This window comes from Nomia melanderi, chromosome 1 (assembly GCF_051020985.1).
Source record: "Nomia melanderi isolate GNS246 chromosome 1, iyNomMela1, whole genome shotgun sequence".
In the NCBI taxonomy this organism is placed as follows: domain Eukaryota; kingdom Metazoa; phylum Arthropoda; class Insecta; order Hymenoptera; family Halictidae; genus Nomia; species Nomia melanderi.
In genome coordinates, this window is record NC_134999.1 from 1,592,806 (window position 1) to 1,647,548 (window position 54,743).

At 29.2% G+C, this 54,743-nt stretch overlaps 2 protein-coding genes and 1 long non-coding RNA gene across 4 annotated transcripts; all 3 read left to right on the top strand.

Annotated features, from left to right (window-relative positions):
- Nucleotides 1-2,823: 2,823 nt before the first annotated feature.
- LOC116429147 (uncharacterized) lies at nucleotides 2,824-11,086 on the top strand. The gene is made up of 3 exons (XR_004235442.1): nucleotides 2,824-2,913; nucleotides 10,912-10,969; nucleotides 11,074-11,086. It is a non-coding gene; the product is annotated as an uncharacterized LOC116429147 (long non-coding RNA).
- A 9,219-nt stretch (nucleotides 11,087-20,305) lies between these two features.
- On the top strand, nucleotides 20,306-30,940 carry LOC116429065 (endocuticle structural glycoprotein SgAbd-1). 2 transcript variants are annotated; one of them, XM_031981535.2, is made up of 3 exons: nucleotides 20,306-20,478; nucleotides 22,658-22,794; nucleotides 29,871-30,940. In XM_031981535.2, the coding sequence occupies exons 1-3, from the start codon at nucleotides 20,464-20,466 to the stop codon at nucleotides 30,136-30,138; spliced, it is 420 nt and encodes a 139-aa protein (XP_031837395.1). In that variant the 5' UTR covers nucleotides 20,306-20,463; the 3' UTR covers nucleotides 30,139-30,940. The 2 variants fall into 2 exon arrangements, with proteins under 2 accessions (XP_031837395.1, XP_031837483.1); XM_031981623.2 differs by having other exon boundaries at nucleotides 20,327-20,427.
- A 15,727-nt stretch (nucleotides 30,941-46,667) lies between these two features.
- Nucleotides 46,668-50,707, top strand: LOC116434813 (endocuticle structural glycoprotein SgAbd-2). The gene is made up of 4 exons (XM_031993588.2): nucleotides 46,668-46,779; nucleotides 48,248-48,381; nucleotides 49,499-49,643; nucleotides 50,370-50,707. Exons 1-4 carry the CDS (start codon nucleotides 46,768-46,770, stop codon nucleotides 50,586-50,588), a joined length of 510 nt encoding a protein of 169 aa, XP_031849448.1. The 5' UTR covers nucleotides 46,668-46,767; the 3' UTR covers nucleotides 50,589-50,707.
- Nucleotides 50,708-54,743: the final 4,036 nt, after the last annotated feature.

Sequence of the window (54,743 nt, forward strand, 5' to 3'; positions counted from 1 at the left end):
AATTCTGAGGAAGTGACTGTTTAAATGCTACAGAATGACTATTTAAAAGGGAACAAGAATTTAACATTAATAGTTTGCTTCAAAGTGTTACAAATAGGTACCAAAAATTATAAGAAAACAACAGCGAACTTACTTGTCAGGAGGCAATGTTGTCAAGCCATTGGTAATTAAATCTGGCTATGCAAGCCAATATTGTTCACACTAATCTGTTACTAGTACACTAATTGTTACATTCTACCCCACTAAACAACCTATATCTTCATAATAACTGTCGTTGTTGTTGTTGTTGATGATGTTGTTATTATTATTACTATTATTATTGATATCAGACCTGTTATCACATCATACCATGCCTGCGTTCATCAGAAAACGTATTCATTATCACCTCCATTTAAAAACAACAATTACGCATACCGAAATGCTCCGTTAGCATCATAATTACGTCTACTTATAAACCTAACCACTCTGCGAACATCTTGTACATCTGACAAAGTATTAACACAGCTGGCAGACCGACGTCCAGATTTTTAGTCACTTCAACCGTGAACGTGAATCATTAAGGACCAAATGCTTCTCCTTCTCCGTTACCAAATTCTCCCTTCCCCGAGTTTTCCTAAATCCCATCAATCGAGAAGAAAAGCAGAATTATCCTGATCAATGGTCATCATCAAATTAAAATCTCTACCACGTTTTTCCAACTCGAACTCGCCATCGTGTGACTCAATAAAAAACAAAACCTAAGCAACTTCGGTTTTCCTCTGGATCCGGACAAGGTCCTATCCACTTTTTCGGGAGTATTCTTCTCGTGTATTGTAGCAATATAACAAATGTACATCTTCCTTTTGTGAGAAGCGCTGTTGCTATGGTATTCAATAGAAAACTTAAGAGGTACGATTTAATCCGTGGTACGACTTAACCTTTTCGTACTTGAATATGTATTTCTTTCAAATATGAATTTTGTGAAAAAAAACTTACGGCTGCACACTAACTACCTAAAACACATGTACTGACAGCTGATTAGCGTAGCAACTGTCAGCCATAAGCAAAGATTCCCATGTGGTACAGTTTTTAAAGGATAAAGCAATCTTACCTTATTTACACGCTCCAATGCACGAATAAATGTTCAACATGTAATACTTATACACCACGGTGGAAAATAAAATGATTGATAAATCTTCGTTGCAAAATTATTCGTGTTCGAAGCGTTATAACGCCATGAAAAACTGTTGGTAATTATTTACAACACTGATTCCTCTCTGATTTGGATGACCTTGAAATATGTTGTAAGGACTTCATTCTGAATCACTTTTTCCTATACGTGATAGCGTCGCTCGACTTTGATTTTCTAAATATTCACAAAAATATGTCCAAGAATGAGGAATTATCGTTTTTGTTTACAAAAAGGGAAACCCTCGTATGACCTTGGTCTTGACTTATATTGTTAAAATTAATGCTCTGTACACTCAGGACTTTAAAGTTTTCAGCAGTGAGTATTGGATTAAAAGTTTCGCATTGCGCTAGAAATTTTCGTCTTCATTTATAGGAAAACATATATAGAAAAAAGCTGTTCAGAATCAAGTCTTCCTCAACATATTTCAAGGTCATCGACATCGGTGAGGAATCAGTGTTGTAAATAATTACTAAACTGTTATACAGCAGTTAGTCTAGGCTCGTTTCAAAAGCGTAATGTCGTTGTGTTTAAAATTCATATAATTTTGTTCTGTGAAACAAAATTATTTACGCATGCGTGCGCGTGTGCCCGCGAACCACATACACTACACATGAGGTGTTGTCCTCTAACGACATTTGGTAATTTGTCACACGAACTGAAGGGGGAAGTGCGGTAAGGGCACACGTTCACTCGCGATGAACGTTGACGCTTCGGTTTCGATAATTTTTGTTATTAGTCGATTCGCGTAAACGAAGATCGCAAATGAAACAGAATACGACAAACTGAGATACAACAATAGAGAATGAATATGGGCGTCAACTTCTTATTTTTAAAATCGATTTAAAGAGAAGTAAATATTTCATTTATAATACGTTTTGTAGTTTTATACTAATATTTCTGCATTTGCGTTTTAAATACAAACGTAAATTATTATCCTGTTATATTATGAATACAAAAAAATCTTGAAAAAACACTGATGAAAGTGAAAAGAATATCCAAAACGGGCTTGTGTTTGGAGATTTGTTTCAGTCCATTTTAGAAAGTGAAGATATTACAAGAAATCTAATTACACAGTTAGAAAAATTCAATTACAGGAATCTAAAAATATTAGAAATTTTATTTTCCATGGAGAAATAAAACTGTAACGCTAGAAATGATAGGCTCGCGTGGTGGTCATCTCTTCTATGCTAACAATGAGCATCGTTTAGATAATCAACAGACGATTGTTTCATAGACGATTAACATATTATTTCAACATCTTTCCTTCCGTGTGCATTTACTGATACTCTATAGTACATGTTCTAAGTCTTTATTTTATTGAATTACCCTGACGATATTAAGATTAACATTATACAATTTTATTCGACAGCCTAATATCCACCGAGAATGCATTTTTTATTCTCATTCTTCCTTCCATTGACTATTCCAGCGTTGATCTTTCGGCGTTAAAGGCGTCAGCATGTATCCGATTTAAAAACTAGCGAAGCGATAGCAGAAGAATCCAGCAGATGGCGAGAAATGATAATCCGATGTTTTCTCGTGACGTCTGAGATTGTAGAAAAAGAAGATGGAATCGTCCATTGAGATTTTTATCCAACTATCTCTATTCTTTTGTTTACACGGAGCACGAGCGCAAACGTCAATCAGTGGAGCGTAGTGTTTCATCGTAGAAAAACATAATGACGACTTCCAGAACAGTGGATATTCGAATTAAGAGTCAAAATTGAGTTCCTTGTATGAAGGTAGTATTTACTTATGGAAACAGCAATAAAGCAATAAAGCAAGATATTTAATCATTATAATTAATATCAATTATTAAGTGCCTTTAAAGTTACAATAATCAATTCATGAAACAACCATCAATAGACACTTAATGTAATGTAATGGAATGTAATTTAATTTATACGCTATGATAAATAATATTACAAAATTATTATTTTAAAAATGGTTTCAATAGGTTTAAATGTAATATATATATTAAAATATATATAATAATTTTGTTTTATAATAAATTGATTATATATTATATTGAGGGAATAATGAGCATTGTAAATTTGTTTCTTTCTTTAAATTAAATTTATCTGAAATGCAACGAGAGAAATATTGTTCAAAGTTTTTAATACAACAATCTGCAAAAATTGTTTATTGATTGTTTCAGTATAAAATGTATGTTGGACGTTACTTTTAGTTATTTCTGTGGAAAATTTGTGCAATTCTGCTTGTTTTTTTGTACAATTTATTTCGATAAATTTGTCTATGTTTATTCTGCAGTAATAGCATATACATACGCCAGAGTATTTATCAACGCCTTTTCATTTACGAGAAAATGAAACAAATATTTTAAATCATGTTTAATGCATAGAACAACGAGACAATATGTCATGAGAAACTTGACAATGAAAAGTCATCATGACGAAGCGTTTGCAAGTGCAAATGTAACAAAGTATGCTTCATAAATATGTATATCGCGAAAAGTGATATTACTTCTACCAAAAGGAATGCCTATCGTGTATATGCATTACATAATTTCTATTTTTACGTAACGGAACGTATAAATTTGATATATTATTTGTATAATATACATATAATATGTAGTATGTGTCGTTGTTTTTGAAAATTATATAAGTCCATTTATTTATGTTAAACATATCTGCGTATAGCCTCCTTGAAATGTATATTGACGATTAATTAGTTGGTAATTTACCGAAATACGGAACGGTGCTTCAGTGTTGTCTCTTTTCGTATCTTCGAACCTAACCGACTCACACATCCTCTACAAGATAAACGATATCCGAGGCATTATACGACTCGATCCGCGAAGTCTTAAATACAATTTATATATTGAGATATATATGAATTTTCTTTTGAATTAACTAAAAAATATTGGCAAACGTTAATAAATTCAGGTAGTTTTGTAAAAATATAAACTTGTTAAATTTTATTATGTAATAACATTGAATAAAATTGCTGAAATAAATAAGCGGTTTCTTAGCTATAAATGGACTTATATCACTTTCAATAATAACAAGTCATAAAGGATATGAATAAAAGGGGAATAATAATAATTAAAATGTAGACATATAAGTAAACGAACAGTCGAGTATATTAAGAAATTTTGTCAGTTATATAAGAATTTATAAATATATGACTATAAAAAATAAATTAGGAGGTGTATACGATAGTAAACTCGTCATATTATTATATTTATCTCCTGCTATAGATGTTTACGTTCTGTATAATGATAACATTCAATAACAGCGAACATTTTTAGGCTTCCCTTTTTTTTCAAAATGTAAATCAAAAACTGTAAATTGTGTATCTTCTTCCATGATTGTATTGTAGGAAATTGTATGAGATTCATCCCCGTCGAACCTCATTCCGCATATTTTTAATCAGTTTGTAATTTTCCCGTCTGTATTGTTTTTCCTGCTTGATATTATCTTTCATAGGGATTTGGTTGAAACAAAATCTTCTTGCTTCATTTTATACATTTATAATAATTCCTTGCGATAACATTTTATAATTAATCCCCTGACCTATGACATATTTCTTAATTATGATCGGTACCATCACTTTGTCGTTAATAATTTATTAGGAAAAAAGAAATTCTGGTGCTTATTTTATGTGTACATTTACTGAAAAGGTTAACGGTTGATAATAGCAAAGTAATATTTAATTTATATTTAAACAAAATAACTAACACTTAGATTTGTCAAATTCAGTTTAAAATTTTCGTCACAAGTCTGACATGATATTGTAGGTCAAGTGGTTAAACTTCTATTGCTAATTTTTAAACATATTGTACTGCACCGACTGTATTATTATAGATGTGAAAAGAGGACATCTGTGTCCGACTAAAATTATTATTAACATTCCTTAATTAAACATGAAAAATATAAAATCTCATTTAAGAAAGTAACGATAACCTTGAAATCTTCGAAACTGTTCCACCTACAGAAAAACTGTTACTATCACATTATAGTTCCACTTATACTGAAAAACTTTTGCTAAAAAAGTTTTGCCGAATCTCCGAAAATAACAGAGATAATCAAATGCTAATTCTTACTGAAACATCCTCCATATATTACATAATTTCTAATATTTTCTCTTCAAGTTCTAATTATACAGTTTTGATTTATCCGAGCTGCTTTTCCTTCGACTCGTCCGGCTAACCAAGGTTCTATTGTAATTAGTTAATCACCATCGATGATACAAGAAACATGTCTGTGAAAAAATTGCAGTCAAATTGTATATTTTATGAGTTCCAAGAAGAAGCTAACGCTATTGTAACCGCTGAAAATTTGTATGATGTTTTCGAGAATGGTATTACAGCATAACCTGCACTGTAACATAAAGAATAAAGTTTCAAGGAGAAAGAACTTATAAGAATAAAGAATCAGCAATTTTCTTGAACAACTATCAGGATATGGAAATATATCGTAGATGATACGCGAAATTGATGTCAAGAGTAATTAAGTAACAGATGCTTTTTATACCTAATTTGTAATTAGACAGATTGTTTCAGTATATCACGGATCTTATTATCGTTACTTTTTAAAAGACACTTATAGTTCAAGAATCCTAATATCTTTACTCAGCAAGATACTACCAGCGCGTGATATCGTTCGCTATTCCAATTAATAGAAAGAGAATATGTTCGAATAAAAGAATTTTCAGATAATATAATAATAATTTTTTTGGTAGAACATTTTTTATTTGTATATAGGGATCAAGAAAATTGGTAACTTGTTTAAACAATTACTGATCGCATATGTTTTTGGCTGTTAAAGCGTATAAGGATTTTAGGATATACATATACACAGATACATACTGCATAATGATTTCTACCATAATGGTCTGATCCCAGTAATAGTACATCTGTATAGAAAGATATATGGACATTCAAACGAATGTTTCAATACGATGAAACCTTTAATTGTAATAATAAGTTAATACGGAGTATTCTATATGTATACACTCTAATTTTATACTATGTGATGTAATACTTTCGAATTTTATGGGTTTCAACATTTAGGATTTTTACATTTTGCAAGCACTGTAACATCAATTTCATACATAACCATGTTTCTTAAATAACTTTCTATTTACAATACACGACGGTATTAAAGAAGTTTATTAAAACATGACATACTAGAATATTTTAGTAGATATACAGGACGTTTTACTTCATTTTAACACCTTAATTGCGTCGTTTATTAAGTGTTAATAATTTTTTGACAAAGAATGAAAAGCTGAGTTGACAGATGCAAAAAAGAGTATAAGGTTCCATTAAAGAAAAATTCAAAGTTGACCCCACATCCATCTACAAAGAAAACAATAAAACTATAATACACTACCCTCGAAACCATTTAATTTTGTTCAAAAAATGTTTCGTTACAATTATTATCACATTGTTGACGAGTCACGAGTTAATTCGTGTTTTTATGTCCAAACGTTCTTGATCGATCACGAGTTAACTTGTGTTTGCACTTGCATTATTTCAATTTTTGAAACGCAGGGCAATATAGAATATTGCAAAAGCAAAATATTCAAAGTTATATAAAATATACGTTAAAAGTTTTATTTCAATTCATTTTGTATAAATAAAGTATATTCAAATTTATTTAGATCGTTTCACTTTCATATTTAATTACGGAATAATAACCGGTGACATAGGATAGCTTCTGCGTAAAACTGTAGAACGTAGACACAGAATAAGCATAAAAATGTTACTTTTCCTAATAAATTATTAACGATAAAGTAGTTATTTCGATCATAGTTAAGAAATAAATCATAAGGCAAGGGTTTAATAAGAATACCGTTAAGGTGTCAAAATAAAGTAAAACATTCCCTATATAAAAATGTTTTCATCATTGTTTACTGAGCGAACACTATTGAAAACCGCACACTGCAGGACATATGATTACTAGTGCACCAAGGTTTGCAAGGATGACGAGCATGATCCGAGGGCGGATTAAGACGACGTGCTCTTCTTAGGTAATCCTGCGCAGCATAACTGAGAGGTCATACTACGCCTCGACTTAAGATTTGTGGTTTGCCGACCCACCCATCTTCATTCGATGAACAATGCAGGCTATCGATAATGCTGTGAATCGCTTCGATTCATTTCGTAACATCATTCGCTTTGCATAAAAAGATACATTGTAAGAAACGACGCTTTCATATTTCCGTTATATTTTTCGCGTATGTATGCATATGCGAAATGTTTCCCCATTGTAGTACGAGTTACTGGTAAAGTGTCTTCGTATAAATATTTGAGGTTAGATTTTCATTTTAATTTGATTTCTATTCACTAACAGGAATTATTTATAAAATAGCAACTGCTTTATTTAATCGAAGATGTGGGAATAACGTTGATAAAATTCTTAATATTACTTTTGTGATAAGGGAATATTCGATTATGAAAGAGGAAAACAAAGTTAAATATTTTGAATGTACTTTGAACTATTTCATTCGGTGGTGATCTCTATGGTTTCAATATTTAATTAATCGCGTATGTACTTCTTTTGTTAAATATTGTAACTTGCAACGAAGGTTTTTATGTGATGTGACTTTAAATATAAATTTAATATGACTCTCTTCAAGTAAAATAAATGTTCATTGCAATACGAGAAAAGTTATATGATTTTTTACAATGAAATACTGTAATTTTTATTTCATTTAGTTGCTTAGCTAAGAATATGCTAACCTACTCGTTTCTTCTATTTCGTTGAAAGTAAAATTAAAAGAAAAATAAATTGATTTGACGTCAAATTTATTCAGAACGTGAAGTCATGAATATTTACTTACGTGGTAACAGCGTTGGACGTTAATTATTACATATTATTATTGACGATTGAAATGCAAGTGTAGTGTCGATTGCAAGTTATTTCCCGTGATTATAAATTAGAATTTACTGTAATTACCTGAATTTCAATTGTAGATCAGTAGGTAATACTCAGTGATTATAAAGAGGAACTTGTAATCGGATTGACGATGGCTATTGCATTTTAATCGTCGTCAATAATGTGTAATCAACTTACATTCAACCCCGTTCTGCTTACTTACAATTACAGCCATGGAGAACTGAAACATTTCAACAATGCCTGCTAATGCACATGTTGGTACACGTGTATTATGCCGTATTAAAATCTTGAATGGGCACCTTGTAACACATCCTAGACCGGCTATGCATACCAAATTCAAAGTCGATAAAATTTCCTTGTATCAATCTGCTTTTTTTATTTTGCTCTCTAATGCTGCTAGCCGACGCGTTAAACAAACCAATGTCATATCGTGTATAATAATAATCATCAATTTGATTACATATTTATAATTTACAAAGAATGTAAAACTTGTTACAAACTTAGTAAATTTCAAAAATTTACTAAGACATATTTCATTAAAACCATTTTCCAAACGTCTTTTGTAATGAGGATAAAGTAAACCAACTAAGGAAATCTTCATTCTCGAAGTTATATTTCCAGAGCGTGCAGTAAGACTTCTATGCAATTTCTGTGCATACTAATAAAGTTATTAATTATTAAGTGTAACATTTTACTTTGCATCATTTATTTCTCTGATGATACTAAATAAAATTAAATAAGAAATTAAATGAAAATTCAATGAAGTGCCCAACTAAAATTGTTTTCAGTAGTAACAAATTGATAATATTTAAAAGTCTTTATAAACAGATTTTGTAAAACTCTGTGAAAGAAATGTAAATATGTTCTCTGTTTTATATGTAGTTTTTAATGTATTATTAAAAATAAATAAAAATTTTGTTGAAACCATTTTCCAAACATTTTTTGTGGTGGGGATAATGTAGTCCAACTAAAGTAACCTTCATTCTCGATGTTGAAATAGAAAAAAGGAATGTTAATAAATATGAACGATAAAGGTGACCGATTTCTAAAGGAAATGGTTACTCTTTTCTTGCAGATACGAGTGAATTATATGCATACTTTCATTTCAAACACAAGATGAGGTACGATTAGTCAAATTAATTGAAACATTCATACGTAAATCCTTTTTCCTACGCAAATGGTAGATGTAATGATATGTCTAGAAGTATGCATAAAACCACACCGAGGTATGCGTACATACCATTGAAGTTATGTATAATAGTTTCAGGTGATAGATATGAAGGATGATCGTAATAGGTCCTTATAATAGGTAGAAGAGACGAATGCAAATCCGAGGGCGGATACTGTACTGTTCTTAAGTAACCCCGCGCGGCTGTCATAATTGGCACGCAGCTTGTAATTCTATGGGATCGCATATTTTTCATATTCTCTTCGATGTATTCGGCCTTGCGAAATAGGTTATCCCTTTATAAATGAAAGTCTGCATTTGATTCAGCAGATTTTTATTTAAATGTTCATTTTTACTCGACAGCTTTGAAATACAATCGTTCACGGTAGCTGCTAAATGCAACAATTCCATACTGTAATTCGAACCATTTTAATGGATTACATATACTTTGAAACAAGTGAAACTAGGATTACGTTTGCTGTACTAAGGAGTTGTTATTGGCATGTAGAGGTACGTAACTTTAATAGTTACGTGCCAAAACACTTCATTGCAGTTTTTCTGAAAAACTTTTTAGAGTCGTGAATTGAACTGAAAAATGGAGCATCTGATTAAACAAAGTTTCTTTAACTGGTGTCAAAGTTGTAATGCGAGTCCACTAGCATTTGCTTCAATCAGTTGAACGCAACTTAAAGTCTGACACCTAATGTGAAAAAGAAGTAATTTTGAAAGAAATGACTTTGAAGTTTTGGCCAAACTAACGACTTCTTGCACTATTTTATTCAACATTTCAGAATTTCGCAAATTCCTCGCAATTCTATATTAGATTTGATTTATAATATTTTTAAGGTATCAATTCGTGAAAATAGGTAAAAGTAATTGATCTTTAGAAAGTTTTAAGTAATTATGTCCCCTTAAATTGAATCCAAGAATAATGAAGTTAAACAATTTTCATGAATGAATTAACATTTAACAAACTCTTATGTAATGGCAAAATGTGGGGTGTTTATAAATGTTTAGCTTGCACAGATCATAAATTGTGGATGCAAGGAATTATGGATCAATATGTTTGCTAAAAACAGCGCAACAAATTTTACTACCATTTACGAAAATGTTTATAGCAAATCACTGAATCTACCAAAAAGGTGACTTCCGAATGACACAGCACACTTTGTTAATATCTTTACGTATCACAAAAATTTTAACACTTCGACTTAGATTACCCAAGACTCACGAACTTAATCTCAACAGAGTATCGTCAATCAATCTAGAGAAATACATAACAACCTAAAAATATAGATGTCGCAGAATATAGAGCAAATACTACAAGTATAATTTATTTATTTTTAGACCTACAGTCAAATTCACACGTACGTAAGTGATTACCTCTTCCAAACACTGTTGCTGGATATGAAGTATTCATAAATCAATTCAACTGTTGGCGAAAATGAAACGTTTACGTTCACTTAATACATGGACTGTGAATTTTTATACAAATTCAAATTTTCATGAATGTAATTAGAACAAGAGAGCTACTATTATACAAAATATTATAAAATGCAGTACGCTTTAAACGTTTTATGTAGATATTGTTTCCTATCACGTGCATTCTGTGAAATTTTTCATTCCCGAGTTTACCATAAATGTATAAAAATCCATAGCTTATTAATATAGTGAAAAGTCCTACTTTTATGAAAATATAATTTCAGAACTTTATTATGAATTTCACAAGGATGTACATCGTTTGGAACTTTAACCGTTAAAAACGTAAGTATATGATCACCATTATAAATAAAAAGTAAGTAAATATAAGAACTATTTTGTAACATTAAGCTTACTGTTCTTTACATCTTGAAGTCTTAAAATTTCAGTACGACTTTGGGACACAGTTACGATTATCGGTAGAACAAACAAGTAGGTCGTAATACGTTGAAATAGGTCGTTAGGCCAGACATTTCAGCTGTTCGAGAATGTGGGTGTGAGTATTGGAACGCCCTAACATTCTCATAGGCCGTGGATTTGCAACAACGGATAAGGTTACCATTAGGCTGCAGATATTCAGCGCGCAGTAGCAAATCATTGAACGATGACAAATGGCTCGTCCAGCAATACTTCCGTGAAAGCGGATGCGTTGGTGGTTTCCCTTTTGGTTGGTTCCTCATTAAAGAAAGAGTACTACACTGCAGAATATCAAAAAAACAATGTTTTTTACATTTCCTTAACCAAATAACTGCGTTTGATAAGTATACACGTCATCTTAACACGCAAAATACTACTAATTTCTTTAACGATCAATTATTTATTTTTTCAGATAGGTGCCTAATTCTTCATCGTTTTGCTTTAGTTTTTCGTTAGAATATGTTATAGATGCACTTGCTCTACGTTTGACGAGTATATACTTCTTTATTTGATTTTTTTACTTTCTTATTATATTTTATATATACGCAGATTTGTTTTATGTGAATGAAAATCACGTAAATAGAGTCTGTCAGTACAAGAAAAAAAATATTGTGTGTTATTAAATTCAGATCGCGTAAATTAAGATCGCACATAAAAACTACTGTGAATAGTCTCTTAATTTATCGTGTAAAAAGGTGCCGTGTAAATCGAGGATCAGGTGTAGTAGAATACCAAACATGTGTTTGTAAAATTCTATGTCTGAATATTTAGAATCGACAAATTGACAACGATTTGAAGGATACGTGAAACTGTAGCAGTGAAATAGTACTTGTGAAAAATTTTGAATTTGAAAAAATTATGTTTTTTGAAATCCACGCTATCTTATGGCTTACATGATCAATAAATGTTAAATTTTGTATAACAGTATATTACTTACTGTTAGTATATAGCAATTAGTGTATAGTGACAATATAAAGTCAAAGTCTCTAAAGTTAGGTCTCTTTTAATTCCTTCCGTCCGCGAAAGGAACATAAGAAGTGTAAATACCAATAAACAAATTTCAAAAAAAATTTTTAAAATTGTTCACTAGCCTTTAATTATCAATTTTTTCCTTTCGTTCTCTCGTCTGAAATGACCAAACAAACTCAACATTGTTAGCTTTCTTTTCAGCGATTGAAATCGGGGCTGTTGTTATTTTTGATTCCTATATTCTGAAAAAATTGTGATCGTTATAGAAATATCGATATTGATATTCAGAATTTTCACGTAGTCTTAAATACTTACTTTAAGAAAGTAAAATACTATTGTACAACTGTTACTATTTTACGACATTAATATAATAGTATCATCATTATATATTCCTTAAGTTAATGGCTTTTTAATTGTAAAAATCGACTTAAATGGGATATTGTGCACGTCGAATGATTTCTCAAAATACTAATTTATTTATTCTGATTTCAAGGTTAACCGCTTGCTCTATGATTTGCTTCGCGGCTGTGCATGATAAAGGTACTTTATCGTTAATAATTTATTAGGAAAAGAAGAATTTTGCACTTATTCTGTGCCTACGTTTATTTCAGACGTTAAAGATTGATAATAGAAAAGAAATATTGAATTTATGTTTAAAAAATTAATAATATTCAGGTTTGTCGAATTCAGTTTAAAATTTCTATCACGAGTCTGACTCGATGACATAGGGCTTATGTGGTTAAGAATGTAGAAAATATTTATAGGTACATATTTGTAAAACCGTAGCATAATTATTATAGACAAGTTCATATGGATTACAATATTGTGACTATTGGTACGGATAAAACATTTAGATACACATTTCTATATATCAGTGTAAAAAAACAAAAATTGTATTAAAATGTTACTTTCTACACTGATGACTTCGGTGAATAAATAATCAAATGAAATAACTGTGTTAAATTTAAATTAATTTTGTATTCCGTAAGTTTCGTTACGCTTAAGAGCATAATGGTCAGCAGTCAATCAATAAGACTACTTCTGATCGAATGTCTGACAGAATTCATACTGTAATAGTAGACAAGTATTTCAAACATTCATTTGTACTTAATATTATATATAATTATACATTAAATTGAATGCTATATGTTTCATCTCTTTTCTTGTCTTTCTCTTCTTAAATGATTTATATTGTACTTTTATTACAATTATATTGCATAATAGTATTACTAATACCATTTAATTATCTGTGTTTTACAACTAAATTTTAATATTCTTAGCATTTGATTATTAATCTGTCAATCTCATAAATGAAATTAAAGAAAACTGGAAATTAAATATGAAATGTTAATTGTATACTGCACTCTGGATAAACGACAGATTAGGACATCCGTGTTCATTCCGCGATCAGTTCGAACGATTTTCTATGCGATTTCTCTGTCAAAATGAAAGCTCTGATTTATTTTTACACTCAATTATACCTACTGCAGAACTCTTTGTAACAATAACTGATTCAATAATTATTGAAAAATAAAATCCTATAGAAAAATGTTATGCTTAAAAAATTTGAGTTTCATAAATAAATATTGAAGAACTGATATTTCAAAATGAAATAAACGATTAATTTATGATTTTTGTTCAAACGAAACAAGTTTAATTGAATTTTTAAAATAAATGTATTATCAAAATCAGAGTTTAATATTAGTTCTATTATTCGAAAAGTTTTCTATTCGTATATTCTCAGCTTCCTATTAATTGATTCCAATCTCTGCAAATTTCTTTAGTCGTACGTTTTTATGACTCTATTGGCTAGCTCTATTATCCGAAAATGTCTATATTCGTATACCTTTATCTCCTTATCAATTCGGATACGGGAGTCTCTACTGTGCCACATTTCGACATGATTCGTCGCACGACAGATCATTACGTTTGTGTACAACTGTTCAATGTAAAGGATGGCGTAAGGATCGTCGACTCGGCGCACTGGATCGTTACACCGTGCATCCTGCTCGTAACAGACAGCTAGTGAAAGGAATACGCCCTGTGATGATCCGTAGCAAATCCGGCGATCTGAATCCTTTGCCGAGGTCGCTGCGGTCCGCATCTTACGAGACACTGTAAAGTGCATGACCCAACGGCGACTATTTAGTTGTATTTACTGGTTATAGTGGGTGTACATACTTATTAATACATGTGTATGCATTCTCGTGTTACACCTAGCACGCTAGCAGTTTTCTGGTCGCGCGATGATTTGGCTGCAGTCTAATAAGGTGCGGCTTCATTTGAAGTTTCTATCACTATTCGATGGAATTCTCATGCAGTAATTGGAGACATGATTTATTTGCAACTTCGATTATTTATTCTTCGCGAGGAAATATAAGTTTTAGATCTATTCAAATTTTACAGGGCGTGTTTCGAAAATTTGGAAGCGGCAAAAGAACAATTAGGAAATCAACTTACAAATCTTCGTTACAATCAATCATATTATGTGTGTTATATATATATATATATATATATATATATATATATATATATACATATTAATAACTAATTAATCTAATAATTTTTATATAATTAATTAGTAATTAAGTTGTATATAATTATTATCATTGTTAAATTAAATATTTACTTTCAAATAGCTGAATGACAGAATGCGTATTTTTTGGTCAATTTTCGTATTTCAAATAGCACATTCTTTATTTTTTCTTATTTAATTATTTATTATTTCTTATTTTTCAAATAGCACATTCTTTTCAAATTAACCACTATGTTTTTTAGAATACACATGTGAACGTATAATAAGATTTGAAAACAGAGTGGGTCTTGTTATATACATATATTATTTTTAAATGTTCTTTATACATATTTATGTTATATATTCAGAAATGTATAATACTTACTTCTCTGTTAGGCAAAAGCTTCAAATTTCTTATCGTTTTGTAAATAAGTTACGGACAGTCATTTTTTTCAATAAACATTATTTTATGATCGTCTGTTTCATCACGAATACTTTGTATTTTTACAACGCTTAATAATTGTGAAAAGTAATATGTACTCGAATCAAATACTACAGTTTTATAGATGCAAGGAGGCTAATATCTTAAAATTTTTGTAAAAAAGGTAAACAGCTATCTTATTCGTTCCTTTTCTCTTGTGTCGGAATGTTTCCAACTATTTGATCTATTCCATCTATATTGCAAGTTAAAGTAAAAACTGTATTTAAATATACTTTAAATTTCAATAACTTCTGACTCCAAAATAGGTAATTCCTTTGGCTCTGAACGATTAGGTGAAACATTACTCTTTCATGGTAAAAACATTATTATGGATTGAAATTCCAGTTATTTTGAAATAAAGTTAATCAATTTTTTCATTATTCATTCATCCTTATCTTTGGTGCGAATTTTCAATTATTCTTTTTCCTATACGTATATGAAAGTTTTCCCAAAGAATATCCAAAATAATTCACTGAAACTATTTTATCTTCATATTTATCAAATTTAAATGGATTAATTGTTTAATCGAATAGCTTTTTTTATATTGTACTAACTGCTTAGCTATGATGAATAGTTGTAACTACTGAGTACTGATTGTCTTTGATTTCTTGCTTCTTTGTAAGCTAATCCTACGAAGTCTATCAATTATTTTAATAGTCTTCCAAGGTTCGTAGCTTGAGGAATTGGTAATCCTCGATTCCATAATAATAGTAACCTCCAAGATTAACTTATTTCAAGCGTCCTGCAATGAAAAAAGTTTACCTATACAAACTGTAATTCAATTATATCAATAGATTTTTATGTTTGTTTGTTTTATTTCAAATGAATTTTCTTTACTATTATGCATATGTATGTTCATTTCCATTTTGTATTCACTATTTCTTTTCTTATTCTATGTTTGATACCAAGGAAATCATAATTCTCGAATTGATTTAATATTATTATATTAGATTATTTATGAAATATCACGCCGCATGTGTATTTTTCCGTTTCGGTATTATACAGACGAGTTCTTCCTATTAGATACCCACTCCATGATCGCTGTTAACGTTTACAATTGCAACGCTTTAATTTTTGCCTTAACATTATTTTTCTGCTTTTGAAATTATTTAGTGTTTGCAGATATATGCCTTTATTTTTTGGTAATTCTTTAGAAGACAGTTGACAACCTTTAAGCCCGTGGAACATTTTGACCACTTTATTGCACATCTGTGTGAAATTATTTATTTCGCCCTTTTTTTTACACATTTTGGGCTGTTAGTCATTCTAAAGAAATCAATTTAATAATTGTTAAGATATTAAATAAGATGTACCTCAACAAAATTGAACGTAATTCTACTGATCTTGATAAGCTAATTATGAAATCCTATTGCTGAAAACGAATCAGATAATATATCACTGATCTCGAGGTAGTATTTCTGGCGTTAAAGTCTGGATGATGTGTTTTGTATCAAGAGAGTAAAACGTTGGCTTTCAAAATGGAACTATGATTTTTTCTTTATTGTTTGATAGTCAATTTTTCTATAATTAATTTCTCAAATATTCTACTGAAGGTCTAAACGTAATAAAATGGAAAAAAAACGAGAATATAAAAGAACATTAAAAATTTCAAATCATTTCGAAGATTATGAATCATTTTACGTGTGATAGTATCTAATACTTTATATATAATCGATACAATTTTTTATTTGATCAATTAAACCATTAATCTTTGATGGTTTTTATCAACAATTATAATTGATTTAATTCATTGAAGAAATTCATCTTTATCTATTAATTATTATCATTGAGCTACTAATTTTTAATCGAAATGACATAAAAATTGTATCTGATATATACTCTTCACAAATTTCATGAGATTTATCATTTATTTTCATATTCTTTAACAGTCAAAGTATATACACCGATTCTATTCGTCGTTCTGAAAAAATGTTTAAATTGTTATCGAAAAACCACAAAAATATTTAGTAATTTAATACATAATTATTAGAAAGTTCAATCAACGATAAAATAACGAATTTCATTATTAATCCATTTTACAATTAAGTGAGAACTGACAATTGTTAATTCAGATTGTATAAACAATATATCATTTATAATCATATATTTAATTTTGAATTGGAAATGGTAGTCAATATGTTAATTTGCAATTGTTAATTATTTAATATATTAAAAATTACCCAATAGTAGTCTGGAAGAAGAAATTAATTAGTAGTATTCGTGTCTTCAAATATTATTTAAATTAATTTTTTCTATGTAGATGGACTGTATTTACTTTAAAAGTACACACAATGTAAAAATTTAAATAATAATTCTTCTTGAACACAGTTATGATATCGGTTTTTATTTTTAAAACAATTAGAGAATAGAGAACCGAAATAGAGTTATAAATGTTATCAGGTACATCGTTTTTAAACATATATTGTTTTCGATTTTAAGTCAAATTTAAAATCAATATTATATCAGTTCTATAACTGTTATTTTTCGGTTTTGTATTTCGGTTCTGCGTTCCCAGTGATTTGAGCATGTACTTATTATATGTATAAGTTCTAATATACATGATATATGATCGGTGTGTAACCATTCTAGGATTGTAAAATATGTAGATATTATACGTATATTACATAGAACCGAAATATAGAACCGAAATGTAGATCTGAAAAATAACATTTATAGAACCGATACAGAATCGATATAATATTGGAAACTGGAAGTGAAACTGAAATCGATATAGATCAGAAGTTGTAACTAAAAACCGATATGTCTAATAACAGTTATAACTTTATTTCGGCTCTTCGTAACTTTTCTGCAACTCCTGACTCTTCAATATTCCTTAAAGTGTCTGCAGTTTAAAAATGTTCATTGAAATAGTTATACTTAAGTATAGCTACATTCATTGAATCTACTTGGAACACCGGCAGTATCCTCACATTGCAGAAATCCATAAATTTTCTCATTCCTTAGGAACTTCTTCCTTGACATCGCGTTATCTGCAGACATCGTATTTATAAATAAAGTTTCCACCAAATGTATCTTTCACAACTAATCATTCATCTTTTATACGTGTAATACTTATCTGCGAATAACTTCAACGTTACGAAATATAATTATCAAGGAAAAGCGTAGTTAAGATGGTTCTTAGTTTACACGAGGTTTGAACTTCAATTTGAATCTATTTACTTGGAAACTCTATGAGATAGATATTTTCTGTTATTAATTTATTTAATTTAATATTGTTGATAATGAAGTTAGTCATATATTTAACAGTGATTTTTATAGAATTATTAATTATTTACTATTAATTTTTTAGAATATAAAATAATAATATACTGTGTTTGAAGAGTTTTTAAGGAATTATATTAACACATATTAGGTCAATATTACTTTAAAATTGCATAGGATTGCAATGATCCTAGGTTGTTCATTACCATTTTTCATAACTTTGTTAACAATTGTGTTTATCTTAAACGAGAGATATTTAAATGCATTAACGAAAAAGGTGAATGATAGAAATAAGAGTCTTTTATGCAAAAAAAATTTGTATTATGGTTATGTTTATTATGTCTAGAAAAAATTTGTATGATACAACGGAACAATAAAAAAAGAAGCTATGCAGAATACATTTATGTTGAACATTTTATTTTACAGCTCATTAAGAATACAGAATCAATTATTCTAGATGAAATCATTTGCACCAATCTAAAGATAAACGAAATAATGATGAAGAATTTGTAAATAACAATATTTAGTTTCAGATAAATCGACATTTACAACAATTATTATATGACTATTGAAATTTATGAACCTAAAAACTTGAAAGATAGATTAACTCAGTAAATGCTTAACAAATTATTATTCTTTTTTAATGCAGGTTTAATGGTGTTAGGTAATAATATTCCATGGAAATCGATGATACCAAAATCATCTTTCTATGTAGACTCATTTGAATACACTTACTGCATGTAATATTGCGACAACTGCACTACGAAGAGAACAATAATTAATTTTCTGTAGTTATTCAAATTCATGCTTTCTGTATACATTCATATAACATAATATAGCACGTACATATAACAATAAATATAGCGGAAAATTACAATCGTTTAACTATCAAAAAACTGGAGATGTTTACGTTATACACAATTTGGTAGAACTCTTAATAGAAGAACTAAATTTTTCCTTGAGTCCGACTTCAAATTAATCTTTGTATAAACGAATCAATAGCAACATGTGTATGAATAAGAAATAAAGTATCCTTCACTAATTGGCTTTGAGTAATGAATATTTGGAAATATTAAACGATAAACAAATACAAGTTGCAAGTATGCTTGTTAAATTTTCGGAGACATATAAACTTCGTTTAGTACTTATTGTCAGTTTAAATTTAAATGCCGTGCTACACCGTTACCTGAAATGTATGTAAATTATATATATATTAGAATAATTAGAAGTATCTGATCGAATATCTGACATTATACTTGTAATTAATGGGAGCAACTCGAGTATTTAAAGAATGAATATTTTTATCTGCAACAGAATCATTTAAATATACATTTCTCCTATTCTACACATCCTACTGATAATGTCTCTTTAACAAAAGCACTGATAGTTACTTATAGAATAAGTAATGTCCTATATACAATTCATTGTACTCATAAATATATGACAATTTAAATACATGAAAGTATATATTATTTTTTTAAATGTGAAATCAATTACTCAAATTTTTATTGTTTTCACCAGTTAACTGTGGAATTTAGTTTGAAAAATCTCTGATTATGCGCGCAATAAAGTCGAGCAATGAAGTATGTACTCGTCAAACACAGTGAAAATGTACCTATAATATATTCTGACGAAAAACAAAAGCGAAACGAAGAAGAGTTACATGTTTGTGTAAAAGAATAAATAGTCCATCGTTGGAAAACTAACACTATTTCGAGTTTTAAGATAACGTGTATATTCGTCAAACTCCAGTTGCCTGTATACGTTAATATTTCATATAGAAGGGTGTATGTCTATACACTTGACAAGGAACATATACCGAAGTAAATTCATTGACGTTCGAATATAAGATAATCCTAGAATTTATCAGACGATCCCAGATATAATCGTTACCCCGTTCATGAATTACGCGAATACACGAGGAATATGCTCCCCTTCAACTTGTATAAAACAGTGGCGGGGCGCGAAGGAGGCAGAAGCAGGGTACGATGCCGACTATATAATCTCATCCTGACTCGTTTGATCACGTACATTTGCACCCGACCGGATAGCAACAGACTCTTATCACGTGTCTTTTTCAAACATTCAGTGGGTTTCGAGTTATTTGCCATCCTATTGAAGTTATCTACTATCTTAACAGTCAGTAAAATTCAGTTTCTAATATATTGTGCCGCCATGATGAAGATTGTTGTAAGTGTAATCCCTACTTCCAATCTTTATTCATTTCAAACACATTTCTGTCCAAAGAAAGCTTCCATTATTTATACAGGATGAAGAATCTCGAATTCTAATACATACTTTTAATTAATATCTGAAGTATTGGGTATAAAAGTGCATAAACTACAAGCTAAACATTTTAAATATTTTAATTATTATAATTTGTTCATACTTTTGATTAAATGTGTAACAACAACAAGTGTGAGAACTTCAGTCTACTAAACTGTTCAAAGATAAACTGTGACAGAGCTTTCTTTTATTGTATACTTACAAAATTAGAAATAGGAAGTATTGTTTTGTTTAATATTAGAATCGCATTGTTCATGTAATCTTGTGAGTAGAGTTTATTATTTAATAACTAATACCTTGCTGCGTTGAGAGAGATTCCTCTGTATTTCTCTGGAATGCTGCTTAAATTCGGGATGCTCAATGGCCTACTTGTTAATACAATCCATTGTCTACCTACATTAATAGTTTCCTCGCTTACAGCAATTGTTTTAAAATTTTTCAAGCACTTCCTTCAAATACTTCTCAGTTAAAGTTCAATTTCTAATAAAGTTCAGTTAATACATTACTTATAAGTATTTTGAAAACAAATTGAATTTTTTAATATTTTGTGAAATCAAATATGTAACAGGATAATGGGATTTAATTGCTAATAAACTGCAAATAATTTGAAAATGTTTAGTGCTAAAATAGTTGATAAAATTTGCGTTGGCAATAACATATCTAATCCTTAAATTCTTAAAGCAAGTATATGTATCATGCATATGTAATATATATGATTTTGTAAATGTTCCAGTGTATATAATCATGCAAAGTGTATTATTAAATTGTGAATATTTATGTAAATTTTATAAGTAATTTATATAAATCGGAAACGAGCACATTGTTTAACCTCATAAAGATGTTATCAAGTGCTCAAAGAAGTAAAATTGTTTACAATTTTGAACAGATTTTTCTATATTTAATAAAACATTGTGTTCAAAAAAGGTGCATGACCTGTGAAATTAATATTAAAAAAGTATTTTAAAATAATGTAGATTGAATTTTAATTGAAAAATTCGTTTTTATGAATCTTTGTTCAGTTTCTACTATTTTCGCCATATCCCTTCAAATAAAAGAAACAGTAAAATCTTTTTTTTTACAAATAATTATCTTTAAAGGACTTTAAAATATTTTTAAATATTTGTTCAAAAAGTTGCTTGACTAATATTGCTTGAGATACTTATTACGTCTGACAATTTTTTCACCAAAGTGAGAATATGTAAGTAAAATTAAGTGAATAATAAATAGTGGGTTTTCTCAAACCATTTATTTGCTATTAATATGCGGGAAGTTCCTGAATAATTATTCATCAAACTGTAGACAATCTCATTCGATAATTTGATGAGAAAATGAATTTCCGTTTTTCCGACACTCTGATATACAATCGCAGGCATACATTGTGTGTGAACCTTCGCTTACGTTACAGATTATCATATCACAGTATTAAAAAGGTCTCTTACGATCAATGATCTGTTTACTAAGATATACCAAGTCATACTATAAATAATACCATTCTTCGATGCAAATTTTTGAAACTTTTGTTTTGAAAAGGGATTTTTTAATGCTCATTGTAATTGTTTGATATCGTTGAATACATTATCTGCAATTTAGAATAAAACGTGTAACAAATCTCTTCACACATGATTATTCTCTGCCCGAAGTGTTACTTGTTTCATCAAAAGTTAATGACTGCTTCCAATTTTTTAAGCAGTAGCATACATGCTTAAGTCAATATCTAATAACACTCTTTGATTACTATTTTTACAAAATACAGATCACTGTCAACTGACGATACTGTTTCTCATTTGAATATATTTTCAACTGTTCTTATTGGTTTCATTTCTTCAAACGTTCATGTACCCTTGGCACTACACGCACACACACGTGGAGTACAAAAACTATGTGATAATTGAAATGTTTGCTGGCTATTATTTTTCTAACACAGATGTACTTGTCATATTTTACAAAAACTATACAAAATAACTGTTTGGTTGAAATCATAACATTAATAAATAACCATACTCTTTCTCTCCCTCTCTTCTTCTTGCTTTTTATTGATAACTATTATTATAATTAATAAAAGTCATTAATTCCTGTTCCTTAGATGGTTCTGTTAGGATTCACAGCAATGGTGTCTGCGCAACTCAATAGATACTTGTACAATCCTGATTATTATGGACGACGTTTTGCTATATTGCGACAATCCCAAGACTCTTCTCCGGATGGATCGTACTCCTACAGGTGAGATCGTCCTTCTACAGCGTCCTGGACGTCGACGAAACAATAAGCGACGTCGAGGTACGTTTCCACAAACGCGATCTCGACACGCTCGAAGAATTTCGCTTATTCTTGGTTCTAAAAACTCATCGGCGTGCATGCACGTTCCTTATTACCCACCTATTCTATTATTAACTTTATCTATGAATTAATAACTGTATTCGATTAATTGAAAGAGTAAGCATAAGTTAGGAGTGTATGAACACATAATTCCTGAGAATGTAATCAATAGATTCCGGATTTCCATACAATCGATTCATACCTCGGAAAAATTTCGAAAAAAGAGAATTTTTTAAAGAAAGTATAATACAATACAATATAGTATAATACAGTGTAATAAAATTCAATACAGTATAATGCATATTTTGTATATTATAATATATACAAAAATTTAACACAATTTTCCATAACATATAACTTCAGATTCTACAAATTTATTTTAAAAATTGTAAATGTACAGAAATATCCACAGTCAAATAATAAATATAGAATATAGTACTAATAAATATAATAAAACAATTAACAATTTTATGATTATATATATATATATATATATATCATTAATAATCAGATTGTTGATTTGGTACAGTTATAGTATATTTCAATATGAATTATGTGAATATATGAATCGATATTTTTATATTATTATTATTACATTGAAATATTTAGTAAAAAAACCAATTAAAAATTTACGTATCATTTTAATTGTCTATAACTTTTGTTGTTTGGATCAGTGGACAAAAATGCAAAATGTCGGAATAATGTGGCAGTCTGTCAATAATAATAATAAGAATGAAGAATAAATTTTAGTTAAAAAAAAACAGTGTTACTTCAATTTTTGTATATACAAAGATAAATACCTATGCGAGATATTATTCCTGTTAATGACTAGGTGTTTCTTATGATTTTAAATTATAGTCCATTACGTTTGAGGCACATATCGAGTATTTGCTATGCACTTCTTAGATTTTGATTTGCTTTGTAATTAATACTATTATATTTGACGCTTAGGAACAAAGTATTTCACTAATTCTTATTGTTAACAAAATAATAAATGCGAGTTAAAGTTTTCATAATATGTCAATGATGTAAAATATATATATCAATCAAACTATATGAAAATCACTGAAATATATAATTCATTATGATCTCGTTAAAAGGGAGGATTTTAAAACACCAAGTCTGAAAAACATTGGACACAATACTAAGGTTTACATTGCAAAAATAGATCAAATTTTGAAATGTCACATAATCAGATTTAAGAGGTTGAGAATAAGTATTGTACAAAGATTTGGTTCAAACTTTACGCAATTGTAGTCGTTTCATTTTATTTATGAAAGTATTACAATATCAGATCAGATATGCAATATTTTTCAGTAGGATCCAATTTTAATACTTCTTACAGTATACCTGAGCTAAGGCAGACTTCCTTTCACATCCGTTATCCATTTCCTTCAATTTCTTTTCTTTCAATTCGCCACATAATAAATTGTATTACAAGTGTACTAAAATAACTAATCAAACAAAATACTACATACCGTTACATAGAAAATATTAGTTTCTAAACTATACTTTCTCTGCTAATATGATAAATATCATTCTTGTGTGTAATTATGAGAATTACATTTGTATTTGTATATATGGAGAATTAGTTGAAAATTTCAGTGATAAATAAAAATTTCAAACGCGTTTACATGTGAAATTTAATTATTTTATATAAATGAGCGAGCAAAAAGAAAGTAATTGAATGAAAATCGCTGTAGATGTGCTAAGAACTAAACCCTGACCTTCGACATGGTAGTTGAACACGCTTCCTCTAGACCGTAGCGGTGCTTGCTCCCACCTTCTACTAACTATACTTTAAATAGTATTAATTCTTCAATCATAAATGTTTTATTATTAACCGTACCGACACTTTCTATGTACTTTATACATACTGAACACACAAATAACTGACTACAAAAGAAAGGCAAACGGGGTAGATGATCAATTTTTCTTAGTGAAAACAGAAACAAACGGAAGAACACAAATTGAAAAACTGAATAATCGGACAATATAGAAATTGATATAATGTTAAACGAACGAATGAGAAAGCAGAATTTTGAATGAAATTGTAAAACTGGTCATTGGATGGATTCGCGGTATGGTTAGTGTTAACAAGTACTGCGTGCTATAACCAGTCCCAATCTACGATTTCAGAACAGCAAATTAAAATTTTAATTCGGCATTTTATTCAGAGTATTTATATCGACAACACAGAAACAACATTTCTGACGGAAAAAACACAATTTTGATTTCTTTCAGTATTTTATGTCGTTTGTTAGACATAGGTTTCGTCTTGGCGTAAACTACTTTCTTTATAAAAAATTGTGTTTTGTTGCGGGTTATTAAATTTTTTTTCAGTAGGTGAATTTGATATTGCACTCTACTGAAAAATATAAAGGTTTAAATATTCATTGATGTCTGGTTCATTTTATTTACATAATCATCTAAATCTTAGTCCCTTATAATTAGGATTTCGGGGAAACTAGGGCCGAAGTAGTGTTTGAAATAAGTTAACCATTTGCATTCGAGAGACGACTCTCAGTCACCGCCTAATTTGATACAGTAAAATTACAAGGCTTAATAATTAATATTAACCTTTGTGTAATGCGACAATATTTGAAATGTTGAGCTAAAATAGCTAAGAAATATCATCTGTCTCATTAAAAAATGTTAAATATTTCTAGTGAAAAACTTTTGAGTGTGAAGGAATAATCATTTGAGTCGATGCGAAATCGATTTTACCATTAGTTTTACGGAACGTGTCAATTTGACGCGTATCGAATTTCATAAACATTATTTAGTAAATGTTTACGTCAATTTTTATTGATGCAATAACACAAACGTGTATTTTAATTGTCTACCTTTAAACTTCTGATTTTCAAAATCTAAATGAACGAGCTCGAGTTTTCGAAGACCAATAGGATGAACTGTACAATAAATATTTGTAAACCTAATGTTAATAATCCTCGTGCAATGTTTTGACAACAAATCGACATTCATCTTGTACTATTCTTTTCTATCATAAATCTTCTCGCGTATTTTACACATTTACACACTTTTAAAAATAGTAAATATTTACATATTTAAAAACCTAGTAACATAATATTGATATCTAAATGTTTACTAACTTTATATCTAAATATAAATATATTTTTTTTTTGTTTTTCCTATAATAAGCTGATTGTTACGTAGACCAGTGTGTCAATACTTTACATATTAGATTTTCATTTTTTTCCCACACCTTTGAGTGGTAAATTGTTAACGTTTCTATATCAATAATTACTTCTATATATAATTATAGTACTGAAAGTTTATTTTGTCATAATATGTTATTTTCTACATTTCGTATGAAAATATAGCAAAAAACTGACTATGTCAGTATCCTTTTATCAACTAATACGTATCCCTATTATATATCTTTGTACCTGTTTACTTGTCATATAAATATAATTTGAAATGATTTTAATAATTTATCATCTTGTGCACGATAGTAACACTCTTCCCAAAGTCCATGTGCTGGTCGCTCAAAATGTTAGAATTTCGGTTATTAAAGGACTTTTGATATTACTAACAGTTTTTAGTACCATTGAGAACCGCTACCAACAAGCGGAAAGCGGAGTAGGTCTGGCTACGGAAGTGGAAGTACCTGTACGAGACAGCGATAAGCCATTTATATCGTAATTTGACATGCAATCCTATAAGGTTGAGTTCTCACAAATCACACTTCGTACAAGATATAATCAAATTTATATTGTTTCCTAACAATATATCAACAAAAAGATATAGTAATTCAGTAGAAGAAAATAAAAGTATCATTTTCTTCTTTTTCGTTAAGGTTTTAGTTTTTTCTTTAGGATTTCGTGTTTGAAAAAAACAACTTTCTAAATTCGTCAGGTACTCGTGCCAGTGAATGAAAATTGGCTAACACGTTTAAACATGACTCGCCGTTTTTTCTTCTGCCTAATGATTCTGGAATACTAATGGGTATTCTACATGTTTTCAAAGTCGATTTTATCGAAAAAAGAGTTTGAGAAGAAAAAAATTGTGTACTTCCTTCTGCATGTAGGATAATCTTATGCCGATTGTATTCGATTTGATACCGGTGTAGATTTTTTTTCAGATTTCGAGATTAGAATTCTGATAACTTATATTAAATAGAACATTATTTTCTGCCTGAAAAATTTTAATATAACCGAAGTAATATAAAAATGATGAGAAATTTAGTTATATTTCATACAGTTAGGTACATATATTTTAAATATTTTATCAGTATTTATAATGTGAAAATAAACATTAGGTGCTAGTAAATTATAGATTGAGTCGATATTCTGGCACTAGCCTAGTAATCACGTGATGCACGTGTATGATCCAGAAACACGGGAGTTTCAACGACTTGCAGGGCACCTTTATCCTTAATATTTATATAATAAATATAGAATACTGTTATAAACAATAGAATATATATTATTTTCCATTAATTATATAAAAAAGTACATACACAAGAAAGTGATGAAATGTTTATACCGAAAATTAATTAGTGTAAAAAACAGTTTAGCTACAAACTACTTTACGTCACACGTAAATGTATATATACTTGAGTATTTCCTTTATATGCAGTTCGACAAAGTATATTTTACTCTTCTTATTAAATATGACACCAGTGTATTAATTTCTCAGAAATATAGATTATACACTAGACTTCTCATTAGATGACACATACTTGACGCACGCTTTCGATTAACATCTTGCTAACAACACTTGTCCGCGCCCAAAAGGCATTTTTTAAGTAAAAAATGAACTATGAATTGTTACGGAAATTTACATGCAAAGTAAAGTAAATATAAGAGTAAAAATAAAAGTCAAAATACAAAATTTCGAAAGTGAGTTAGAGGAGAACATTAATTTCTTCTTAGTAACAGTTTCAGAAAGTAGAAAATTTGACAGAAATAAAATATCATTCAAGTTCTCTTATTGAATTTCCGCAAATCGTAAATGTGAAACGATTCATAGTACAATTTCAGCAAATGGGACACTAAAGACAGTTGAACTCGAACGAAAGAATTGTTCCGTGTCAGTAAATTTTTAAACAAACTGCGTCGATTAAAAATTGAATGATAAAAGATATGAAGGGGATCGCTATTCGAACGATTAATCTACCTGCTAACAAAGAAACGCCGGTTTAAAAGTGCGCGTGTGTGTGCGCGGAAACGAGTGAGATACGAACGAAGAAGAGAGAGGGGACGAAAAAAGGAGAGGAGGTTGCACAGGATATTCAGCTGTGAAAAGATATGTAATTAGCTTTGATGTTAATCATTTGTGTTAGACGGTTGCGCAGTTAGCAATAACACATTACACAATAGAATAATTACAATCGACCTACCTGCCTACCTACATGCATACTGTCTAGTACACTTTGAGGTTCACGCCTAGAGGGTGCCCCACCTATTACACTTGTCGCGCCGTGAATCGAACAAGCTCCACCTTGTGTCTCGAAGGTGAGATGTCTGTCAAATGATTCATGAAGTTGTCATTTATATATTATTATTGATTTCCTAACGATTCATCACTTTTATACGACTTTAATTAATGACTTTAATTAATGGTACACGGTTCAATGTTTATTACACTGTGAGAAAGAGTGTGACAAGAAATTATATAATTAAATAAGATTATTGATATTATATACTTAGGTAACTTTAATTAAGAAAATTATTAAAATAGTTGCGATTTTAAGCGACAACATGTGACACTTCAATCGAAAATTTCTATATATTGGTTACAACGGTTTGAGTAGTATAACCGGACGTGAATAGATTCCTTGGGCAAACATAAATTAGAAATAAAAGGCAGCTGTGCATTATCAAGCTAAATTTTCTCGAAAATGAAGTCTTAAATGAAAAATTGTTATACTATATTTTTCATTTATGTTTTCATAAGGAATTTTCTCATTCCCAATTGCATTATCCGAACCAATACACCTTCTATCCATTGGTCATGTATAAATTTTATTATTTTTGATATTATGCTTGCCTTTTTTTTGATCTGTAACACAAATTTTCAAGTTTATGACATTTTAAAATTGTTTTTTTTTTTTTATATATGAAGTTATTTATTATAGTGACCAATAATTTTGTTCCGTATTTCCGTCAAAACAGTTAAATGTAGCAAACATTAAACATTATGATAATTACTCTGAAACTCTTATCTTTTATTGATCACAGTAGTCTTTTCACGTTTTTGTATCTGTATACGCTTATATTATGTTGTTGAGACACAAAATTTTCATTAACGATTGATTTTGTTTTTATTTATACAGTTCATTTTTCTTCCTCGAATCAAACAATTCTTTAATTGTTAGATAGTATTAACGGAATGCAACATAAAAGTCTTAACGCGTTAATATTTTCAGTATTATCGAAAGTGACTGAACATTTGATACCGTTCAAAATGTTAATCATTTGTTTGAAATGAAATGAATGTAATTATTTTATTTATAAAGTACGATTAGGTGTCTGGATTTTTATATAGTTGGCGTAGTTGTAAAACAAATCGTAATTTTTCCGTCTCCTCTGAACATGGAAATTGGTCAAATGTTTTTGGACAATAGTCTACATACTTTTAATAATATTTCTTACTGTTCTGTGTATCTTCTGTTAACTTAGTAATCAATTTAAAATCGTTTTCTGAGAACATAAATCAAACTAAAATCTCTTGTATTAGCCTAAAACGTAACAGTACTACCATATGAAATGTACAATCAGAACGACAATGACAATAATAATAATTAGACTGTTGATTTTTATGCATTCATAAGAAATTCGAAAGTACAAAATATATATACATTCAAATTATTATATTTATAATATGTGTTACGTAGGTGAAATCATTTTCTATCGTAATTCTATTTTCCTAATTATTTTGCCAAAAATCTGTATCTGCATACAGATTCGCAGTCTAACGATACCCATATTATTCAATTTTCTTCTGTGTTTCAGTTACGACACAGAAAATGGTATATCTGTAGCGGAACAAGGTGTACCGAAATATGTCGGACCAAATCAGGTCGAGTCCGTACGAGGCCAGTTCAGTTACACTGCACCAGATGGTACGCCGATTTTGGTTACTTACACTGCCGACGAAAACGGTTTTCAACCGAACGGTGCCCATCTACCAACGCCACCGCCGATACCAGTCGCAATACAACGTGCTTTGGCTCACAACGCGGCTCATCCCGAAGAAGAAGAACCATACAGACGATACTAAAACACATTGTCGTTCGAGTCTTGACTATAGGATCCTCTTTTCGAAGCAGATTTACGCAGTATAACATACTTGGATGATGAACTTCCCGTTCCTCTACGACCATGGTGAACTATCAATAACAACAAAGATTAATCCTGGAATAATGATGCCTGCGTTCATTTTGACCCAGTCTTGTTTAAATGCTCTATCTAACTTCTCAGATTCCGGCGACTAATTTAATTCAACTTTTTAAATAATTACCAACAACATCTACGTGTCTTACTTACTTAAATTTACTTGCGCGAATTACCCTAAGTGATTTACAATTTCTTATGTGGTTTTGAGATGCCAAAGCTACATTCGGAAATAGTCCAGGCCAGTTACTTGAATTCGGTTTAATAAAGAAATTTTCGGAGAAGTATTTTCTTAACTATGTCGAAAGCGATAAATAGGTATATTTAAATGGACGTGGATACGTAGCCTGTAATATTATTAAAAACGTTCGCTTTCTGAGAGTTAATATCTTACGCTTATGAATAGAACATATTATAATTATCAACATGGGTTTTTCTTTGTATTAGATAAACCAGATATTGTATTTAAATGGTTGAGCGGTAAAACAATTAAGTTGTTCGAGTATCTATTTTTGTACTTCTCAATTTGTTAATGATGTCCTTGTCATTTCACTTTTACGTTGATGTAGAAGTAAAGAACGATTACGGCATTTATAGCTGCGATATTGATAATAAAGAATTAAAAGGGACGACGAGTTTCCCACTGTTTTATGATGTAATGAACACGAATAAATTGGAAGTGATACAAATTTTTTGCTTAAGTTTTTATATGTTGTACTGTCAATTAATTTATTAATCAATCGATTGATCGCGTTATGTAAACCAGCGACGAAGATCAATATCTCGCTTCGTTGTTTCTAACGTGATTAAGTTAATTTGTTGATCGTAATAGGTTTCTGAACTATTTTCTCCAATCCATTAGTATCGTTACTTTCATCGTAATTACGATAAGTAAAAATAGTTTCCCATTTTGAACGTGAATGTATCTATGGAAAGTTGCGACAGTGGAGTAGAAGGAAACAGCGTGACATGAATTCGAATGTGTTTATACGTAATGTTATTCAATATTATAGTTTTCATTGTAATATAATATATAAATACACATGTGTATGTGCCTATAAATACATATTCATGAAAATATCATAACAGTTTCTGTATTATTCACTTTTTTGGCGGCCTGTAGAATAAGGAAAACGCGAAAGAAATCTTAAAAATAAATGTGTTGTTTATTATGAGACTAACAAAAGTTTTCATAGATATATATTTCGTTATATTTTACATATTTTAATGAACTACGCAACGCATTTTTTTTTTTTCAATTAAATATCCTACATTTAATACTATGTAATTATTTAATAATTATTAGATTAAGTTAATAATAGCAAAATAAGACGCGAACAAATTCATAGAGAGTAATTCATACATTCAAATGCGAAAGGCGTACAGGAGAAGTACACCAGCTTAAATTTCTACATAAATTTTGTTCAACTCAAAATACTTATTTATTTTGATAAACTGGTATAATTAGTAATTAAGACTAAAACTACCAGACTGGTCAAAATCAGCCATTCCTGACTTTTTTTGCGATTATTAAAAAGATAACGGATGTTTCTCTGAGACATTATCAAAGAATCTAATTTAGGAATATGCAAATTAAACTGTAAATCAATTAAACTCTCAATACATGGATTCTTGGAGTTTCCATAGAGGAATTTCAGAAGGTTAATTTCATTGCTCGGTAGTTTTAGTGTTAACAAATCCTTACACGGCACACAACAACTAATAAAATAACCGTTTAAATTGGTCTTGTTTTTAACAATTCAATTTCATTTTTGAGGATGGCTAGCTATATCGGCATACCTCAATCAGTCTTGGCGAGTGTCCTGCGGATAATATTCGCTGAATAGTGCATAGCAGGATGTTGATAGTTTTTCGGTAGAACGTGCCGAGTTAAGAGGTTAAATAAAGCGCGTCACGGGGTACCTACATACACTGTGCTTACATGTCACGATACATTTAGAGCTACTACTATCAATAATGTCATCAAAACGTATGGATGTTATCGAAATAATTTTATCAAAAACGAATAATTCGATGTATCGATATTGTTCAAGTATTTATGAAGTAAGTTTAAGTTGAAAATACAGAATCAATATTGTTTTCTCAAGTTTCAGAATTTGTAGAACTAGTTTACAATAATTTTATTAAGATACGAATTCCTTAGTACAATACCCAGTTCCTTAGAGCTAAAACTGAACGACAATGTGAAGTATTGTATTATTGACCACTTGATATTATTTGTTTTTGACAAGTGTACTTGTCATGACGAAATGGAAAGCTTTTGTGTATGTCGAGTATACTTGTCATGCTTAACAAGTAATGATAACTTGCTGTTAAAATTACAATTTTAGCGAAAACTAATATATATTCATAAATTTCAAGTTGTTTTTTGAATATTTTGAGGCCAGGGCTAAATAAAACGAATAAATATATTGGCGTCCGACGTGCAAAACATTATGTATTGTACCTTGTTTTGTTCAATATCATTCAACAAAAGCAGATGAAACTAACTAATCACTTTCAGTTAAGCAAATAAAGCCACACATACTTTGTGTTTGACGAGTACACTCGTCATCGCTTATTTTTTGTGACGCATTTTAAATACACGTTTATCAAAGAGGTCGCAGCAGCTAATTGGTTAACACGTTCGTTACTTGTTATTTAAAGTTATAAGATATGGTATTATACTTAGGAACTCAATGATTCATTTTAATTTTTTTCCAATATTTTATTTAGAAGATTTGTTGAATTGTATAGAATATTACAATTGAAAAGATCGTCACTGAAACAAACTCTGGTACCGAACGGGTTAAGGGATGAACTTTCCAAAGGTAAGTCAAAAGGAAACGTTATGAGCAAAGTCATATCTAAGAAAAGTTTTATGGAGACTCTTGTGGATTGGATGAATTAATTGCTAAAAGGAATTTGATTCTGTTCTTATAAAACAACGGTGAATAAATACGGCTCTTAGTCGAGTTAAGTGCGACTGACATTGAAATCCAATTTTATTTGTTATTATTCCAGATTTTTGTTAATTGCACAATAATTTTATTATGATAAAAACTTGTATAAAATTTAAGGTATTAAATGTGATGTGGCTGTTTTCAATACATAAAAAACCTGCATGCGGTTCTCATTGTTGACCTCATGTATGCCCACCTTTGCTATAAAAGAGTCGATTAATGTCGTAAAGGCTATTAAATGAATTTAATCTGGCATATTCAAACTTTTGTTTATACATCTTAAACTTGACTTGCACTGTATCAGACTCCAGAACATGTCATTATTCATCCCTGGTTCATTCACAATGACAAGAAATAAATTCGTTACAGAAAATATCATACATTAAGACATACATAATATTGTATATATATTATTATTTACAATAAATAATTTCAAATTAATAAATACAATTTTAATAAATTTATTAAAAAGTTAATGTTCCATCTTTTTGTGTAATTGTAGAAAGTGTTGTTATGTTCAAATTTAAAACGATGTGAATTAGGACGTTTGAAATAATTCTGAACTGTTATGGTTTTGTACCAAATGAAATACTTCTATTGACTCATATTATGTCGAGTATTTTTGTATGTATTGCGCTAATAAAATAATTAAATTTCAAATTTTATATATATCGAGGACCAATATTTTTATACTCTCAGCTTGTTATACTTTTTTTTAAGAATTTATCCTTTCAGATAAGAATAACTATGTAACTTTGTTAATATCGTTCGCAATAAAATAAACATTATTTTAAGAAATAGTTGTAATTATCTATTTAAAGAGTGAAAGACGTGTATAAAATAAATTATCTCTATTATGAAAAAAATGACTACGAATATCTAATAATTTCTATTTGATTAATCAATGAAATATATTAAAGATTCTACTTGTTTATTTTGCTTAATAATATTGTATATACACATAGAAATTATACATGAATGTACATGAAGAATGATAAATAAAATTTACAAAATTATGATTAATTGAAATAATTTCAAGCATAGTAAACGAAATGAGGCATTAAATTTAAATTTAAAATATTCTATTGAATTCGTCTTATTGTTAGTCGTAGAATATTCTCTATTGATGTAGTATGACTTTCGATAGAAGCGTTTCATGATTTCGGATTATAGAATTAAAGGAGGTGTGAAATTTAGGAAAAGTAACCGAAGTACCAATCGGATTAATGCTAATGGTAATCGTAATATCACGTTAAAGGTGAGTCAGTGAAAGCAAATCATCGGTTTCTTGTCCATTGCACAACGATCGACCCATCTACCGACCTCACGATTGTAAGTAAAAGGATTTTAACGCATCCCACGCAATTTCTAACTGCTTTCATAATTCATATTTTAAATTTGACATCTCCAGTAATTGCCCCTAATAAAGTCCGGTAATTACAAAAAGTATTTTAACAGTTATGACAAATATTGAAAGTAATACCGCTGCCGTCGGTGATACTTGATTATATGTATTGTGTAGCTATACTTTAAATAGCGAATGAAAAATACTATAGAATAAAAGTGTTGAATATAACGCTTCTAGTAAATTTATTGCAACCATTTACTCGAAAACTATAAAATAGCTAGGAGATTACATCGGAATTGTAATTCTCAATTTATGAACAATTCCTATACATTTGCAGTCACATTAAGAACTCAGTGAAGTGCAGATGTTTTTGAAAAAATATCTTCGATGATGTGACACAAATGCAGCTCTCTTGTTTTCTTCATAAGTTCAAAGCATTATTCTGGCAAAAAAATGAAATATATAAAATGAAGTTGTCGGGTAAAATTGTGATCGTCAAGCTTCATGTTACACAAATTAGTTCTGTATCGATATTTTACTTCACTTCATCTTCCTACAATCATAATTTTATAAGTACCTAAGCAATATGTTTGTTCATTTTTTATTTTTAAAGAGACTCATTATGTACTACAATTTATATAGTATTAAAAAACAATTGAAAATCAGTGTAGTTTTGTGAGATCCAAACATAACAAATTATTCGAAAATTATTATAAATATATAAATTATTCTTAATATTTTCTTACTTATTTCTTTCTATTGTGTAAAACAATTATCTTACTTGTGTGGAAGCGATTTGTACAATTCTTTAAAGAATTTATGACATATCCGAGATCTTCTTTATTCGATACAGATTTAGATTTAATATTGCACAATTGTTGCTTGTGAAAAGTAATTGTTCATTATATTTAGATCTGACAATGTTGTTAGTTATTCTGAGACACTTATTTATTATTCATCAACATAGTCTTTAATATCGTTTGCTATATTTGTATTTACGTTGCATTATTGTAATATATAATTATCATTGGCGATTGACGTCATAAATTTGTTTATTTCAACATCTATGGAGTCAATATCATCACAACATGAATCAATAATCTTCAGCACTTCAATCCTCTTTGGTGAGCCTATAGACACATTATTGGTGTGAGCTACAAGAGATTTAAGGAATGTTGAAATCGATCCACAATTTAAAGGTTACTGTCGAATAAAATCGATCAATAATTGTTGAAAAATTAGTCGAAAAGTGTAATTTATCTGATCTTATGCCTCTTCATTATTTATTAATTAAAAATATAGATATACATACATTGCAAAAGTGCAGCACTTACAAAATAACTCGATCATATCTGTTTTGAAAATTTAAGATATTCAACTAAGATATTCAATTAAGATTTTAATTAAAACTGTTTCATACATGTAACAGCTTCCAAAAAATTAAAACAATTTCCATATACTAAACTTTTATATAGGAAATGGAAACAGGATTGCACGACGTGGATGACCAGAAAATAAAAAAGTTAACTAATTAATCTGAGAAGAACAATACAGTATTCGTAGTTACAATTCGAATAAAACAGTGTAGTGGAAGTTTGTGAATATTGAATGAAAGTTTCCATAAATTAGTGTTTATTATTTAAACCCATATAAACATAAAATAAAGTTAGTATGAAAACTTTGTTAGCTGTTTTACACAGTATACCATAATTAAATATTATACAAACGTTTCGAAAGAATAACTTCTTTCAGAATAGAAGTTTCTAGGAAAAGAACGAGATAGGAAACATCATTGTCTATTCCTTCGCAATTAGTTCATATTAGTATAATTCAATTTCATTAATTGTAAAAAGAAAGTTCTAGTGTCCTATAATATTTGTATTCGTTACAAAAACAGGAACTGTTCTTCACCAAACAAACAAGCAAATAATTCTGAGCCACTATGTATATTCGCGAGCATGAAAGTTGATCTATTCTCACGTAATATTAAGTTGTTACGTAATTAATTCTAACCCCGCCGAATACTGTATTATGAATGCACTTGAGTGAAGAATCGTTCGAAAAGTTCATCTTGGTTACCATTGAACTTCATCAATGCGTGGTCCCTTCACACTATATATACAGTGTGTAACAAATCTGTTCCAACGTTAAAGCAATCAAATGTTCTCAGTATATGTAAAAATGTACGAATTTACTATTTCGACATGAGTATTAAAGATAAATATATTTATGTCGAAATCAAGTAAAATATACATAAATAATAAATATTTATTCCAAAAATGTGGTTATGCAATTTTGTTGGTTTGAGTGATAAAAAAATCCCTTTTAGAAATGGAGATACAAAATACACATTATAAATAAAGAAAACGGACGAAATTCAAATTTTTTTATATTCGTCATAAACACAAGTTCCAAATAGCATTTTACGTTTTATAAATATTTCATAAACTACCATCTTAATTTATACATACTTTCCAAGTGACGCAGAAAATTCTAGGTTTTGCAAATTTCGTTTCACCTGAAACCAATCATTACCGAACATCTAATTCTACCAATTTAAGTTTCTATATTATATAGATAATGTTTTATATTTTGTAATAAAACTAAGGTGATAGATTGTATGACTAATTTTATGAAAACAGTCGATGACGAAGACTATCTAGCAAACGAATTACAGAAATATTTACATAGCAACTATAATTCTAAATGCACGCTCTTATAAATATATGTCAAACGTAATTTCGAAACTAATACTAAGTTTACGTAATAATAAATAATAACCTTAATAATGCCATCCTCCTTCATATCCCCACATATTCTTCTATACAGAAGTTAGGTCCCAGTGTATGTATAACGACTCGATCAACTTATACATAACGCTGTATTAAATGTTAAATGTCTAAGATGAATTTTAACGTGACACGAGTCAAAGTACTATAATACTGTTCGGTAAAAAAGTGGCGTATCCGTTGTATCCAATAGTATACTGAATGTACGATATAATTACCAGCAAAAGGTTCAGTGTAGTAGCGGGGATGAACGGTGGTTACGTACTCTGTTTCAGGCGAGAAACAGGGCATGGCAAACTTACCAATCCTGTTCAACCTGTTCACTTCTGATATATTAACAAGTTATGTTTAACAGATTGAATCGTAGTAATAGAAGCTACGCAATCGAATCGGCAGACGATTTCATCGTCAATCATGCAAATATAACGTGGAATTGATCAATGTAAATTAGAATCGTAGACTTATATCGATCTTACTCCTTTCTTTAATTGTTCTGATGTAAATGTTTTGTTCGCACTTTCATCGTATAAACAAAATCATTCTACGTTATGTACAAAAATAATTAATTGATTCGACGCTTCAAACAGTTTACTATTTTGCCTTTGTTTTTTTCTAATAGCTATTGTACAAAATGTTTGAAAAGTTCGGGAAAATTTGGGACTTAACAATTTTTTATTTCGGATTCAACTTATTAAAAATGATTAAAGGTTAACAATTTACTCTCATTCTGTTACGGACGATCTTGTGTAGTTTTTAAACTGTGTCTATGTTCTTAAAAAACATAAAATTAGAACTTTGTTTCTTATAATTTCGTTTACACACAAACATTTTATTTAATCAGAAAATTCAAGTAATCAGTATTTTCTGATGAACTGCAATTTTCTGGATAGACAATTATTCATATTACTATTACCAATAGCGATTATTAATATTCGGAGAATAAACATTTTCATAATTTTTTTTATCAATACCTTCTTAAACGTATCTCTATGAAGTATGACTAACGAAACTTTTGTGACAGGTAATATTTAAAAAAATGTTAAAAGAAAATTCTTAAAAATTCTATGAATTAGGATCAGAGATTCAATGGCATAAAAGATTAACGAGGAAAATTGTTAGATTGAATGTGTTAAAAGCGTATGCTTTTTTAATAATTTGTTCTTTTGAGTTTTAATATTTTCAAGGTGGTGCACCATGTTACTTCTTTAGCGTCGTATTAAGTTAAGTGTAAGTTACATCTATTTACCTATTTACCAAGTAAAGAGACGTAGAATAGGAAAGTGATTCAATCATCGCCCTCATTATTCAGCTGTTACGCGACCGAAGACGAAAAGCCGAGTTAACGAGAAAGCATAATACAAATACTTGTATAAACACTCGTGTGATTTGTTCACCGGCATGCGATGTAACTTCTCTCGCTCTATCGATTGCGCGTTCATGCACTTTTTCCTGCACGCCCGAGATCTTACAGAGGGCAAATATCATTTCAGACGCATGCAAAAGGCAGCACGGGTACACCAACTATATGGCAAAAGAAGCATACTAATTATCCAGTCACATAACTGAATGGGTGTTTAGAAAAAGTTTGTATGTTACATTTCATAAAGGTTACAAGAAGACATTTATGTTTCGTTTTTTGTTTTATGTGTTTTAAATAACTCAGCCGTTTCTTTTTAAGAAGTGGTACAAGCCCATTTTTGAAAAAATAATGAGTTAATGGTAATTTTAATGATACTCTTTTTATATTTATACGATCAATGACGTACGATATCCTTATAAACTAATCACAAGAAGTTCAACTATAAAATATTATGGCAAGAACGTTTCCTTTGAAAATGAGATAAGTCCATTTGTAGCTACAAAATTGTATATTTTCTTCAGCAATTTTATTAATTATTACTGCATAATAAAATTTAACAAGCTTACGGTTTTATAAACATTATCCGAATTGATTAACGTTTGCCAATATTCTTAAATTGATACAAACGCAAACCCTTAAATATCATAATGTATGAAAAAATGGATTTATACGTCTTTAAAAAAAACAACGGGTCAATTGATTGCTTACTGTAGCAATTGAAGAAGTACCTAACATAAAATGTTCTTTTTTTAAAAATAAATTTTATTTTCAAGTTATTTTCAAATTTTTAAATAATTTTTACTATTCTTTCTATATCTCATTATTTATGTATCTATTATTATCTATTATACTATTATTTGTGTATCTCAAAAATTTTATTTTGGTCATACTTTCATTCAGAGGGTATGTTACATTAGCTGTTTCTTTGACGCTTCAACCGCCATGTCATCCGAATTCAGGTGACAATACATTCTTTTTATATTTATTTTCCTAGTAACATAACGACCATTCCGAATTTTGTGGAACCTATAGGACGGTTAAGGGGACGATCGCAGTAAAAAATGTTGACCTTTCAGTTTCTGTTTCGTTAGGAAAATTGTTATGATTGTGTGAACAATTTATTGATGATTAATCGATTTGGTGGTCAATGTGTTAACTGTTACAGTGTGCAGTGAATTACTGTTTTACATTTCTTTGTAACTTTTGAGAAGTGTAACATAGTTATTCCATGAATACCATTCCATTCAACTATTCACAGGTAATAGTTTTTATTTCAAATTTCTCGCCTATCATTATTTTCTTGGCTTAAAGCTTTGAAATACTGCATATAATACATATAAATGTGTCTCGCTACTAGATTTCTCGACTAGCGAAATTAACGAGATAAGATTCTTTTTTAATACGACGTCCATCATACGTTTTACTTTCAAATTCAGGTTTGTTAAGCATAGATTCATCTGTAAAAATTAGTTGGTGCTACTGTTCCTGGATTGATTTTATACTGTTTTCCGCAAAACGATCTTACCGTACTTATTTTCTCACGAAAATCAGTCAAAATGAATTAATCTACGTTGAACAGTTTTGGCACATATGTCTGTGCCAAGTGTTGTTGTTATTTTAAGAGAGATATCAGTGGCAGTATTGAATCTATTTGTTTTTCATAAACAATTAAAAGAATACACTTTTTGAGATTTTGACAGTCATTTTTGTAATTATCTTTTTAGTTGTGTGTAATTATTGTATTAACAGTATACCATTGTGTACATTCTCAAAACCTGAGAAATCTTATGAAACTTAGTTTTATCTTTTTCAAGAAAGCCTTCTTGACAACGTTGTACTAGTTCATTTTGTATTCCTTTAGACATACTTAAACGATTGAAATGATTTTGAGTGTTTATACTTTTGCTAAAAATCATCCACAACATTGATATTTTAATGAATGTTAGTACAATCGCAGGATACTTGATAAGTAATTGTCCATCACGGAAGTTATTGTTTTATAGGTTGTGAATTCGTAGAGTAAGCATACTTTCGGTGTCAGTTCATAATAAAAACATGTTATGAAGACATCTTAATAGTTTTCTTTAATTTTACAATGAAATTATTTTTTATAATTCGCTGATCAGCACTGGATATAAATAATCATATAAGCTTTAATTTCTCAAATAACGAAAATATTAATGTCTTTATAAGTTTTCTTAATATTGTTGTATACGAAAGCATAATAAGCATGAAAGTATATCTAGGTACATATTCAAAAAATAAATAATCATGCTCATAGGAAAATCACAAGAAGTATGATCGTACCAAAAATATGAAATATCGTTAACTTAGTTCTTCAATTTGTGTTGTATGATAATCTTCCCTAAACTGAAATTTAAAATCAAACTCATATATAAATCAAACAATAGCACTTAAAACCGTCATAATAGGATAGCTAAATGATTATCATTACGAGGATTTTATAAAGAAACAGTAATGTTTAAATAATAAATAGGAATAAAAATGATTAAAGGTTAAATGAATAGTAATAATATAATTATTCAACACGATTACGCTGGATTTTCGAAAAGTGGAAAAGTTCAAATTTTTGACTGGGTAACAAGATCGCCTGATCTTAACGTCATTGAGAATTGTCCGCCCATCATTAAAGTAAAATCTTCATAGCCGTGAGTGCCCCTCACATTTCACCTCCTTCTATTGTTTCTTCTATCACTGTTGATAACATCGCAAATACGCCTTCTCCTTTAGTAATGCTTCTTCTATTTCCTCTAACGCATTGCATACGTCGCCCTCAAAATCCAGAGCAAAAATATCTGAAATGTTTCATGATCTCGCAACGAGAATTTCTTTCCATTTCGTATCGCATTGTACACGTGATTTAGTTTACATTAACAGCACGATTTAATTTGACTTATAAGACTGAAAATGTAAACATGCGATATTGAGTTTCATTTCAAAGCATTAAAAATTCAAAAATATGCACTTTTTGAGATTTGACATTCTAGAAATTCAAGTAAGAAAATATGTAAATCAATGATAAAGGATCGTTCAGCGCCTGAAGAAAGAATGAAGAAAGAATGAAGATATAGACTGATTTCGAATGTTAGTATTCTTACACAAATATCTGAATTAGGTATTTTGTATATTGTTGTATGCATTTTCATTCGTATTTTATTATGCCATGTCAATAAAGATTTATGTAAAACTGTTCATTTCAGTTTTTAAAACGAAGTATTTATTTTATAGAACAAAACCAACATTTCAAGTTTCGAAACGTTATGAAATTGTGAATTTGAATTTCGAGAATGTAAAATTTATGCTTTGAGCCAACTATAGAAAATATTATCATATTATGAATAATATCATGCAGGACTCTGTTAAAAAAATTAACTACCATAAAATTTGTCTGCTTGATATAAAACAGATTTCGAATATGACACGTATGTGAGATACACATATCTATAAATATTCAGATATTTTATGTACGAATAAATATTTATTCATTTTACTACATATTGTTGTATTATCTATATTATATTCTATATTGAAACAATTTAAAATGAACTACGATCTTAATACTTCCAAAAATTTGAATTTTTCTCTAATGCTTTTTAATCTTTTTTCGATTAGATATTAATCATTACTAACTATTTCTATAGCCAGCTGATTTTTACTTTAAATTGTGTTTAGTTATTTATCATTTATTACATGGTAAAAGTCTTTTATGGTATTAAAAATGTCTGTTTAACAAATATTTAAAAATTAGATATATTTCAATAATATTTATTATTTTGTATAAACCTTAAAATTTCTTGTTATCCATCCATAGCAAAGCTAGTGACGCAGAATGTAATGCTAACACTCAATACTTGTAATTATCATGCCTGTAATTATTATAGTAGTTATACTTACACTATTACTCAAATTTCAAAGAATCTGTTGCTACATGGCATATAAAAATTGTACATTCTTACAAAATGAATGATTCGTTCTTCGTTATCATTATCTTTTCAAAATATAAGAGTAGTTTCTACGTAACTTTGACAAGAATAGTTTAAAGATATCTAGTTCGTACGATGTATAATATTTAAAACTGTTTAATTATTTTGTTATTTTTAAGATTCGAAAATAAAAATATCACTTAAAAAATAGACTTCCCTGAGAAATATACTGCTTTGCCTCAAACTGACACTTCAAAAACAATATCTTCGAACATATGCAGTATAATCGTTTTATTGTACGTCGCAATTTAACGCGCAAAGTAAATATTAAAAATCATTCATCATAAGTTCAAAAAAAAAATATTTGGACTGAGAGTATATTATACTTGTGTAAATGTAAATCCATTATAGATACAAAGTAATTTTGTATCTATAATTTGCATTTTCATCTTCGATTATCCTCATCATTTCAATTACGTAACCTATGTTACCGTAGATTATTTCTGCTGGAATACTGTTCATCGAAGGTCTTCTGTGCAGTGAAAGATTTGTAACATCAATTTTTGATATAAAATTAAATCGACGTTGATCGGATGATCTGAAATTTATACTGTATTTTTCGGAACCACTCTTGTAATTGTAAAAAAGACAATTTCTAGAGTGTTGCAATGCCAGCGAAATATGGATTAATATTGCTCAGTAGACGAAATCTTTTGATAAGGCTTACTCAAGATGATTCTAGATCTTGCTATCTGACAAGCAGGTCGAAGCGTTACCTGGATCTAGTTTGACCTTTCTCGTTTTATTAACCACGTCAGCTTAGGTATGCCCCATCATCTTAGCAACGCTTCGGCTCTCATAAAGAAACGGATAGAGCGCATACCTTCGGGATCCTCCCAGGTGAGCAACGTACCTAGAAATTATGTAAACTGATCCGCTACACAGTTTTGAATCCGGTTATACGTTACCTTCCGAATTGCGACAATAAGCATAGATTGTGCTCAACTCTCTTTTTCACTGGCGCTTCAATAAACCAGGAACAGTAAAATTGATGCTTTTTAATATTCCTAAAGTATTTCCTGCAGAGAAGTCGGACAGTTTGAAATCTACGATATTTATTCTAAAATTAAATATTTATTCTTATGGAAATAGGTGATCTGTCCACACTTTTCTCTAAAACAAAGAGTAATATGTTGTCTACTTATTAAAATATACTTATATTTCAAATGCTTTTTCAAATTTCATGATAGATCAATTTTTACATTTATTTAATATATTATGCTAAGCTCTTCTTTCTGAAATGAACAATGATTACCAAAATTTTCCTACTTCTTTATTTACATTTTCAATGTTCTGAACGCTCTTAATATAATGTTCTTACGCCGTTGAAGAAAACAAATTACGAATTTAAGAATAATCGATAATTATGGGGTAATTAAGAAAATTTTGTTTTTGTGATATAAATATATAAGCGTAAATTTACAAATTAATAACAAAGTAATGAAAATTAGCACTTCATTAAGTTGTACATCACTTTAACACTTATATATTTTATATGCCAATTGTTTCAAGGAAACGTTCTTGAAATAACTATTTATTTGTTAATTTTCAATATTGTTTAAACGCAAAATAAAATTAATAACAAAAAAAGAATGGAATTTTATACCAGACACATAGCTATGCATATTATTGGTATCTTAATTTTAAGTACTTACGGCAGTTCTACTAATGCGACAAGCGAAATATAAATCTTATTGGCACTCATAGAGGCGTAAATGTATCTGTAGAGCCATAAATTAAATTCATAATGTGAGTGGTACATAAAGTACCTTCATACGTAAGGGATTATGTACATTAAGAATCTTTCGGCATTAGTACGTTCTTAGCTTAATAAAACTGTCTGTTAAATCAAATGCGACTTTTATGTAAGCATGTAATTATGTTTATAAAGAATGCACTTTAAGAGAAGATACTGTTAACAATCTTCTGGACTGAGAAGAATAAAAATATATTGGACAATGTGTAAAAATGATTGATTATTAATGGAATATATTTTTATTATATGATTAATAACATATCATAAAACTTAATATACCTATCTTTTTATTATCTCCTTTGTTAGTTACATTTTGTTGTTAGCTATTAGAACTGTTAGAAACTACTATTAGAAACTAATTTTAATACATGTTGTATTAAATAATGTATTAAAGTATGTATTATGTATGTATCAAATAATAATATTTATTATTGAAGTAAGATCGTTTACTATGTAGGAATTATAATGAATATCCATACAAAAATAAAAAATTTTGTACAATAAATTTTATGTATAATCTATAAAAAATTCGTTTATAAAATTTATACCTTTTATTACAACTTGGACAGATTATGCCCACAACAATTCTAGAATAATATTACATTGTTAAATAACGTTACAAAACAAAACTATTATGTATTCGGTTTATTTCTAAGTAGTTGAGTCCTTTCCAACAGATTCATTGTATCAGTATCTGAATCGCCTCATGAACGGTTTCATTAGAGTAACATTTATACATAACTGTACGAATTTTTTAATATTTTAAAGAAAGTAAATTCTCAATCTATTAGAGGATCACTAGAAAGCAACTTTGCAACCTTCTACGCCTTAGAATGACCTTTTGTTATAACCTTTTGAACTCGTTTCACTAACCTCTATTTAAGAGAGGATCATAAAAATGTACTGTGTCACCTACATTTACTTAAGACGAAACGATTTCTGAAAACCTCAATATATACTAGCATGTTAATTGTACTATACACGTTTGATACGAATAGTAAATGCATTTAGGAAAATCGCATATAATGTTTGGCGCGTGATATTGCATATCATTTTCTCACAGGGAAAAGTTTATATAGAATGTATTGAACACCTGAGCAACATCATAAAAATGAAAATCACTTTCTATTTGTAAAATTCTACATTTGTGGTGCAATTAATGGTAATGCTTAAATTGTTTGAATAATAGCTACATGAATTTATAACAGAAATATGGTACTACGATCATGCTGATAATAATTATTATTTTTAATATATTTCTTAATAATAATTAACGATCGTATTCAAAATATTCTCTGTGACAATACATCTACAATGTTAACTTTTTTAACATTCTTATAGAAATTTATAATTGTGATACTAACATCTGCTAAAATATTTTGTGATCGTTATATAAACATTCCTCTATTCCAAATAAGGAGTATCAGAAGATTAAATGGTAAGACTTAATAATACTAAGACTTTTCTGAGATTTTAATGTAATATACGTTCACTTAAAATATGTCTATAGTATATTTGCCCGCTAGTATTATCGACGTCGACGAAACAAGCTTTACTATTCTTCCATTTTACTAAAGTATAATATTAGATCTACAGTACAAATTCCTATTTATACGTAAAGAAATGTAACAAAAAATTTGTGCTAGATTGCAGAAGTTCGTGCAAATTTAAATACCTACTTTTCAATGCAACGGAGAAACTGAAATTCCATGGACTCCCCTTGTGAATTATTTTAGTAAGTTAATAAAACGAAATTATTGGGTCATCCCATGAATATTCTTAATCATAATTCTTTTCTACATCTGCTATTTGAAAAAATTACGATAAGTAAAACATTTTCTGATACGAAATATATTCTCCTTCGTTATCTACAGCCAATGAAAGAATTAATGAAGAATATATTTTATGTTAAGAAAGGTTTAGTTTATCTTAATTTTAAAAAATAAAAGAAGTTTATAAAAATCCCACTGCTTACGGGATGACCTAACACATTGGATAATTGTAAAAAATCCTGTGTAATGTTTAGTAAATAAAATTCCGTGGTCTACTTACCGCTAGTAAGTTCATATTTAGTAACATTAACCGTAGAACCTAAGGTCCTCACGGTTAGGGTTGAGGTGGGGCAAAGATGTGAGGGCGACTAGAAATTCTAAGGAGAGTGGTTAAATGCATGAACAGGGAGAATGGAAAGGGAAGATCTTCTGCCTTGTCTTCATATAAATGCCGGCAGTACTTGCATGTGGTATTGCAGGTTTGGTCTTGTTCAAATCAACATCATAACACAGGATCGGACATCATGCAACGTTTAGTGAGTGTTTTCTATTGACGCTTATCAACGTTCGAGTGAGATGAAATCAAAGTGAACGAAATCTAGTATCGATTCGAAAGTACTATACATCTTGACTTTAATCAAACTAAGGACGTTTTATACTTCTTTAATCGCTAATCCATAATATCTAATCTATTGTACATATCGTACACTACAGAGATAGTTTTCTCTATAAATTCAAATTTTCCCCAGTTTTTACATAATAAATTTAACAACTTTTGATCTGTGAAGAATCTCATTATATAGTACGTTATATTTCATTATTACTGTAAACGTTATTAGAAAAAATTAGAAAATAAAGTCATTTAAGTATATGACAAAATAACATTGAAATTCGTTGATGATCAATGCAGATTTTTGAGTTTTATAACACTGACAAATTGTCGTTCTTTGATTTATGGTTGTTGCCAATTATACTTAAGAATGTTCTATTATATTCAGATCAGGATGTCTTGTCAACCACTCTGAAATGCTCGTCCTTTACTCACCACTGTATACATGCTTACATTGTCTTGACGGAATACGAAGTTTTCGCAAGTGACTATCGTTGGAAATTTGTTTATGCATCTAGCGAATGAACATAACTTCGACTAATTAGACCTTTGTTCATGAGCTTTGTTTCGATGTTTCGGCAGTGGATATTTCATTCTAAACCATAATATGTATTTCTTTGCTTGCTTATAGCAATAAATATCTTTACTACAGAACAAAATATTCAAAAGATATTTTTATGAATGAAAAAGATTTAATTCGAAGAGATCACATAAATTTTCATATTTTTTATGTGTTATTTTTGAGTGATAGAGAAACAATATGAATTACTATTATGAAACAGAAAACTACATAGTCAAAGTAATAAAAATTTGAAATGTATATTTTTAAAATTTAGTACGATAGAATTTTTCCAAAATAAAGAAATACATTCAATACTTTTACTAATTTTTCATAAATATTTATAACAATTTCATATATACCTTTTCATTGGATAAAACTTTATAATATTAGTAATTACATACTAAAAGTCTTTAATAATTAAAAGCCGATAAATTTACTGCGTACAAATAATCGAAACGTTATACTAATGAACTGAGTTTTTTTTATCTCGGTATGTTTTATTTCGTTTGTAATTTAATTATGCTAAAAATATCTTATTACCTCTTATTTGTATTTTAAATACAATTAATTCTGTAAAGTTCTGTGAAATACATGAAAATATAATGAACTCATATGCAATAGTCATGAAATCATCAACCTAAATATAAAATAATAAAATTATTTTTACTAATTTAAAAAGTTCTCTATCTTTATATTTATTTATTAAGATAACATCCATCATTCTGGTCATTAGCGACATTTACAAATACTGACACGTTAATATAAAATATAATGCATTCATTATAATTAATTTTTATTAAAAATTATAATAATAAATATTTTATGATTTCAGTTTCTTTTATTTACCTTATTCTGCTGCGCTCTAGGACAATATGGAGGTTTTCGTGGTTTTCCTAATCAAAATGCATTTAGAACAACGCCTAGACCAACCTATCAACCACAACCTCAATATACGCCACAGTATAAGTATGTATTTACTCCTGTATGAAATATTAATCCCTTGCATTCGAGAATATTTTTTTCAACAAATATTTATTATTTTCTGATAAAGTATTAGTGATACTTTTCGCAACTAACATAAAGATGTATTTTGCATAAATTAAAGGGCGAAACTATTTTACTTCGATGTTTAAATTCAAAATTTAATATTGAATTTTAAATTTTATAATTTTGCTGGGTCAAGTTAAATGGCAATTAAAAAGCGCATTTCGAATTCCATGAGTTAAAATGACGAAAATGTTGAAACCATTACATTGGAAATGTGTCAAAATAGTCATTTGAAAAATTCTCCAGAATGAAATAACATTTCTTTATAATTAAAATGGGTTATATGTGTAGTAAAAAAATTCTTATTTCCGATTATATTCGTATTACTGATCATTTATTATTTTCATGTTACTAACAATAAAAACTATAATCGTTTGAGATTAAATAATTTTCGTCTGTTATTCATTAATTAGTGGTTAAATATCGTATTCAATAACATGTGCAACTAATACGAAAATTTTTAATTGCACTTTTCGAAAAACATCAGTCTATAATTGGTCGTTAAGCTGAGAAATGAATACTATTAATATCATTAAAATATTAAATACTTAATCTCTTTTCTATATAATTATAAATTAAGAATTTGTAATTAATTAACTTATATTTTTCTAACAATATAAAATAAAAGAAATTTTATACATTGTAATATAGACATTATCTTCTTTGTACATAATTTAAATGCAATGCCTATAATTAATTAGCGTGTATCTTATTTATAATTCCATCAACATTTTTCTTTTAAAATAATAGTCTCCGTTTATTTAATATGGAAATGTAAATTAGTATGAATACGTGTAAATCAGTACTTGAGGCGTTTAGCTCATATAATTCTTAAGTAAACACGCAATACGAACCAAATAAATGCTGCAATTGATATTTGATATCGAACAAAGGTTGTCGCGTGGATCTGTAAATAAAGCTTAGAAAGATCATTTTCTAGCTTGATAACAATAGTTTAATTGTATATTTTATTTTAAATTTAGTAATAATGAAGGTAACAACGCCAACGTAACAAGGAAGTATCATTTTGTTACAGTTCACCTGGTAGGTTTATAGCCATTCGTAGCCAGCAAAAGGATAGTTACCCAGATGGATCTTATACCTTTAGCTATGATACCGAGAATGGCATTTCGGTTGCCGAAAGTGGACGCCCTTCAGGTACCTCGCAAGGCCAAGCCGAGGTAATAAATTAATTTTACGAGGTTGATTCTACACATATGACTCTATATTTTGCATATTTATTCAATTTCGATTTTAATATATGCAAATAATAAAACTAGTAACGAAATTATTCTTATATTTGAAAGATAAAATTTTTTCATAACAAACTGGAGTAACGAAATGCAAGAACCATTTCTGAATCTACTTATTATTATAGTTTTGAAAATTGTTGAAAATTGACAGTTAAAAAATGAATTAATTACAAAATAAACTAAAAGTTCAAAATTTTATTATTTTTAAAGATACAGCTCATATGATTATATGAAAAATATGTATCTTCCTTCTGCAGAGTATTAAAACAATAAATCAATAATTATGACACAATGACATCTTTAAAAAGAAAGAAATTGTAGGCTTAAAATACAAGCCTCGGTATTCCCTAGGGCATGTTGGTAAAAAGCAATCGTCACGCAAAATATTTTTAAAATATTATTATACTAACCCGAAAAGAGGTAGACACAGAAGAATCTGCGGCTAATCGATTGCAAAGTATTAAAAATATGTTCTTACTTCACTCATAATATAATGTTGAAGAATTATCCTTATTAGAACAAAGATTTACTTCTTAAAAAATGTCACGAAATAATTGTATACGCAGGCTGATAAATTGCATACACTAGAGGTTTATTAACTTGTAAATTGAAAGTAGCGAACGTTTTGTAGTTCAATATGCATTGCTTTTTTAGGTTGTCCAAGGCAGATATTCGTATTCTGCGCCAGATGGAACTCCCATCACTGTCGAGTATACGGCTGACGAGAATGGTTTTCATCCTCAAGGTGCACACTTGCCAACACCACCTCCGATTCCAGAAGCTATTAGACGAGCACTGGCCGCCAATCCGCCAGGACCCGATGATTCAGATTATAGACAACCTTACAACTCAAATCCTTTCCGAAGATATTAGGCAAAATCTACTGATCGAATAACTCCAAAACGTACGAGGCTTGAATTGAATCGTTATCTTGTAACTGGACGCGATGTTTGTACATATACCAGAAAATAAAGAAGAATGATTAATTTCCACGATGTAACAGTCATTATACACGGATAAATACTCCTATTTGTTTAGATATTCTATTTCCGTCACCCAAGGCTTTCATAATAACGATCACGCCCTGTCACATCGCATTTTATCACATGTTATACTGTTTTCAACTTTGTTTCCTGTATTTTTAACTTTCTTACTTTGTTATCAGTCCTCAAGTAGTTAAGTAAATGTAATGTATTTATATAGATTGTAAAATTGACTTTAGGGTTGTCATTATACCAGTTTATTACGATATACTTTCAAAACGTAGGGTAAGATAAACCACTCTAAATTTGAAAAAGATCGTCGGATTTGCCGCGAAAAGACTCTTCTGTCGCATAATTTTGCTAATAATATTGCTAACAATAGCAATTAGAAATAAAGAAAATTTTTTAGTTGTAGTAAGTAATATAACGGATTTACAAGGAAACTCATCACAAATCGATCGCTTGAAAATCATTTGGTTAGATGACATTATTATTAGTACAAATACAAGAATATTTTATACGATCTGACAAATTAGCTTCGAGAGCAAGAATAATATATTATTCTATTACGTATGACAAAAAAAGCGAATGGCTATGCTTTAACATTTTCCAAAAGATATCGAATTTATATCAAATTATACCACCGAATACCATTTAATTTGACGAAGCGAAAATAAGTAGAATTCGATCAAATCCTAGAGAATGAGTAAGTATGCTGAGAACGAAATTCTAAAAGAGACATGTTAAAGTCATTATTAAATTCAGAAGAGACATTGTTATGATTTGGAAGTATATTTGCTTGCACGTTTGGTGAGATTTGCAAAATAAATGGCAGAATAGCACTATATTACATTATTATTTCAGAAAATCATTATTATTACATTATTATTTCAATAATTTAAAAAAGTAAGAGATATCCATTAAAGAAATGATGAAAGGCCATGAAGATCCAGTACATGTGCTATTCAATTATGATATGTTGGTTGTCGAGCAAGATATTTGAAATTTTCAAATAGCTATTCTAGTTCTTAGCTGCAAACTTTATTGAATACTGGGCCTTATTTGAAGATATCAATGGTTCATTTTAACAATCAAATTTCAAATTTGAATCAGTTATGGAAACAGCACAAAAAGAGTGAAAAATATTTCCGAAGAATATTACTGAAAGATGACAAATAAGAACCGAGAAACATAATGAACAAATATATTAGTCTTATATGTAATAATATTATATATAAATAAATATAAGATTTGGCTATATTTTTTGTCTTACTTCTATCCTAAAATAATATTTATTTTAGAAGTAAAAGCATGATTTCATCTGAAAGATTTAATCCATAGTGAACCTAAAATTTTGGTAAGATTAAGACTGACAATGTGATCTTACAACGTAGATACCTATGAAGTAAGTAAATGTACTAGCCCCGTGTGAACGAATGTGAGAAGTAATACACATTTTGATGGAACTGTATTGCTCAGAAGATGACCTAATAGCAACAAGACATACTGTACAAATTTTCCTTGAATAAAAAGCTCTTGAGTACTTAATGATACGCGTAGATATAAGGCATCACTGCTATCAGAATTAATAGTCACATAACGTGACATGACTTGACAAACCTTTGTAGCTCAATATCCCGTAGAAATGTGCCGGTTGATCTTCAGTTGCACCACGCCTCTGATTGCAGAAGGGACGGTAAACGTGTAAGGATGGGATGAGTACAAGTGAAAGTGTTCTGTTCTATTGGATCTTTCATTATCTTGCATTTTTCTAAAGATCATCTCGGTCAAGGACTGACAAACATGAAAAGTACAATTTAGGCGGTCTGTACATTTCCTTTGAAAGGTTCATTCTGTCCGTAAGATTAACCGTGGCATAGAAAGTACGCTTATCGCACAAGTGTAACACTAGTATTTGCATGTCCTGCAATGTCTTACATGCTACTTTTACTATTTTTTTATTTTCTTCGGAGTACCTAGATGGAAAACAAATAACAAACTAACATTGTTCTATATTACTTGAGAACTATTCAACAGATTGTATCAGTGTTCTTTTTCGTAAAAGAATGATTAATATAACAATTATATAAATGGAATAAGAAACATGGGATTATTAAAATTACACACTTCATGATCTCCTTATTGCTAAACAGAATCCATTGGTACATACAAATTTTGTTTATTCATTTACATTTTTAAGATTCCACAGTTATTTTCGCAAGTAATTATATAAGTTGAATCTACTTTTATTCGTTTATTCTCCATATGTTCAGTTTAAATAAGAAATATGAAACTTATATACACGTATATTACTTATATCTAAAAAAAACTTGGGAAACCTAATAAATTCTAAAGAATTTAATAAAAACTATTTACAGAAAATTATTTCTAAACAATTATATAGATTAGTGATTCCTCATCGTGTGATTGTGATGATCTCGAAATATCTTGTCACAGACGAGGTTCTGAGCAAAATTCCTTCTAAGTACGTGTCACCAACTCTAGACCTTAGTTTCTGAGACATTCGCAAACAATCTTGAGATAATATATTAACGTCTGCTTAGCGATTTTCATAATTTTAAACAGAATTTAACAGAACATAAAACGTCCGACATCTCGTCCCTACTAAATTTCAGAATTATAAATTGTAATTATTTTATTCATTATCAAATCTGAACACAAGTCAAATCTAGTTCTAATTTAGCAAAAATTTAATCCAAAGTGTTATAAAATGCTTAATGTTAAATATATTTTTACGTATATCTCGAAAACTAAGGCCGGATGCCAATAACATGTATGAACAAAAGTTATTTAGAATGATGATATTGATAACATATTTCAAGTTCATTTAATATTAGTTCTCTAATTTTATAGCTTTAGTTTACATAGTGCCAGTATAATTTTGTATTAATAAATAAAAACCTTTTGTACTTTTATTTTGTAGATACTATACTTTCGGATCTTATTTGATTAGAACTTATCCTTGTTACTTTTTATATATTTTCTTAAATATATTTATTAATCGATAGAGTTTCAATACAGATCGAAAGTAATTCATGGAGTGAAAATTGAAGAAATAATGAATATGTTGAGAGAAACAGAAGAAACAAAACATTGAAGAAGAAATCATAATATTGGTTTATTTAGAATTTAGACATATATTCACCAGTAATAAGCTGAATAAACGTAAAATATTAACATTATTTAGTAATCTTGAGGATTAAAACACTTAAAGACAAACTAAGTATGCGTAGTTGTTTACAAAACAATTGACCTAGTAATCTTAAGCCTAAAGGGAAGATACATACTTGAGTAAAATGGCAAGGGGTGTGGCGTATGGCGTGGCAAACGTATTATAATATATGCTATTTATTTCAACGCAACGTTTGTATATACATTCCTGTACCTTCCTCAGAATGTTGAAAAATCACATTGGTTATATTTGCAACAAATTTATATCTATACCACAGTTTAAACCATTATCAAAATTATGTACAGCAATGAATGGGCAAAAGTAGATACATAAATATGTGTCAAGTGATCAAAAAAATATTCAAATTGAATTTGAAAGAACTTTTCACATCAATCTATTTATTACGTACAAGAAAAAATAATTTTCTATAAATTGCTATACTATGAATGAAACGAACCATGAAAACTATCGAGAAATCTGGCCTATTTCTTTCAGACCATAATGTGCCGTGAGAGCAGTTGGTCAGACGCGAATGTCCACTAGTGACCACCGGTTAGTAAAAATTTTCAAAAGATGCATCTTAATATTAAAGTCAAGTAAAATGGTAGACAAGCGACGACAGTGTTATAGTGCAGTAAGGTCAGAAGAGATTATATAATATAATAACCTGACAGTTCCTCAGAACGACTAAATAAGAAGATATGAAAAATAAAAAACATGGTATTACCATGTAGGAATGATACCTTCAACTTCCTTTCCGTTTTTTATGAAATAATATCTTTTTGTTTGCCTAAATCTAAGAGAAGGGCAGTTTTTAGATCTGTATATACATCATCTTTATACAAAGTATAA

Bases quoted from the DNA above. Each gene is read 5' to 3' on its own strand.
- LOC116434813 (XM_031993588.2), top strand. The intron at 48,382-49,498 runs GTATGTATTTAC...ATTTTGTTACAG, and splicing joins CAATATACGCCACAGTATAA to TTCACCTGGTAGGTTTATAG. The intron at 49,644-50,369 runs GTAATAAATTAA...TTGCTTTTTTAG, and splicing joins CCTCGCAAGGCCAAGCCGAG to GTTGTCCAAGGCAGATATTC.
- LOC116429065 (XM_031981535.2), top strand. The intron at 22,795-29,870 runs GTGAGATCGTCC...TCTGTGTTTCAG, and splicing joins GATGGATCGTACTCCTACAG to TTACGACACAGAAAATGGTA.